The sequence below is a fragment of the Zingiber officinale genome, chromosome 1A (genome assembly GCF_018446385.1).
Source record: "Zingiber officinale cultivar Zhangliang chromosome 1A, Zo_v1.1, whole genome shotgun sequence".
In the NCBI taxonomy this organism is placed as follows: Eukaryota; Viridiplantae; Streptophyta; class Magnoliopsida; order Zingiberales; family Zingiberaceae; genus Zingiber; species Zingiber officinale.
The window spans coordinates 43,531,771-43,603,859 of NC_055987.1; the positions used below are offsets into that span (position 1 = coordinate 43,531,771).

General features: G+C 39.4%; 1 non-coding gene and 1 pseudogene across 1 annotated transcript; one reads left to right on the forward strand and one right to left on the reverse strand.

The window, feature by feature from the left end:
* Positions 1-11,971: 11,971 nt before the first annotated feature.
* Positions 11,972-12,077, reverse strand: LOC122039162. Its single transcript, XR_006128052.1, has one exon. It is a non-coding gene; the product is annotated as a small nucleolar RNA R71 (small nucleolar RNA).
* A 15,602-nt stretch (positions 12,078-27,679) lies between these two features.
* LOC122023904 lies at positions 27,680-43,843 on the forward strand (annotated as a pseudogene).
* Positions 43,844-72,089: the final 28,246 nt, after the last annotated feature.

Here is a 72,089-nt window from a genome sequence, read left to right on the forward strand (position 1 = left end):
TCGGCAGCATCTCCCCTGTATGGCGGACAATCTGAAACTTTTCTACATCCTCACATACCTCAGCCACAGGCGGCTGGAATAATAACAATAAATATAACACACATATATATAACCATCACACGCAGTTAATAATAAACACACTATAACAATGAACATATGACTCAAAAACAACCCTACTCAACTACACTCGTAAATCTCAAATCTAACGATAAGATTAACTTACCTCTTCTGCCGTCCAGGCAGGCATGTAGTAGAACAAATCCAAACTATACAAAAATCCATCGATCATATGAATCCATACAATATCCAAATCCTCAAATAGAATAAGTCTAACACAGTCTAAATAAGAAACCCAAAAGATAAATACAGCTTGAGATCTGCAGGGGACTAGCAACTGGAACTCTCTCCTGACAGCATTAACCTGAAAAATAATAACAATGGAGGCGGGGTGAGTCCAACACTCAACAGGTACAGTTGATATGCAAAGTAAAGAAATAACACCTAGCACTAATCATGCGTACAGTCTCCTGATAAAAATAAAGATAAATGCAAACTGAAGTAGACAGGAGAGAATCTGTACTAACCAGGACCCGGTATAAGGATAAAAATCCTGGATGCATGTCAAACATAGGTATCCAAACAATATGCAGCATATAAATGCAGCAAACACAATCAAAAACAATAAATGCATCATGCATATGATGCCAATGTCATGGTCACCCCTGACGCCAGTCAGCCAACTCACAACAAAAGTGGGACCAAGTGGGTAGGGCTGTGACAACCGTGCACTCTGCATCACTACCCCTGATGAGTGACCGAGTGGACGGGATGCTGTCGGAGTACACACGTACTCCTACCCCAAATCATAAATGGGGGAGCGCAATGCTCTCATCTCCCGGTACGCTATGACGGGGAGGGATCTCTAACGTGCTACATGCTGCGTCACACTACCCATGAGCGGATCAACGGAGCACCGGAAGAGTCAAACTGACGTGCTACCACGCTGTGTCACGCTACCCATGAGCGTCACAACGGAGCACCGAACAGTGATGAAAACTGGCAAAGTGCTCGACAATAATGGAGCAATCTCTCACACAGCATGCAATCATGCGAATGGTGCATGTCACTAAGCATGGTAATATGCTAAATCAATCTCTGGACATATGATAATGTGCACCAAAGTAAATAAATCATATCAAGGTATACTGATCAATTAAGGTATCAAACCTAGGTCCTGACATGGTAAAACATGGTTATATCACTACCCATGAGCATGTGAAATCAGATAGGTATCAATACGAGATGCAAACAAACAATCAATCAAGCAGGCAACATGTATCGGGCAGTGATTAACCGAACAAATGAGAAAACACAATTAATGCAAATTGTTAATTTCATTACTAAGCATATCAAAGACAATAAGTCAAAAGTACCCGCCTCCGATAGAAATGGTCCAATCCAATAATCGAGATACTCGTCTCGCGTCAAAATCCTGTGGTATCAAACATATCCGGATTTAGCTAATTACTATATGTATTCAGTAGCTAAATCAAATTCCTATTAAATCATGAACCCTAATTATCGATCAACCTTAACTGATCATCGATTAACTTATCCACATCAAGACCTAAATCCACAAACGTTAAACAAGAACATTACCTTTCATTGATCTCTGGTTCTGTCCGTATCACCAACACCTACAAGTATTCCAACCATCACAAGTATTCTAGTCGGAGCTACAAGGATCAGACAACAAGAGATTAAATCGAAGTTTTACCCTGACTCCGACAGTGAAGAGGAAGAGATCGTGGACTCCTCTTGTGTGAGATCTGCAAATTCTTCCCGACTCCACAGAAAAGGGAAGGTTGGCCTAATCCCTTAAGCGATGCCCCTTCTCCTTACGATGACAGCACTGATCAACAGCGACAGTAACTGGATGATGGCCTTGCTGTGGCAAGGGAAACTAGGGCACTGGGCGGCCTCTCCAATCACCTTCAGTCTAATTACGGCTAGAATGTCGCATCACCTGTCCTCCACGCTACGACCTCTCTGTGAAAAAGGGGCAGCCAGCGCTAGGGCTCGCCCGTGAGTTGCTGTGGTGGCGTCGGCTAGGGCAAAAATGATGGAGGAAGAGGAAAGAAGGACCGGCGCTAGGGCAGAGGCGACAGCGGCCACAGCGGCACTGGGTCGAACCGGTGACCGGCACAGAGGAGACAGCCGGCGATATCACGAACCCAGGGAGGAGGAAGCAGGGTTGCGGCGTCGAGCGGCAGCGCGATGAAGAAGATGATGAGGGGAAAAATCGGGCGGAGGCAACTAGAGAAAGTGAGGAGAAGAAATGGGAAGTGATCGAGCGCGAGGGAAAGAAAAGAAAAAGGGAAGAGGCGCCGGTTAGGGCTCGGAGGAGAATCGAGCACGCGAGGACTTTTGGCGAAGAAGAGAAGAAGAAAACAAATAAAGGAATAAAGCAAAAGAAATATAAAAGGAAAAGGAAATATAAACATTTCCTCACTTAAATAGGGTAGCCTAAACAGGCTTTTCCAGGTCCCGTTCTTGTCCCCGTTAACTCGTCCATACGAGCTCCGAAAAATTCCCGAAAAATTTCCAAAAATTCAAAAAAATTCCCTTATTAATATTCACCTATTTTTCGGTATTTTACATTGTCCTCCACTAATAAAAATTTGGTCCCCAAATTTCATTATCTACTATCAGCAAGTACCAACAACAGATATAAAGCATAAATGCTGAACGGTAAACAAATCACATACCTCAAGTGAAAAGATGGGGATATCGAGCTCGGATAGTATCTTCGAGCTCCCAAGTAGCCTCCTCATCCGAATGATGCTGCCATCCGATTTTAACAAGCCGGATAGTCTTGTTCCACAACTGACTCTCCTTCCGGTCTAAAATCTGTATCGGAATCTCCTCATAAGTGACGCCCGGCTGTACTGAAACTGAGATATCTGTCAGCACATGTGTCGGTTCGGGTACGTATCTCCTGAGCATAGATACGTGGAATACATCGTGCACTCCTGCCAAGGACGGTGGTAGTGCCAATTGGTAAGCTACCGCTCCAATCCTTTCCGAGATCTAGAAAGGTCCAATGTATCGTGGAGCTAGCTTACCTTTGAAGCCAAATCTCTTCACCCCTTTCGCGGGTGAAACTCGCAGAAATACATGGTCGCAAATAGAGAACTCTAAGAGTCTCCGACTCCGGTCAGCATAACTCTTCTGGCAGTCTTATCCCTCTGACATCCTCTGTCTGATAGTACAGACCAACTCTGCCTCATGCTGAGCTCTATGAGGTCCCAACAACTGGGCCTCCCCAACCTCATCCCAGAGGGTGGGTGTCCGACAAGGCCTACCATACAACGCTTCAAAACGGTGTCATCTGGATAACCGAATGAAAGCCGTTGTTGTAAGCGAACTCTACCAATGGCAAATAGTCCTCCCAACTGCCTCCAAAATCCAATACACAAGGTCTCAACAAGTCCTCTAGAGTCTAAATGGTCCGCTCTGACTATCTATCTGTCTGAGGATGGAAAGCTGTACTGAATCGGAGCGGGGTGCTCAAGGCCTGCTGTAGACTCTGCCAGAAACGAGACGTGAACCGGGGGTCTCTATCTGAAATAATAGTCAACGAACCACCACGTGATATGATGATCTCCCGGCAAAACAGATCTACCAATCGATCCAGGAAATCAGTCTTACGGATCGCTAACGAGTGCACGGATTTGGTTAATCGGTCAATGATTACCCAAATCGCGTCATGGCATCGTCGTGTCCTCGGCAAACCTACCACAAAGTCCATGGTAATGTGATCCCACTTCCACTCAGGAATAGGAATCCGCTGAAGTAATCCTGCAGGTCTCTGGTGTTCAGCCTTCACCTGCTGACAGACAAGACATCTAGCTACAAAATCCGCGATGTCTTTCTTCATGCCGTTCCACCAGTAGGAACGCCTCAAGTCTCGATACATACGGGTCCCGCCTGGATGAATCGCAAATCGAGAACGGTGTGCCTCCTGTAGTAGCTCCTGTAAGATCGGGTGAGACTAAGGTACGCATAATCTGTCTCGGAAGTATATAATACCCTCCTCGTCGCGTGTAAACTCGGTCTGCTGCCCAGAAGCTATCTGACTGCCAATAAACTGCAAATGCTGATCACTGGCTTGGGCCTCTCGGATCTTCGTCTTGATCGACGACTGAGCAACCATGGTAACCAGAATACCCTGCTCTGTCGGTCCCTGCTCCTCAAGATCTAACTCAGAGAAACCCTGAATCAAGTCCGTGACTACAACTCGGTGGCAAGCTAAAGTCCCTCCGGACTTCCTGCTAAGCGTATCGGCAACCACATTAGCTCTCCCCTGGTGATAGCTAATGGTACAATCATAATCCTTCAGGAACTCCATCCATCTCCTCTGTTGGAGATTAAGTTCCTTCTAAGTAAACAAATATTCGAGACTCTTATGGTCAGTGAGAATCTCAAATGTAACGCCATATGAATAATGTCGCCAAATCTTCATGGCAAAAATAATGGCGACTTACTCCAGATCATATACAGGTAGTTCTTCTTATGATCCTTCAACCGACGAGAAGCATAGGAGACTACTATATCGTGCTGCATCAGAACAGCGCTTAAACCCTGAATAGATGCATCGGTGTAGAGGACATATCCATCCTCTCCAGAAGGTAAAAATTCAAAATCAGAGCCGACACTAGTCTCCGCTTCAGCTCCTTGTCATCCTCAGTCCAAGTGAACTTCACGCCTTTCCAGGTCAGGCGTGTCAGTGACATAGCTATCCGAGAGAAACCCTTAATGTATCTCCGGAAATATCGAGCCAAACAAAGGAAGTTGCGAGCCTCTTCTATAGACTCCGTCTACTTCCAACGGTAACAACCTCAATCACCTGTGAAACCACGGTATACTCCTACTGGTGACCGTGTGTCTCAAACATCTCACAGAAGACAATTAAAATACGCGCTACTGATCTTCACATCTAAACGTTTCCATCGAAACATCTCTAAAACTATGCAAAGATGATGTGCGTGATACACCTCAGATCAGGAATAAAACACCACGTCGATAACGATAACGAATTCTGATCCAATATCATAGGGATACCCAAATCATCTAGTCCATGAAAACATCTAAGGCTCCACAAGCCCTAATGGTAAAACCAATACACATAATGTCCGTATCACAGACATTTCTAACCACAAGATCCCTGACAATAAGTCTGAAATATGATCACCAACAATACAAATCACCAAGAATAGATCCACCCGTGTGAGAGCAACGCTCCATCACAGAAAACACCACATATGTGGGAGCAACGCTCTACCACAAGAAATCCTCAATATGTAGGAATAACACTCCACTACAATAATCCATAACATGTATCTGCAGTAGATATGGGAGCAATGCTCCGCTACAAGCAATCCGAAATATGTATATGTGTGAGCTCCGCTCCACCACAAACGATCCATAAGTGTCCAAGGCACCTAACTATCCAACAAGAGGCTGCACGAGATCACTCAACCACATATCACTGTGGGCAGCCAAGGTATAAACAATCTAGTAAACAAATCAAATCCATAGTCAACTCTATCATCATCCTAGCGGGTTGGTCACCCACTAATAGGAGAATTAGTTGACAGGGTTATACAACCAATAACATAATGTAGACACTCAGCATTCTACATTCAACATAGGTAGAATCATCATGATGCTACCCACCATACACCTGGTACACATGCACACACAACATATGTATAATCGACATAATCCTCCAATTTGTACACACCAAACACACTCATAACACAGGTATAAATCGGTGTGATACCTCCAACAATACCTATCAAACCCGTGTGCATATATCAACATAGGTATAATCAACAATACACCTCAACAACACTCACATGACATATGTACACCTATGCCAAGAGTATAATCAACGTAATACTTCCAACAAATCATAATCGACATGAGTATACTCTCAAAACAATCATATAATAAACATGATACCTCAAATATTACACCCAACACATCTGCACATATCACAACTCAGATTAGATCGATAAGATACATCCAATAAAACACTCAAACATATGTGCACATTCCACAACATAGTTTTTAATTGACAAATAGCTCCAATAAACAATCAGACATGTATGTCTATCCACTCGGGTATAATCTACATGAAACCCACAATAATCATATGTATAAATGTGTACGACCCAAAAGATAAAGTCAGAATTCAAGAACATCAAGACACTCTCATTTTTTATCCTCAAAAATATCAGCCCACATAATGTCAGATGAATAAGTCTCTACTCCCCATGAGAGCAAATTAATACTCCAAACATCAAATCATTATTTATCCACATAGTTCAATATCAGATGAAACAAATATCAATTTTAATCATCCTGTTATCTAACCACAACTAACCAGATTTATTAAAATTCATAGGCACACTCAACCGTAAATTCTCTAGCACCTGATCTATATCTGATCACCAACTATAATCATCAAATCTGTGAATATCATACATGACACTTACTATATCACCATCAATGACAACCCAAATAATAGATCATCATAATAGTTATCCACTAATAAATCATCAAAATAATATCTAGTAATAGATCATCCGACAACCACATAACATTTACTCTCATAAATCATTAGAAATCAACATATCACAATAACTGATCTCACAATATCCCTCAACCTCAAACCTTTCTCAACAATGATCAAACATGGTAACTCCCAATGAAACAATTTTCATCGTATCAGGTACCCTAATATCCAAAAGATATGAGTATAAAAACTCTACTGGCTAAGTCAACAGGAATATATAGGTATCATCCACTACCCATCAAACAATATCAGAGGTTGGTATGTGCCTCCATCTCCTACTAGTAGTAATAGAAGCTAAAACTACTACTGGTATGATATGAAAAATCACCAGAGACTATAATCCTTGATCTCTCTTAAGGTCAATCATGCTCAATGGCTAACCTATCACACGTAATGTGTGTTACAACAACTAGACAAGTACTAAAGATAAAGTGCTAATACATGTCATAACTATCATAAAATAAACATAATACCTATATGTCGTCCGAAGATGTTCCATCGTTGTCCAGTCCCCAACTTCTGACCTCAAAATTCCGAACGAGAAAATCGCTAGAAATCCATATAAATCCGAAACGCAAGTCCGAAACATAACATAACGGAAATCCGAAAATGCCCAGTTTGACTCGCAAACCTGGCTAACCCAAATATCCAGAATACCAACAACAGGTATCCGATAAATCTCCAGAACACCAAAAGCAGGTATCATAACCCGCTCTGATACCAATAAATTGGTATCAGATAAATCTCGAAAATCCATAATACAAAAATCCAACAAGTATCGCCAAACTTGGCGCTCTGATACCAAGTAAATAAATTGGTATCAGGTTATCCCAAACATCCAAAATACGAAAACAAAAGATCGTATAACTGTGCTCTGATACCACTAAATTGTCACGCCCCAGAGGAGTCCCTGTCCGAGAAAATTTCGGCAGCATCTCCCCTGTATGGCGGACAATCTGAAACTTTTCTACATCCTCACATATCTCAGCCACAGGCGGCTGGAATAATAACAATAAATATAACACACATATATATAACCATCACACGCAGTTAATAATAAACACACTATAACAATGAACATATGACTCAAAAACAACCCTACTCAACTACACTCGTAAATCTCAAATCTAACGATAAGATTAACTTACCTCTTCTGCCGTCCAGGCAGGCATGTAGTAGAACAAATCCAAACCATACAAAAATCCATCGATCATATGAATCCATACAATATCCAAATCCTCAAATAGAATAAGTCTAACACAGTCTAAATAAGAAACCCAAAAGATAAATACAGCTTGAGATCTGCAGGGGACTAGCAACTGGAACTCTCTCCTGACAGCATTAACCTGAAAAATAATAACAATGGAGGCGGGGTGAGTCCAACACTCAGCAGGTACAGTTGATATGCAAAGTAAAGAAATAACACCTAGCACTAATCATGCGTACAGTCTCCTAATAAAAATAAAGATAAATGCAAACCGAAGTAGACAGGAGAGAATCTGTACTAACCAGGACCCGGTATAAGGACAAACAGTCCGAAAGGTATAGAAGACCTGTATGCATGTCAAACATAGGTATCCAAACAATATGCAGCATATAAATGCAGCAAACACAATCACAAACAATAAATGCATCATGCATATGATGCCAATGTCATGGTCACCCCTGACGCCAGTCAGTCAACTCACAACAAAAGTGGGACCAAGTGGGTAGGGCTGTGACGACCGTGCACTCTGCATCACTACCCCTGATGAGTGACCGAGTGGACGGGATGCTGTCGGAGTACACACGTACTCCTACCCCAAATTATAAATGGGGGAGCGCAATGCTCTCATCTCCCGGTACACTATGACGGGGAGGAATCTCTAACGTGCTACACGCTGCGTCACACTACCCATGAGCGGATCAACGGAGCACCGGAAGAGTCAAACTGACGTGCTACCACGCTGTGTCACGCTACCCATGAGCGTCACAACGGAGCACCGAACAGTGATGAAAACTGGCAAAGTGCTCGACAATAATGGAGCAATCTCTCACACAGCATGCAATCATGCGAATGGTGCATGTCACTAAGCATGGTAATATGCTAAATCAATCTCTGGACATATGATAATGTGCACCAAAGTAAATAAATCATATCAAGGTATACTGATCAATTAAGGTATCAAACCTAGGTCCTGACATGGTAAAACATGGTTATATCACTACCCATGAGCATTTGAAATCAGATAGGTATCAATACGAGATGCAAACAAACAATCAATCAAGCAGGCAACATGTATCGGGCAGTGATTAACCGAACAAATGAGAAAACACAATTAATGCAAATTGTTAATTTCATTACTAAGCATATCAAAGACAATAAGTCAAAAGTACCCGCCTCCGATAAGAAATGGTCCAATCCAATAATCGAGATACTCGTCTCGCGTCAAAATCCTGTGGTATCAAACATATCCGGATTTAGCTAATTACTATATGTATTCAGTAGCTAAATCAAATTCCTATTAAATCATGAACCCTAATTATCGATCAACCTTAACTGATCATCGATTAACTTATCCACATCAAGACCTAAATCCACAAACGTTAAACAAGAACATTACCTTTCATTGATCTCTGGTTCTGTCCGTATCACCAACACCTACAAGTATTCCAACCATCACAAGTATTCTAGTCGGAGCTACAAGGATCAGACAACAAGAGATTAAATTGAAGTTTTACCCTGACTCCGACAGTGAAGAGGAAGAGATCGTGGACTCCTCTTGTGTGAGATCTGCAAATTCTTCCCGACTCCACAGAAAAGGGAAGGTTGGCCTAATCCCTTAAGCGATGCCCCTTCTCCTTACGATGACAGCACTGATCAACAGCGACAGTAACTGGATGATGGCCTTGCTGTGGCAAGGGAAACTAGGGCACTGGGCGGCCTCTCCAATCACCTTCAGTCTAATTACGGCTAGAATGTCGCATCACCTGTCCTCCACGCTACGACCTCTCTGTGAAAAAGGGGCAGCCGACGCTAGGGCTCGCCCGTGAGTTGCTGTGGTGGCGTCGGCTAGGGAAAAAATGATGGAGGAAGAGGAAAGAAGGACCGGCGCTAGGGCAAAGGCGACAGCGGCCACAGCGGCACTGGGTCGAACCGGTGACCGGCACAGAGGAGACAGCCGGCGATATCACGAACCCAGGGAGGAGGAAGCAGGGTTGCGGCGTCGAGCGGCAGCGCGATGAAGAAGATGATGAGGGGAAAAATCGGGCGGAGGCAACTAGAGAAAGTGAGGAGAAGAAATGGGAAGTGATCGAGCGCGAGGGAAAGAAAAGAAAAAGGGAAGAGGCGCCGGTTAGGGCTCGGAGGAGAATCGAGCACGCGAGGACTTTTGGCGAAGAAGAGAAGAAGAAAACAAATAAAGGAATAAAGCAAAAGAAATATAAAAGGAAAAGGAAATATAAACATTTCCTCACTTAAATAGGGTAGCCTAAACAGGCTTTTCCAGGTCCCGTTCTTGTCCCCGTTAACTCGTCCATACGAGCTCCGAAAAATTCCCGAAAAATTTTCAAAAATTCAAAAAAATTCCCTTATTAATATTCACCTATTTTTCGGTATTTTACAAAGGAAGACACAACCATGTGATCTCGCACGGCCATGCCACTCAACCCGAAGGGAGGAAAGTGTTGGTTGTGCGGATCTCGCACGGCCGTGACACGAGTCGTGCGACGCCCGTGCCCTAGCCTATAAAAGGGTCAAGAACCCTATTCTTGGTATCATCTTTGGTTCAGGACTTCGTCCCTCTCATCGGGAAAGGGTTCTCCCCTTCGAGGGAAACCCTAGAGCTTCATCCACCGCGTCCCTTGACGTTCCGTCGATCTCCAGAGCAAGGAGGCATCCCCAAGACATCAAAAACCTCGGCAAGCATCTCTTCTTCCCCTTCTTCTCAAGGGTTGTAAGTATGCTTTACTTTATGTTTGGGGTTGTTCTTCCCTCACAATGGAGTAGATCGCTTTTTCTTTGGATGTAGGTAGTAGTTTTGGATAGGATTTGATGTAAGACTCATGTTTATGCCTTTACTTATTGGATGATTTTTACTTACTTTGTTTCTATTTGATATGCATGAGACTTGCTGAGATTATCTCGTCATATTGATCAATTGTATAGGAATTGCTAATTGCGTAAAGAGAGGATCTTAAATCGTACACCCGAGGGGTCCTAGTGACAGGGGTGACCCGTTCACAGACATCTAGGATATTCCCTTGAAAGAAGAGGAAACTTCTCCACAAGGAAGTAAGAGACCAAACCAAACCCCTATCTCTATCCCTAATGATACTGATTAGATTTGTATTCTTATGATCTATCAAGGCGCCCTAGTGACAGGGGTTAACCGTAACAGGATTTCACAGGGATCTTCTCTATTTAGTATTTAAGGATAGTAGCTTTAACTTCCAGCGAAGGTATGTTGATTGACAATTAGGAAAAGATGGAACATGATACATCAGGTTCCACCATAACGAAACTGAAATCCTAGAATCCATCTCCCAAAGCTCAATTCCCTCCAAGATTGATTCTCTCATCCTTCGCTTTCTCTCTTCAATCACTCTCGTTAGTTTGCAAGCGTTAAAGCCAACTTTCGACCGTCTAGATAACTCACTTTGCGACATCTCTAGTGCTTAATCAACAGTCCCTGTGGTTCGACAATCTTATATATTACTAACGACGAATCCGTGCACTTGCGGAATCATAACAAGTTTTTAGCGCCATTGTCGGGGACTGCTCACATTAACATTAGTAGATTAGCAATTTAGTTAATCTAGACTTGTGAATAGTTTTTGTTTTTCCATTTTCATAATTCAAAAAAAAAGAAAAAAAATCTATATTTTCTTTCTTGTCTTTAAATTCTGCATTTATTTTTTTTCTTGCAATTTAAATTCTGCATTATATTTCTTTTTTTTTAGATACCATGAGCACTAACATGTCAAGCAGGTCCTTAAGAGATTTCTCTGCACCCATTTCTGTAAGATTTTTATCTCCCATTGTGCAACCTCATATTGAAGCAGAAAGTTTCCAACTAGACCCAGAGTTAATTTTCATGATATAAGGTCACAAATTTGGAGAAACATCAGAAAGTCCTTATCTGCACCATGAGACATTTCTAGAGCTTTGTGATATGGTGAATTGTGAGGGTGTCTCAGCGGATGCAGTTCGATTGATGACATTTCCTTTCAGTATTAAGGATAAAGCAAGGACTTGGTTATATTCTCTTCGTCCTCAAAGCATCACAAGTTAGGAACAATTGGAGAAGTGATTTCTGAATCATTTTTTTCCTACAAATAGAACAATTTATATGAGGAATTACATCACAAATTTTGCTCAGGCATATGGAGAATTATTATTTGAAGCATGTGACAGATTCAAGAGCCTACAAAGACAGTGCCCTCATCATGGTTTGGAAAAATGGCTGACCCTGCACATATTCTATAGGAGAATTTCTTTCTCAGATAAGTGTTTGTTAGATTCATCAGCTGGAGGTTCTTTTATGAACAAGAGTGTAGATGAAGTATATACATTAATTGATTAAGTAACATTAAACCTCCATGAATGGTCGAACAAAAGTTGGATGGAATCTCCCTCAAAAGTTCAAGAAGTGCAAGCCGTAAATGCAAGAGAGCCTGTCAAACAAAATGTAGTTCAACCACCCAAAAATGTTGAAATTCACAAGTCATAGAATGAGGAGTTCAAACATTTGGGGGAAAAGATTAATAGCATAGTTTCAAAATGGTTCAAAGAAGACCTTCCTCTTACACAAACAAGATCTAATGAAAATGGCAGTGATATTAAGTTGAGAAGTGGCAAGAATCATGAAGAACTTCTGAGAAATGACTTGTACAGAATTGAGGAGAAGAACAATAGAAAATCACAAGAACTCAATTCTATTACTCTAGGAAGTTCCCAAAGGCCACAAGTACCTTTTCCTCAACGATTGATCACACCAACACTAGATAAGCAAGTTGGATCTCCTCCGCAAGCTAAAAAGGAGTATGGGTAAAAGGAAGTACCTTTCCTGAGACCTTCACTAAAGGTTCCTTTTCCACAAAGGCTAGTGTGGGTCAATAAAAACGAAGACTTTGGCAAATTCTATGACACTAATATGGTTGAGTGTAGATTTCTGGATGTATATGAAGATAAGGACTCTTCAGATGAGGATTGTGATGATAATGCAGTGAATAATAAATTTTCAAATTTACCTTCTGGGTTTACAGGGTGTTATGATGAAATTGAATTTTCAGACAATGAATGTGATGTGGTAGATCAACTTAAAACTGCAAATGAAGTTAGTGATTCTCCTATAGATGATTTTCCCACTAAGGATATTGATGTTGGCTTATTTTTTGATGCTTGTGTTGATGATGATGTTATGAAAGGAAGTGTAGGGCGCTGTGTTGTGGAAGCAGCATCTCCAGAATCACCTCCTTTATCCACACAACCTTCTGAGATTATGAGAGTTGCAAGGATTGAACATGTTGTGGACCAATGTGTAGGGACTTGTGCAATGGAAGCAAAGCCCCAAGAATCATCACTTTTAGAGGCACCACCACTTGAGCCAGAGCTAGAGCCAATACAAGATTCAGAAGTCACATCCACATATTTAGAAATTTCAGATTTCATGGAGCTATATTTGGAAGCTCAGACTGAACCGTCTTCGACCACCTGAAAGAACTTCAAAGAAGACGAAGATAGAGAGAGTTATACTTTACTCTGTAGCTCCTTTGATGAAAGCTCTCTCCATAATAAGAGCCCTTGGTAGGGAGGGGGGTGTTGAAATATATTACCCCTCCAAGAGCGAGATTTCGTTGAATCTAATAAGGTGGTCGAGCTAATGACCATAAACAAGCACTTCTTGGGAGGCGACCCAAGTTCTTTCTTATTTTATTTATGTCTTTAGTTATTTCTTGTTTTCATTTCTTTCCTCATAATAAGCATGTATCCTCTACTTAATTTTTGTTGTCAATTTTATTTTATAGGACTCAAAGATTAGGAGGAGTGCAATTACATGATGGAGAAGTTAATGACATGGGCATTTGGCACACATCATTTGATAACTTCTCTTACTTTTAATCTCCTCCACATTATTTTTAGTTGTCATTGGGACAATGAAAAGTTTAAGTCTGGGGGGATGCATTAAATGCATTTGGCTTAGTTTAGTTCTTGCTTATTTCTTTTGCATAAGAAATTTTTCCTAGTTGCATCATTCATCACATCATGATTGTTTGTTCCTTAATGCAAAATACTAGCACGTTACATCTAGATATTTATGTTGTGTGATTTGGTATGCTAGTATGTCTATTGATCTATGTTTTTCTATCCATAATAGCATGAAGTGAACATTATAATTACTAGAAGAATTTGAATGTTGGCCTAATTTTAGGATCTCTTCACATTATGCTTGACTTTGATAGTAGATATTTTTGAAAATAGTCATGATTCATAAAACTGGACTAGTACTCTTGCTTCTATGGTGACTTCTCAACTACATTTTGGTTACTGGATAAACTCAGATCATGTAAGCTCATTTGAAAAAATCAATCCCAAAAAAAATTTTAAAAAAAATAAAATGATGAAAGTTTGCTCAAGTTTAATACTTTGCAAATAATAAAAAAAAAGAAAGAAGAAAAAACATAAGGGATAAAAAATAGTTATCGTGAGTAGAAACTAGCAATTCACCCCTTTGAGACCGAGTTAGGTTACTGGAGAAATGAATGTTATGTTTCTCTTGATATTGAGTATTCCTTTGAGACCTTGTGTAGATGATACATAGCATTTTTGAGTGGAACGAACCTTGCGTATGGCAGGTAAGTGCCTATCGTCGGAAGTATGAGGAACATGGTTAAATGAAAAATTGACTAGGCTTAGAGATTGATACTTGAAAAAGTTAGGCCACTTATTATATTGAGCACGGAGAACTTCTACTTAGGCCACACTCGAATAATTTTTATATCATGTTCATCAATGAAACTATATGATAGGTTTATATTGATTCATTAGGGATTATTACATGTTATCTAGACACATAAATCTAGATTGTGGGTTTTGCTTGAGGACAAGCAAAGGTTTAAGTCTGGGGGTGTGATGTGCGTAGATCTAATGGTCATTTATACATGTTTTGACGCACATTCACTTACTTTATTCACGTATATTCTGTCCATGTTCACCTCTCTTAGTATATATTCAGCATAAATACTCTTTTATTCGGAGATCTACTCTTTATATGTTTTCTTATTGACAGGACACGATTTGGAGCAAAAACAAAGCTTAAGTGGAGTCTAGAGCTTCCAAGGTGTCGTGTCCAGGCCGTGTGAAATTTTTGCACTACAGACTAAAACCAAAATGGATATAACTTTCTTCTCAGTTGGAGTTTTGGGCTATTCTTTATATCAAATTGTAGATAATGTCAAGATCTACAACTTTGATGAAGACCTCAACTCAATAATACCACGTTAAGATGTGCTAAAATGATCTACACGGCTTTGATACAATTCTGCACGACCAGAGCAGAAGGAAGGCACGGCCGTGTCAATTCGCACGGCCATGCGGTATAACTAGTGCAGAAGGAAGGCACCGCCATGTCAATTCACATGGCCGTGCGATGTAACCAAAGCAGAAAAGAGACACGATCGTGCCAATTGGCACGGCCGTGCAGCACAGCCAGAGTAGAAGGAAGACACGACTGTGCAATCTCGCACGGCCATGCCACTCAACCGAAAGGGAGGAAAGTGTTGGTCGTGCGGATCTCGCACAGCCGTGACACGGGTCGTGCGGCGCCTGTGCCCTAGCCGATAAAAGGGTCAAGAACCCTATTCTTGGGCATCTTTGGTTCGGGATTTCGTCCCTCTCATCGGGAAAGGGTTCTCCCCTTTGGGGGAAACCCTAGAGCTTCATCCACTGCCGTCCCTTGACGTTCCATCCATCTTCAGAGCAAGGAGGCATCCCCAAGACATCAGAAACCTCGGCAAGCATATCTTCTTCCCCTTCTCCTCACATCAAGGGTTGTAAGTATGCTTTACTTTATGTTTTGGGGTTGTTCTTCCCTCACAATGGAGTAGATCTCATTTTCTATGGATGTAGGTAGTAGTTTTGGATAGGGTTTAATGTAAGACTCATGTTTATACCTTTACTTATTGGATGATCTTTGCTTGCTTTGTTTCTATTTGATATGCACGAGACTTGCTGAGATTATCTCATTATATTGATCGATTGTGTAGGAATTGTTAATTTCGTAAAGAGAATATCTTAGATCGTACACTCGAGGGGCCATAGTGGCAGGGGTAATCTATTCACAGACATCTAGGATATTCCCTTGAAAGAAGAGGCAACTTCTCCACAAGGAAGTAAGAGACCAAACCAAACTCCTATCTCTATCTCTAATGATACCGATTAGATTTGTATTCTTGTGATCTACTAAGGCACCCTAGTGACAGGGGTTAACCGTAACAGGATTTCACAGGGATCTTCTCTTTTTAGTACTTAAGGATAGTAGCTTTAAGTTCTGGCGAAGGTATGTTGATTGACAATTAGGAAAAAATAGAACATGATACATCAGTTTCCACCACAACGAAACCGAAATCCTAGAATCCATCTCCCAAAGCTTAATTCCCTCCAAGATCGATTCTCTCATCATTCTCTTTCTCTCTTCAATCACTCTCGTTAGTTGACATGCGCCAAAGCCAACTTTCGACCGTCTAGATAACTCACTTTGCGACATCTCTAGTGCTTAATCAACAATCCCTGTGGTTCGACAATCTTATATATTACTGACGACGAATCTGTGCACTTGCGGAATCATAATAGAAGTTCAGTAAATGCGCATTCTGGCTACCATCTGTGGGATTTTTGGGGCACATTGTTTTCAACAAAGGTATATCAGTGGACCCACAGAAAATAGAAGCAGTCACCAATTTGGAGCAACTGAAGTACAAGAAATTCACAGTTTCTTGGGACTAGCTGGATATTACCGGAGATTCATTGAGGGTTTCTCTAGTATAGCCCTGTCGTTGACATGACTAACCAGAAAAGGGGATAAATTTAGCTAGATAGAGGCATGTGAGTTGAGTTTTCAGGAACTCAAACGAAGGCTCATCACCGCACTGATATTGGTACTTCCCTCTGGCGTGGACGGTTTCGTACTTTTCACAGAGGCATCATTCCAAGGGCTGGCTGCAGTACTCATGCAGCAAGAGTGTGTCGTATCGTATGCCTCTTGACAGCTGAAAGATCATGAGAGAAACTATCCGATTCATGATCTAGAGTTAGCGGCTATCATTATCGCATTAAAAATTTGGAGACATCATTTGTATGGGATCACCTTTGAGATTTTCATGGATCACAAGAGCCTAAAGTATTTGTTTACACAGAAGGAGTTAAATCTTAAATAAAGAAGATGGATGGAATTCCTGAAGGATTATGACTGTACGATCAATTATCACCGAGGGAAAGACCGACGCACTGAGTAGGCAATCCCGGGGAGTGTTGGCTTGTCACCGAGTGATTGTTACAGATTTGATACAGAGTTTTCCCGAGTTGGAGTTAGTGGAACATGGGCAGACAGAGCGAGCTATTCTTATGACCATGGTTGCACAGTCACCTATTGTCAAGCGTATTAAAGAGGCTCAGGCTACTGGCCAGAATCTACAATTTTTGTGTAGCAGAGTTATCTCAAGACATCATACAGAGTTTTCCTATGATGATAATGGAATTATATATTTCCGGGGGAGATTATGTGTTCCTGAGTCACACCCGGTCCAGGAGGATTTGCTACAGGAAGCACATCAAACTAGTTTTGTGATACATCCAGGAGGTACTCACATGTATAAGGATTTAAAGAGATCTTACTAGTGGAGTGTTATGAAGAAAGACATTGCGAAATATGTGGCGCAATGTTTAGTATGTCAGCAAGTAAAGGCGGAGCATAAGAGGCCAGTTGGTCTACATCAAAAGATAGAAATACCGGAATGGAAATGAGAGCATATCACTATGGATTTTGTGGTAGGGCTACCCCAGACCTGGAAAGGACATGACGCGATTTGGGTAATCGTAGATCGGTTAACCAAATCTGCACACTTTTTACCGATCTGGAAGATGAAATCGTTGGATCGATTAGTAGAGCTATACTGTAGAGAGATCATCAAATTACACGGTATACCTTTGAGTATTATATCAGATAGAGATCCACAATTTACTTCTCGATTCTGGCGGAGTCTCCAGCAGGCTATGGGTACGGAACTCTGATTCAGTACAGTTTTCCACCCTCAGACTGATGGACAATCGGAGCGCACCATACAGACATTAGAAGACCTACTGAGATCTTGTGTTATGGATTTCTGGGGTAGTTGGGAGTGTTGGAGCAATCTGGGTACCCTAGGTTTTAATGTTTGGGCAAAGGTTTAAGTTAGGTTTATTATTGTATTTGATATGCATTGTGAGTGTGCAGGATACATGTACAATAGGAAAGTCCAAGGGTGATTTTGGCAAAGGAGGAAAGTCCAAGGATGAGTCTTGGCGGTGCAAGTCCAAGCATGCAGTCTTGGCAACGTAAGTCCAAGTGTGACTTGGCAATGGATGAAGCCCCATAGGTGCAACCTCTTGGCAAAGAAAGACTCGACAACAATGACAAGGCCGATGGAAGCTCTAGAAGGCAAGACGTGAAGGATGGGGAGGCATCCGAGGGACGCAAGGCTGATGGAGGAGGCTAGAAGGCTAGGTCTAGGTTGGTCGGACGAGGACGAGTGCTGAGTGAATGTACTCGAGGGTTAAATCATAGGATTAGGGTTTTACTATAGCGTTACTGTAGCATTGTAGTAGTACTATAGCGTCATTGTAGTCGTCGATTGATGTTTTCATCAGTCGACTGGTGCGGTCGACCGGGCAGTCGACTGGGAGTGAACAGAATGCTTCTGTTCGTTCGGTTAGTGTGGAACAGTCGATCGATGGAAGTATCAATCGACTGGTATCGAGACATTGAATTGTAACGGTCGAATCTCCATAAAGGGCAGTCGACTGATGGTTTTGGCAGTCAATTGGTAGGCGGGGTCTTCCAACTCGTGGCCTATATAACCAAGCATTGGAAGTTTGGTTAAGGCTGACTAAATAGAGGTGGTTAACCCCTATTAGTAGTCTTCCAAAGCCTCCAAGCTCTTCTTGTGATCTAAGAGTGTTTAGATCAAGGTTGTCGTGAGGTTTCTCCATCGAGAAGGAGGTTTGAGCTAGTCGGAGGTTTCTGGGGAGTCATCCATCGACGGATTGGGATCGTCCACCTTACGGATAGCCGTGGAGTAGGAGCCCTAATCTTCGAACCACGTAAACGCCTTGTGTTACGGCTTGTTTTGGTTTATTGTCTTTCCTTATTGTTTATAAGGTTTAGCTTTCTTCTTGTTAGTTTGTATTTTTGTTTTCCGCTCCGTACTAACAAGTGTAGGAAGTGACGATTTGGGTGAGATGCTATTCACCCCCCTCTAGCGGGCATCAAGGTCCTAACAGGGAGGATCATTTACACTTAGTGGAATTTGCCTACAATAATGGCTATCACTCAGCGATTCAGATGGCACCATTTGAGACATTGTATAGCAAAGCGTGTAAGTCCCCCATGTTATGGGAAGAAGTTGGCGAACCGCAACTCCTGGGACCACAGAGCATTTAGCATGAGGTAGAGGTGGTTCGTACTATCAGACGCAGAATGTCGGAAGCCCAGGATCGACAGAAAAGCTATGTCGATCGGAGACGGTGACCTCTAGAGTTTGCTATGGGCGATCACACGTTCTTGCGAGTGTCTCTCACCAAGGGAGTCAAGAGATTTGGACTGAAAGGTAAGTTGGCTCCTCGTTATATCGACCCCTTCCAAATACTGGAGCGGATAGGTGAGGTGGCCTATTGATTGGCGCTGCCACCGTCACTTGCGGGGCTGCATGATGTATTCCATGTATCTATGCTGAGGAAGTATGTGGCGCACCCTATGCATATTCTGTCGAACGTATTGATCACACTTCAGCTAGATGTAACATATGAGGAGGTTCCAGTATGGATATTGGATCGCAAGGAATGACAGTTGTGAAATAAAACAATCTGACTCGTCAAGGTTGGATGGGAGCATCATTCAGATGACAAATCAACTTGGGAGATAGAGAATAAGATCCGAGCACAGCACCCACATTTGTTTAATGGAGGTATGTAAGTTGTTTCAATAGTGGTTGATTACATATGCCATTTGTTGTTTAATATAATTATGTCATAAATTTGGGGACCAAATTTTTATTAGTGGGGGAGAATGTCAAATCTGACAATTATATAATAGGGGTTAAGGGAGCAATGACCTTATAGGATTTTTTGGGGAATTTTAGAAATTTTTTGGGATTTAATCGGAGCTCGTATGACGTATTTAGATGGGATGCATTTATGAGCTTGAGAAAAAGCCTGTTTGGAATACCCAAAGGTCGGAGTTGATTGAGAAATTGATTTAGGATTTAATTGAAAAATCCCTAAGTTATAAAAGTATTGTCGCGTGCCCTAGCTCACACACCGCCGAATTCCATCCCTTCTCTTCTCGCGAAGCCACCCTCTCCTACTTCGCCGAACCCTTTCTCCCTAAATCCATCGCCCAGTTTCTTCCCTCTCCCTCTCGTGAGTTCCTGCACCCCAGCCGCCGATCTCGCTCCCTCACGCGTGCACCACAGGCACCGACCTCTCCTCGTCACGCGAGCACCACAGCCGCCGGCCTGGCTCCCTCGCACGAGCACCACAAATGTCGCTGGCCTCTCCTCCTCACGCAAGCACCAGAGACACTGCACCAAGACGCTGCACCACCACCAGTACAACGAGCCAGTGGCCAACGCGATGCATTTCCATCACATTCTATCGTGCCCTAATACCGAGTTCCCTGGTGATTTCCTCCTTCGTCAGTCACTAGGTTTCATTGAGGTGGGTTCCAGCCAAAGAGGAAGCTGTGGACACCAAGATTTGGTAAGGCACTTCATTTTGGATCCTAGGGTTGTAGAAAATCTCTGTTACTTACCTTTTCTCCGAGATTCGTAAGTCCAGTGATGAGCTCCTTGATCCTTGAATGAAGGTTTGCAACGGTTTCACCTTGTTCCAGTTTGATGTTGTTGATTTGGTTTCTGAGTAGATCCCGTCTCACGAGTTTCGTCTTCGAGGTTCCTTCGTGTAGTTCCAAGAATTTCTCCCAGAGCTCCTTCACAGACTCATAGGCTCCGATATGGTTGACTTCTTGTGGTGGTAGAATGCTTAGTAGATGGAACTCTGCTTTGCCATTAGCCACGAAATCAGCCTGCTCCCTTTTGGTCCAGTGGTATTTTTCTTTGCCTTCGGGTGCTACAAAACCAAATTCTATTATTAAAAGCAAATCGAAATCAATTTTGAAAATACCTCCATTTTCTTTTTTGAGTTGGCGAAATCCCCCTCGAACTTTGGTGGGTGGATGCTTGATCCGACCTTCTTGTGTGATTCGTTTGGTGGTTAGTCCTCCAGAAGATGTTAGGCTCTGATACCACTTGTTGGGTCGGGTAGGCCGGCTGGAGAGGGTTAAGTTACCTGAAACACTAAAACAAGCACATTTCTCGACTTTCAACTTAGATTAATAAAGCAATTAAAACAGAATTAACAACATAAAAGAAATAAGTAAAAGACCACTATTTACTTGGTGGCAACCTAAATGGTTGTTAATCCAAGGCAAATGAAAGCTCACTAAGAATATCCTTTGCTGAAAGGCGACGAAGCCTTTTACACATAGTGAAAGCTCAGAAATGACTAGGAAACTGAATACCGAAGTTCTTACATCTTTCCTAGGTTCAGGAGTCTTTTTATAGACGCTGGAAACACTTATCCACAGGCTGAACGCGCCTTCTATAGGGCTGGATGACGCCACCAGCGAGGCCAAAGGATATAACTTTATCCTTTCCGCAATGGCCAAAATTGCCTGGTCGAAGTTGCTTCCATGGCACCTTTGGATTGTTCATCGAAGGCGCCTTCGAACCATAGAAGGTGCCTTCAACAGCCTTTAAAGGTACCTCTAGTAGCACTTGCATCTCCATTTCACTCCTTTGCTGCTATGATCTTTTGGGTGATTTCAGCCAACGGAATAGGACTCACCCGAACCCAATTTCTGACATTCTCCTCGAGCAGCCTTCCTTCCCAGCTTCTCATTCCTCAGACCACCACGCGCATCCTTCTCGTCCACTGGTGTACTCTTCCGCAGCACCCCATCCCTCAGACGCACTGAGCCTTTCGGCTCTCTCCCACGCCATCCTTCTCGTTAGCTGCGTCTTCCGCTCGACTTCCTGTGCTCCTAAGCTCCTTCATACTTAGACACAAGGATCAAAACATAACAGGACCTAACCTAACTTGGTTGATCATACCAAAAACAATCTTGGAGTTCTAACAATCTCTCCCTTTTTTAATGTGAGAAATCCAAGTTAAGTTAGGATAAACCAATCATAAAGTAAAGATAATAAAATTACAATTATGCAATAAAGTGCAAAACTATTTTCAAATTTTAAATTTGAATTGAACTACTAATGCAATTATGCAATAAAGTGCAAAATAATTTTCAAATTTAAAATTTGAATTGAACTACTACCTCCCCCTAGACTTAATCATCCCTTCTCCCCCTTTGGTCACATAAAAAAATGGGGTATAAAAAGATCTAAGGGTAAAAAAAAATAAGTTTTAACAAAAAAGTTTAATTTTCTAAGTGAGACTTGCAAGTAAAAAGAAATTTCTAATTGAAATTTGCAAGAAAAAAAATTCTAAGTGAAATTTGCAAGTCAAGTCAAACTTATTCTTCCCTACTACCCCTTTTGATCATATTAAAATTGGGGTTCTTTTAACTAAAAAAAATTCTAACTAAAAAATAATTTAATGCATTTCTAAATATTTAATAATTAGTCAATTAAATACTTTATTTCATTAATTGGCATCCAGGCTACGGTGAGGCACTAGGCCTTCTTGGTTATTGGAGCAACAACCACTTTCTAGACAAAGACTTTTAAGGAAATTAAACATTTAATTTTCTCACTAAAAGTCTTGAGTCTAATTAAAGTTTAATTTATAAAAGATTTTGGAACCCAATATAGGTTCTTTCCAACTAAGTTAATTAAAAATCTATTAGGAATATATTTCTGAGAAATTTTTTGCCCTTTGTGTTAATTAAAATACTAGTTCAAATTATTATATTTCCTAATATTTTAATTATATGAGCATGTACAATTTTTTAAATATTCTATCTCTGTTTTCAATTTATCATTTTCTATTTTCAAATTATCACATAATTCTAGTGGACATGTTTTGGATAACCATATTTTCAAATCTATAATTTCTTTTTCTAATTTGCAATAGTTTTTCGATAGGAATTTAACAAATTTGAATAACTTATCAGGTGGAAGAGATCGTACCTAACTTACCTGTCGATCCTAACATATGTAGCCCCCTGAACTGATGTTTTCTTCTGATGTAGCTCCCCCTTCATCGATACTCTCGATGCTTATTTCGGGCGAGCTTGCTTCGTGTTTGTCTTCTTGATGACTTGCCATCAATGCAAGTCCGGAAAAGGCTTCGGCCTCTGATTCAGACAATGTTTTATCTCACGTCACCTTAAGGGTCTTGTATTTATTTGTTTGTACGGGCTTCTTGTCCTTGCCTTTGTCCTTGTTCTTCAATTTAGGGCAGTTGTCTTTTATATGCCCTTCTTCATTGCAGTGGTAGCATCTGATTGTTCTTTTTTATCTACCCTACAGATGGTTAGATTTTCTAGATTTAAATATTTTTTTAAATTATCTTACCATTATTACCGTTTCGTTGTCGTCAAGAGAGGATTCTGAATCTTGTACATCCATCGTTGCCTTAAAGGCAATGTTGTGCTTTGGCTCCTTCTTTGGATCTACACATCTCGTTTCATGGACTTTAAAAGTAGAAAATAATTCTTATAAAGTAGTTGAATTTAAATCCTTAGATTTGTAATAAGCATCTACTAATGATGCCCATTCAATATTTCTAGGAAATGCGTTAAGAATGTACCTTAGCGAATCTTGGTTACTTACCTTTTATCCGATATTCGTGAGTCTAGTGATGAGCTCCTTGATCCTTGAATGAAGGTGTGCAACGGTTTCGCCTTGTTCCAGTTTGATGTTGCTGATTTGGTTTCTGAGCAGATCCCGTTTTGCGAGTTTCGTTTTAGTGGTTCCTTCGTGTAGTTCCAGGAATTTCTCCCAGAGCTCCTTTGCAGATTCATAGGCTCCGATATGGTTGACTTCTTGTGGCGGTAGAACACTTAGTATATGGAACTCTGCTTTGTCGTTTGCCACGAAATCAACCTGCTCCTTTTTGGTCCAGTGATATTTTTCTTTACCTTAGAGTGCTACAAAATCAAATTCTATTATCTAAAGAAAATTGAAATCAGTTTTGAAAAATACCTCCATCATCTTTTTCCAGTTGGTGAAATCCCCCTCGAACTTTGGTGGGTGGATGCTTGATCCAGCCATCTCGTGTGCTTCGTTCGGTGGTTAGTCCTCCTGAAGTTGTTAGGCTCTGATACCACTTGTTGGTCCGGGTAGGCCGGCTGGAGAGGGTTGAGTTGTCTAAAACACTAAAACAAGCACCTTTCTCGACTTTCAACTCAGATTAATAAAGTAATTAAAATAGAATTAACAACTTAAAAGAAATAAGTAAAAGGCCACTATTTACTTGGTTACAACCTAAATGGTTGTTAATCCAAGGTAGATGAAAGCTCACTAATAATATCCTTCGCTAAAAGGCAGAGAAGTCTTTTATATACAGTGAAAGCTCAGAAATGACTAGGAAACTGAATATCAAAGTTGTTACATCTTTCCTAGGTCTAGGGGTCTTTTTATAGACCCTGAAAAAACTTATCCGCAGGCTGAAAGTGCCTTCCATAGGGCTGGAAGGCACCTCCAGCGAGGCTAAAGGATATAACTTTATCCTTTCCGCAATTACCAAAATTACCTGGTTGAAGGCGGCTTCCATGGCTATGGAAGGCGCCTTCCAGCCATGGAAGGCGCCTTCCACAGAAGGTGTGGAGGCACCTTTAATAGCCTTTGAAGGCGCCTCTAGCAGCACTTGCAGTTCCATTTCACTCCTTTGAAGGCGCCTCTAGCAGCCTTCTCCTTGAGCAGCCTTCTTCCTCGGCTTCTCATCCCTCGAACAGTCACGCACGTCCTTCTCATCCACCGGTGTACTCTTCCACAGCACCTCGTCCCTCAAAAGGATCGTGCTCGTCAACTCTCTCCCGTGTCGTCCTTCTCGCTAGTTGTGTCTTTCGCTCGACTTTTTGTACTCCTAAGCTCCTGCACACTTAGACATAGTGATCAAAACATAATAGGACATAACCTAACTTGATTGATCACACCAAAAATAACCTTGGGATTCCAATATTTAGTTCTTCCAGACACGTTCATCACAATGTTGAAGATATTATCGAAGAAATATTTCTCAATATACATGACATCCATTTATGTCGAATAAGTATATACTTCCAATATGACAACTCCCAAAAAATACTCTTTTATTCCAGCAACACTTGCACATCCTAAAAATGTATTTATTTAACTCATCAGAACCAAGTTGAGATACTGGTAGAAATCTATAACTGTCTATTTGTTCAATGATCTTTTTACCTAAATCATAGAGTGTTGGAGGAGGTTTCAAACTACAACTATCTTTAGGATTTTTTTTCACCTGAAAGGGTGATCAACAGGTAAAAATTTACGGTGATTATCAAACCAGGATACCTTCCCACTATAAGGTAATGAAAATGCATTAGAATCTATCATACAATGTTGGCATGCTAATTTATTAGCTATGCTCCATCCTGATAATATTGAGTAAGCTGGAAAATCATTTATCATCCATAATAATGTAACATGCAATCTAAAATTTGTTTTACTTGCAATGTCATTAGGGCTGTAAACGAGTCGAGCCGAGCCAAGCTTTGGGGTGTTCAAGCTTGTTTGATAAGGTAACCGAGCCGAGCCGAGCCGAGCTTAAAATGAACCAAGCTTTTGAAATGAGTGTTCAAGCTTGGCTTGGTTTATTTTTTATGAGCTTGAGCTTGGTTCGTTTAGATGTTATCAAGCTCTCAATTCAAGCTTGGCTTGAGCTTGGTTCGAGCTTGGTTCATTTAGATGTTATCGAGCTTTCACTTCAAGCTTGTTTGATTGTTTGAAACTTTTAGTTATTTGATTGGTTATTGAGCTTGGAAATTTAAATTTATTTATTTATTTTATTTTATTTTATTATTTATTTAGCATATTGAAAAGAGTTTTATTAATGAATATGGTTCGTGAACATTGTTCACGAACATTGTTCACGAACATTGTTCACGAACGTTGTTCACGAACGTTAACGAGCTGAACACATATGTGTTCAAGCTTGTTTGTTTAGCTTAACGAGCTGTTCAAGCTTGTTTGTTTAATCAATCTTGTGTATATTGAACGAACATAAACAAGCTCTTACCAAGCCGAACACTAAGCTTGTTCACGAACGCTTGGTTTATTTACAGCCCTAAATGTCATAAGTAACTGACCCTACATTCTATAGTTCATTCAACTCGGCAATCAGAGGTTGTAAAAAAATATCAATTTTCTCTTTACTATTGGTTGGACTAGGAATTAGCACAATAAGAAATATAAATTTATTTTCATGCACATCTATGGTGGTAAATTATATGATGTTAATATAATTAGACAAGATGAATTTTGTTGTCCTAACTAACCAAATTGTTGAAATCTATCTGCAGAAAGTCTCAATTTCACATTACGTGATTCCATTGCAAAGGAAAAAAATATAGTATCAAGATGTTTCTATGCAAGGGAATTACAAGGATGATACATAATACCTCCTTCGTGCTCATATTCATGATGCCACATCATGTGGTAAGCTATAGCAGGAGATGGATACAAGCGTTGAAGTCTAGCAGTTAAAGGAAAGTAATACATCACTTTTCAAGCACTATTTTTCCTTTTCTTCCCTAGTATGTGAGTACAATACTTATAATGAGAGTGAGTACAAATTTTGCATTCACTCAAATCGCTGTCTTCATTCCAAAATATCATGCAGTTGTTTATACAAAATTCAATCGTCTCTACGGGCAAACCTAAACCTCTAACCAATTTCTTTGTACTATAAAAACTATTAGTCATTAGTTATCAGCAGGAAGCAACTTTGACATCAATTGACATATGTCATCATAATATTTTTCTGAAAAATGATGTTTTACTTTTATATTCAATAACCTTACAGTAGCTAATAGTTGAGAATAACCAGAGGGAATGCCTTCTCACACTTCTCTTTCACTAGCCTTTAATATTTCATATAATTATTGATATTCAAGAGTTGGTATTTCATCTATATTGAAATAATCAACTGCAACATTTATCGCATCGTGAACTATTGATTGCATTGGAACATCATTAGTTGATGATTCAGGTATAGTAAAAGTTGTGCTAGATGATGAACCACCAGAAGACCCAATTGGTTCATACAAATAAGATTCTTTGTGACAGTACCAATTGTAGTAATTGAGCACAAAACTATTTCTACATATATGTATTTTCATGATATCCTCATCACGGAAGACTCTATTTCTACATTTTTAATGATTACACAGACATTGTAACACAACATTATTCATATATTCTGGATGACTCTTAACAAAGTTCACAAAATCTATTTTTTAATTGATTGTACATCCAAGATTTGTTCATAGACATTGTCACCTAATGAGAATATAACTTAAAATACTATTAAACTTGTATAATTTGATTTAAGATTAAATAAAGCAATCAAACATAATATAGTGTAGGTAGTTTCCATTTAACAACCTAATAGATTAGATCAGACATAATATTCACTTTTTATTAAACATTCAACTTATGGAAACACAATAAACCTAGATTATTTTTTCATATATTGAATTTATAGTATCCGTCAACCTAAATCACAAAATATATAGATTTTAAATCAGACAAATAACAAACAATGCTATCTTTTAGAGTACATCTAAATTCAACCATGTAAAATAACATATATTTAATGTTTATTAAATTATACTTGAAGAAGAGTAGTCTAGCAGGAGAAAAGTAGGAAATATAATATACTACACAAAAATAAAAAAATAGTGAAATTTAATCACAAGTAAACATAACAAAAGAGTATATGGCGAACCGAGCTTGTAGCTGCGAGCTTGCGACAAGGCAACCACGCTGCCAATAGCCGCTGCCAGTAGCTAGCAAAGCTATCAGCCACTTGTTGGTGGCCATCATAGCTACTGGCCTCATGCTAGTGCCAGACAAAGCCACCAGTAAATTGCTAGCGGCCTGCACAACTGTCAGCACGCGACTGGTGGCCAGAAATGTCGTCAACATGTGGCTAGCAGCCGGAAACGTCGCCAGCTACATGCTAGCTAGCGGAAACACTATCAACCATGTGCTAGCAGCCGGAAATGATGCCAGCCACTGGAGATCGGGAAAAGGAGAAAAAAAAGTAGAGAAGAAGAGATTACCCAAAGATCATTAGAGAAAATCACCGCTGGAGATAAGAAACAGGCACGAGAGGAAGGAAGGGCACGCGTGCCCTAATTATTTTTGGGATTCCCAACAGAATCCTATTTCCATCAGAAAGTCTCGACAAAATTCAAATTTCTATCGGGAATTCTCGATGGAAATAATATTCCGCTAGGAATCTCGAAAATAATTTACCAACGGAATTAAAATTTTGTCGGTAGCCCTTTTTTTGTAAATTAATACAATCACCGACGGAAGTTAAATTCCATCATTAATATCAAAAATATACCAATAGAATATTATTCCATCCGTGTATTACGTCGATAAAACTAATAAATTTCGTAGTGGGTGAGGCCAGGATTTGAGATTGAGATTGAGACCCGAGTGATGCTGGTATTTGAGATTAAGACTAAGACACAAGTAATGTTGGGGCCTAAGATTGAGGTGTCAAGGGTGTCGATAGCGACAACCAAGACATGGGTGAGGTTGGGATCCAAGACTAAGACTCGGGTGATCTCAAAATTTGAGACTGACATCCGAATGATGTCGGGATTTAAGACTGAGATTGGGATTTAAGTAATGATGGGATTTGAGACTGATGCTAAGAGTGTCGGCAGTTGTGGTTGAGACATGGGTGAGGTTGGGATCCAAGACTAAGATTGGGATCTGGTTGATGTCGGGATCTGAGACTGATACTAAGGGTGTCAGCAGTTGCATCCGAGACACGAGTGAGGCCAGAATCTGAGACTAAGACTGAGACTCAGGTGATGCTGGGAATTTAGACTGAGACTAAGATCCGGGTGATGGAAGTATCTGAGACTAAGGCTTGTCTCCTAGCGAACTCTATTTTTGGAGATGAGTGTGTTGAGCTGGTTTGATCAAACTCAAATCTCATCTAGGCTGGGTCATATCCGACCCATCTTGACTTTGACTAGTAGTTCAACATAATTTTTGACCACACGGGACACGTGGGAGTGGCAGGAATTCACCACATCACAAACCTTATCTTCAAGTCTAGTCGACGGAGGTGTAATTTGACTAACTGGACTATACTGAGTTGTCATCTTCTTACCTTTTCGTAAAGTTGAGCTGAGGTGTTGGTATCTCACTAGGGCAACTGGTTGGGTCTTGGTTGTCGGGGAGATGAGGCATTGCACTTAATGGTTGCAATATGCGAGATCGCGTATCACGCTTATGGTTAGCACAATGTTCTACCTCTTTCATGGGTGACATATGGTATCCTCCTCGAGTAGCACAAACACCTTACCACATTAATTGCGAAGGCATGTGGCAATGTTGCTACTAACGTAGTACTAGAACCAACAATGACAATGTGTTGCCACCTATTTGGTTTCGACATTTGATGACTATGTTTGAAGTGTCTCAGAGACTAATGCATCACTTCGTAACTTGCCATTGTTGTGCTTTGAAGGGGAGAGAGTATATCGTGATCACGAATGTTCGTCCAAGAGATATGACGGTGGTAATGAGATCTTGCCATCCTTTTCTTGTCTTCCAATGACTCAGTAGGTTGATATGATAATTGTACTGTCGCCAAGGTATATTAGGCTATCAAAAAGAGATGTTGCCTTCATTCATTTTCATCTGCTTTTGTGTCTTCGTCTTCATCGTCATCTTCTTCTATGCTCTCGTTGATTCAGTAAGTTTGTCGTCTTTGTGTCTTTTATCTTTTGTCCATGAGTATGTTCATCCTTGAATCCATGGCAGCTCATGACTCATCAAATCTCTAGTATGAGTCCTAGTAGACCATTTACATGAGAGGTGCAAAACCACAACTCTGACTATAGTTTAACATCTTAGTCGATCACAAGATCCGAGTTCCAGCACTGGAGCATAGACCACATGAGATGCCCATAGGCTATATCACTTGTTTCCAGGGCCAGCTATCAAGTGGCCTGAGGTTTGCCATTCTATCTTTTCTGCATGACTTAGCCAACTATTTCTAACTTTCTTTGTCCTTGTTTGCACCTAATTCCTATTGCTTGATCTATAGCACTGTCATTATCTATCGGTTGTACTAGCGCTTGGGGTCTTCTACTTCACAACCCATCCGGATGTAATTTCTTTAGCGAATACCCTTCCTCGCAAAAGGGGTCGAAAGGTCGCTTCTTTTTTTTTGTCAAACCCTCAAGCTGTATACCTGGTCCATCGCTTAGTGAGATGATCTGCCGACTCAGCCACCACTTGGTCAATACAAATTAAAGTGGGCTTATCTGGAGGCGAATGAGATATTTTGCAACATGATGTTTAATGTCACTCAACTAGTGGAGAATGAGGCACTACTTTACTAGATCAAGTTAAGTCTGATTGCAACCCCTTTGGATAACTAACTGAGTAAGGTGTTTCTTTGGTTATGTTTCCCCTTTTATTGACTATTTTTTTTCTTTGAAGATCAAATCATGTTTAACACCTCGATGAATACAAAATTGAAATGGGACCTAACTTTTGTGGATGACACAGGGCCCTCAGAGGATGTTGTTGAGGGATCATCAGAGTTGCTGCCACCTCGCCTTTCAGTGGTGGACCAGTTTGTTGCTATCATAGTCGAGAATAATAGGGCTATAGCTATAGTTGTGATAGAGATATCCGAGGTCACAACCAAGACTGGGGTTCTTGGCCTGCTGTGCTGGAACCCGTTGTTGCCAAGAGTTGGGAGAGTCTCTCGAGACAGCAAACTCTGAGAATAATACCCAAGCTGAAGTCCGACCCCGGAGGATGGATCTGATGGCCAAACAACTACCATCTCCTAGTCAAGTCCAGACGACTCTAAGTCTAGGCCTAGCCGAGAAACGGAAGAAGTTAATGACTAAAGATGAGACCTCGAAGAAGCAAAAATTGATCCAGTCTTCAAAGACAAGCATCTTGGTACCGAGACAAATAAGGAGTTACCCTCCTAAGGCAAGCACTAACCAGATCGTAATGACTGCTTTTTTTTATTAGTTTAGTGAATGTACTATTGTCAATATGCACTAAGATGCAAACTTTGCTTGCATCCATTGATTAAATGTTTTCTCTAAACAAAATGATCAGGGGCTGGTGGACACCATTAATTGTGACAGCAGGAGTTTCATCAGCAAGATGCTTTTTTTGGCACGCCTTGAGACAAAACACTATAACACAAGCACATCGTAACATCTCTAGTCATTACGATCTGGTTAAACTTCAATCTACTTTGCTATGTTCATAAAGTATTTCATATTTCTAACTCTATTAAGTGAGTTTTTAGCATGTTTAATGTATTCACCTTACTTTCATCACTTTAGTCAAAACTAGATGTCTTGTTTGCAAAGTATGTTAACATGCAAATATGGTTACTATAAATTACCCATTTACTTCATTAGAATCCTCTACTACATGAGAATGATTACGAACTAACAATGTTCTTATCTATTTGAGTCTAATATTGGAATTAACTTCATTTTGTGACAGAGTAATGAGCTTTTTAATCTGTTCATGGATGAGACAATGACTTATTCATGTGCCATTTTCAAGGTTCGGAACTACTATTATTATTTTGCTTGATTTACACTATTGCATTGTTTTTGCTAACAAGCTATACATACAATTGTGATTCCTTCAATAATCTAAAATTGCTTTTGAAAATTTTATAGACACAGAATGAAGACTTGAAAACAGCCCAACTCCGAAAGATCTCTCTTTTAATTAAAAAGGTATGCTTCTATTGGAGGTTTTTTTTTTTGTGTTTCTTGTTTCATTGTTTATGCATCCCTTATTACCTTCTTTAATATCAAGGCCTAAGTTGAGGGGAAGCATGAGGTTTTGGAGATTGGTTGTGGTTGGGGAAGTTTAGCGATTGAGATTGTAAAGCAAACTGGCTGTAGATATACAGGGATCACCTTATCTGAGGAGCAACTAACATTTTCCAAAAGAAGAGCTAAAGAAGCAGGACTTGAGGTTTGTATTTTTCATAAATTTATAAAAACCGTTTGAATTGTTGCATTCAAGTTTCGTCTCTCTAATACAGTAAATGAAACATTTAATTGTCCTCCTTTGTGCACAACATGGAAAGTTTTATTTATCCAAACTAAAGGCAATGAATACAACAACAACAAGAAACCAACTAACCAAGTGTTATCCCACTAGATGGGGTGGAAAGGCAATGAATAGAGATGGACACAATTTGATTTTGGAAGTATAAAGTTAGTCTACTTCTAGGTGATGAGAAATATGGAGAAATTGATTTGAACAACAAACTAATTGTGCAAGTGAAAGCTAACTAGTAGTTTTAATCAAAATGACATCAAATTCCATTTAGATATCATATTTGTAGATTTATTAGTCTTAGAATTCATAGATTTTTATGCGGTCCTCCCGTAATATTATTATTTTTGTGTCTATACCGTCAGTAACATGCTCTTAATCAAAATATTCCCATTGTAAATTTTCAATTAGTGGATAATGGTTGAAATTGAAGTTTCAAAAATTTCACGCATGTGTCTATAATTAATTTCTCAAAAAACTCTTGTGGTAGCTTTGTTATGAGAGGAGACAACTAAAGTAGATACATAGTCCTAGTGGTTAAACAAAAATAGGATTTCATGGCATAGCTATGTTATATATTGAACTAATGGCCATTTAATTTAATGAATGAAATTAATATTACACACCAACATGTTGCTTTTAAAAAATATATAAGCATAATGTTAAACCTACTTTTAGGATTGCACTAATTACATAATATATAGGCTTCTTAATTATAACATGCTAATCGATTTTCGAAGAAGATTTAATCATAATGTGAAGATTGTAGAAAATGTTCTTGTAGGCAAACAATAAAAACTCCTCCCTTTTGTTTGGACAAAATTATATTCTTACAAAAGAAACCTACTTTCAGGATTGCACTAATTTCATGTTGATGGACTATCGTCAACTTCCAAAGTATCACAAATATGATCGAATCATCTCGTGGTAGTGTTAACTATAACTCACAACTTTTTTGGTCTCAGTATCTGTAGTTTGTTGGGACCGAAAATATAGCTAGAGGGGGGAGGGTGAATAGCTCGGCACGATCTCGTGTTCATCGTCGCTTGCTTCTTCGATGATGTGCAGCGGAAATACAAGAAAACAAACATACAACACTAACACAAGGGATTTACTTGGTATCCACCTCAAGAAGAGGAGAGACTAATCCAAGGATCCACACACTCACGCACCCTCCACTATGAAAACGCTCCTTTACGGTAACTACCTAAGACAGAGAAGTCCTACAATACTCTCAATACAACAAGAAACAAAGAGAAGCAAATACAAGGGAAAGCTTACATGGTTTACACAAGAACCCTAACTCTAGCTTCTTCTTCTTGCTGTAGAGACGCCTCTTGACTTGGAAATGCCTCCAAGAACCTTCAAGATCTGGCGTGAGAGTGATTGTGGAGAAGCTCTGTGGTCGCTGTTGTCGCTGGAGAAGAAAACCGAGAGAGATCTGCCGAGAGAAACGCTCGCCAACAGCTAAATACGACGCCAATGGTCGAATCTCAATCGATTGGATTGCTCCCAATCGATTGGGGAGGCTTTGGATCGATCGGTCGATCGAACCAGAGTGCCTCTGTGCTCCTGGGAATCGCCTGGATCGATCGGTTGATCGATCCAGGGCTTATCGCGCTAAATCGCAGCTCCCAATCGATTAGCCGATCGATTGGAGGCTCCCAATCGATCGACCGATCAATTGAGAGGCTTTCTGTGCGATCGGCGATTCTCCCCAATCGATCCATTGATCGATTGGGAGGTTCTCCTTCCGCGGGACTCACCCAATCGATCAACCGATCGATTGGGCATGGGCCAATTGATCGGTTGATCGATCCAGCCCATGTGAGACTTGCCAAATCAAGTCCAAACATCTCTCAAACCAACATACGGTCCTCCATGACCTGTCGATACATCATGCCTAGCTTCTGGTCACCCTTGACCTGCTAGGACTCCCTTACCAATTGTTCGGTCAATCCCTTTGACCCACTTGGACTTCCACCAGATGTCTGGTCAACTTTGACCCATCTGGATTTCCTCGTGCCAAGTATCGGGTCAATCCCTTTGACCTACTTGGACTTCCACCAGATGTCTGGTCAACCTTGACTCATCTGGATTTCCTTATGCCAAGTATCCGGTTAATCCCTTTGACCTACTTGGACTTTTCTCCTCGTGCCAAGTGTCCGGTCATCCTTGACCCACTTGGACTTATCTTGCCTGGCTTCACTCACCAGGACTTCCCTTCTGCCTAGTTTCACTCACTAGGACTTTCCATCTGCCTGGCTTCACTCACCAGGACTTTTCCTTCTATCTGGCTTCACTCACCAGGGCTTTCCCCCTGCCTAGTTTCACTCACTAGGACTTTCCACTACTGCCTGGCTTCACTCACCAGGACTTTTCACCAGGCTTCACACACCAGGATTTTCCAGTCAAGTATCCGGTCAATCCCTTGATCTACCTGACTCTCCTTCACAATCTTACCACATGAACAATTACACCTACAATCTCCATGTCTTGTCTCCATGTATTGTCAAACATCGAAACCCAAACATCAAGACTCAAACTTGACCCAATTCAAGCTCAGTCAACCAGGTTAACCTTGGCCTAGGGAATATTGCACCAACAATCTCCCTCTTTTTGATGTTTGATAATACCACTTTTAAGTTAGGCTAATCTCATAGCCTCACTCCCTTCATGCCAATATATGAATGATGGTTTCCTTCATTCTTCCCCTTTCCCAGAGGACAAACTCCCTCTTCAGGTAATGAAGGCTTAACTTAACCACACATTCTCCCCCTATTGGCACATATCAAAAACTCTCCCCCTGAAGAGTTACCCAACGTTGTTTACAGCTTCACTCGTTGTTCACAACATAATAACGAAGGTCTCATACCCTTCATTATTCTTAACGCTCATCCTTGAGCATATACCACTTGGTATATTCACACACGATTCAAATGAAGGTCCCTTACCCTTCATTGTCATCAAATGCTCATCCGTGAGCATACACCACTTGAATAATGAAGATATCCACTCTCCATTACATTCAAATGCCCAACCTTAAGCATTTTTGCTAAAGAAGGTTAACCACATTCCAAGGTGTATGAAAAATAGATTTTCATGTCTTTAAAGAGTAGCTCCCCCTAAAGACATGCACTTAACTTCTGTCATTGCACCAACAATGACTTGAAATCCCTAAACCTTTAAGAAACCCACATTTAGTGTAACGACCCGCCTTCTACTGGCTAAGCTGTGAGACCGAATCGTCACATTATACTGTTGCTAGCTATTCTTAATGCGCGGAGAACTGCTCTGATTTAAAAATTTTGCTAACTAATACAACTTCTTCTACTAATTACTATTAGATCTGCAATCCACGTTTAAACTACCTCTTGAATACTGTTCCTATGCTAAGGGAGGTAGTCTAGGCTTCCCATATGGTCAAGGGCTGAGATGGAGGGTTTCCAGCTGTTACCAGGCCTTCCAATTGATCGGTGGATCGATTGGAGTCATTTGATCGATCCACTGATCGATTCAGCGCGCTACTGTGCACGAAGTAATATTCTGGATCGATCCGGCCTGACTAATCGATCCAGGGGTCGATTCAGCGTGCTACTGTGCACGGAAGAATTTATGGATCGATCGGCTGATCGATCCAACTTAGTCGATCGATCCAGTGATCGATCCCAGAGCTCTCTGTTCGCTACAGAACGCTACCAGATCGATCGGCTGATCGATCCAGGGGTTTACTGTTCGCAGAACAAGTTGCCCAATTGATCCGCTGATCGATTGAGGAGCCTCCAATCGATCGGCTGATCGATTGGGGTTTCTGATTTCGTATCAGAAGTCTGATTTCAGCACTATTTCGTGCTCAAATCACATATATAGGTTCTAACGTGGCTAGGAACATACTAATATTAAATAACTAGTATTCTAAGCATGACATAGTGCATAATTCACTAGTTCATGGCATTTAAACATACTAAAATGCGGAATAATAAAATGCTAGAAAGTTCTAATACTTAAAACAAAACTCGCTAGATCCCTAAGGTCTTTATTCCAAGTTCCTGCCCATACACATCTTCGTAGCATTGTCCTCCAGCCTCCGCTAATTCATCCTTCCTTTACCTTTATCTGCAGTATAAGGAAAAGAAGTATCTGTAAGCTTGGGAGCTTAGTAAGAAACCATCTACCTCACAAAACATGCATACGATGTAATTTATGCTTTTAAAACATGTTGTTTGAAATATATGTTGAACATGCTGAACTATAGATGCTGAACATGGCATAATCACGTACGATACATGGCAATCATAGCTAAGCATAAAACCATCATGTGAATTCATAAGACTAAACTGAAATAAAAACTGAGCTACACTACTGCTAACTGATGCTAAGCTGCTCTGTCTTTTCATAAACTATTTTGTGAAGTTTTGAAAACTATTTATCATAAATAGTTGAAAATACTAATCATGCTGCTGTTGGGCCCGGCATCTGTACTCGTTGTGCGCGCATCTCTAACTAGATCCGGGGTTGCAAATTCCGAATTTAGTAGAGTGTACTAGGTTATCTAAACCTAGGGACGACTATGGGAGCCCAACCCAATGGACATCTAGTCCAGTACAGTGCCACTGCTGAAAATAAAATACTGGTTATAGCTGAATTTTTCTTATCTTGCTATTTCTAGGTTATCTGAACCTAGAGCTAGGTTGTCTGAACCTAGAGGCGACTGTGGGAGCCCACCCATTGGACCGTAGTCCTATATAAGCTGTAATAAAACTGCATATACTAAATAAATGCTTCTATTGCATTTAGCTAAGCTATTAAAGTGTCTAAGTTGCATTTTTCCTGTGCTGAACATATTCTCGAACACTTGGTGAGCGCTATTGCGCAGCCTATGTGTCAAGAATTCATATGCTACTAAACTAAAGCATCAAATCACACGAGAACTACTTATACTGCAGGTGAGGGGTTTCTTACCTCCTGCGCTAGTTTTTCTTACAATCCAATCGCTAGGTTTTCCGGAGAAGGGATCTCTTCGACGATCTTCTCGCGTCTATGCGTTCTTCTCGCGGAGAGGAGCGTCCTCGTACTTTTGATGTTGCCGGAAGATACTCCTATGGCCCTAGGGATGGAACCCTAGGTTCTTCCTTGGACTTGGGCGCCGAGAGGTGAGGAAGGGAGAGGGGTTCGGCGGTGAGGGTTTGAGGGAGAGGAATTTAACGATTAAAATTAATCAATCCCCACTTAAGTCTCCTATTTATATTAAGTGTTTAATTCGGCCAACTTAAATATAAATATAATTGGTTCCCTCTTCTTTCAGCACGACCCTACTGGGTTCACTTGGTTACTAGAGTTCTCTATAAGGCATAGGACCCATAGGTCTCGGGTTCAATTCCCGTCTAGACCATTTTACGTTTCTATTTGTTTTTGCTACTTCCGCTACTCTAAAAATTCCATAAAAATATCCCAAAATTCTAGGAAAATAATAGAATATTTCTAATAATTTATTTGGAAATTTCGGGCGTTACATTTAGAAGTTTTGAGGTTCAAAAATTCAATATTGAAACCAAACCTCAACCTAAACCTCTACTTAGTCTCCCTTAACCAATCCGTCCTTATTTTCATCATGAAAACTCTCCCTAAATGTATACAAATGTATTTTGAGGGGTTAGGAAAGGTTTTGTAGCCTAAAAACGGTTTAGAATGCTAAACATAAGCTTTCTCAGCCAAAATCAGCATCCCCAATCGATTAGAGTTGGGCCCCAATCGATTGAACCCTTCTGAATCGATCCACTGATCGATTCAGACTGCGTGGATCGATCGGCTGATCGATCTAGCGAGCTTCTGCTCGCGGGAAAACTCCTCTCAATCGATCGCTCGATCAATTGAGGCACTCCAATCAATCGGGTGATCGATTGGAGCTCTGAAAAATTGAAAATTTATTTCAGTGAATTTCAGAAACTCCCCTAAAATTCTACAAAAATCAAAAAATTATGAAAATTCATGTAGACATTCCTTAGGGCATATACTATCAAGGAAAAATAGTTTTCTATGAAATTACTTTCTATTTTCAAAGATTGACATAAACTTGGAAACTTGTAAAAAGTTTAGTGTTTTCTTCCAAGTTTATGCTCAACTATTCAATGATGATTACTATCAAAAGATAGTCTTCATCAAGGTTTTCCAAAGCATATTTAAAATCTTTTTCAAAACCAATATCCAACCATATTCTTTGGGCTCAATGCACATAACTTGTACATTAGCTTTCCCAATGATTGAAAAACACATAACTATGCGTTTTGATGAACCTAAAACTCATAAAAATGCACTAAATCAACATCTTGAGTTTTGTTCATCATCCTAACATCTCACTTGCATCTAATGTGTACAAAAACACATACAAGTCACCTTATAGTTCTTTAATGAGATGTAAACTTTGGTTTTGCCCTAAACTAGGGATCATGCATATCTATCTAGGCATTTTGAAATATAAACATCCACCAAGGATGTTACTTGTTAATGAACGCCATTTGTCCTTAATTTTCAAGGAATTAAAATAATGCATGATGCGTTATGGTATACATCAAAGATAAATAATTCTCAAAATAAAATTTCCTATAACTACATGATGTATGTATGACATGACATGGTATTTTTGTATTTTTCATAATAAACCATGAATACAAGAATAAATATGATGTCATGACATATGATGGGAAAACAAAGCATGGTAAATTAGCATAAATAAAGTATCTAAATTATCCATCTAAGTATCCTTAAACCTTAGCTAACTTAAATTTAAAACCTAGATTGCCCATTGCTTCCCAAGAAAATGCCAAAATCTAATTTTTGACACTTCTTTTGCTTTTCTTAATTTGTGCCAATTTAAATTAAGCATATTCCTCAAATTTTGACACAATTTTCTCTTCCAAGAGTAACCAATTTAAGTTAAGGCTTAAATTGCCTTTAATTTTTTCCTAAGAACATACCACAATCCCAACTTGGTAGTTCTTATGATTTCTCCAAATGTGCAAATTTAATTTTAAAATCAAATTTCTCACATTATGGCACATCTTAATCTTTCCAAGAGCAAACATTTAATCCTTATCATTTTCAAAGGTTAATAATAACCTTGAAAATGCTCCCCGAGTGTCAACTTCACCAAAGTTGGGTTAACTACTCTTCTAATCGGAGTTGACACTCTCTAACCCATCTAAGGGGTAGAGAAAATGCTCCTAGGAACCCAAAACCTATTGGTGCTCCTTGAATGCTCTAGGTACTTACTAGGGATAGCTTCCCTAAATACCTTCCTAGTGACCTTGTTAGGCTTCTTAGAAGCCTTGGTCACTTTTTCTAGGTCAACTCTAGGGATTGCCTCCCTTGTAATCTTCTTAGTGACTTTCTTAGACTTCTTAGAAGTCTTAGTCACGTTTGATGCAAAAATACTCTTAGAAATAACCTCCCTAGTATTTTTGACTTGACCATTTGACCTAAGGTTGGTTCCATAATTATATGAAACCATATGGTAATAAGGCACATCTTTTTTAATTTTAGGTTTGTATACCAAACCCCTATGGCCCGTGGATGACCCTTGTAGTGCTAAACCTAGGTTTTGCTCATTTTTCCCTTTTAGGATATTTTCCATCCTTTTTAGGGTCTTTTCCATTTTATCAAGCTTTGACCTCAAGACTTTATTTTCTTCCCATGAATCCCTAGATTTTGATTTTTTCTTTAAATCCTTGAGCATTTTTATTTCTAGGCTTATAACTATGGTCCTTATTGTTATTGCCTAACCTTTTACTTACCTTCCTAACCCTAGGTGTGGTAGTCTTAGAATGGAGAGCCATATGTTTTTCTTTAATGCTATCATGCTCCCTATTTTTATGGTAAATAGCATTAAAATGATAAAAATTAGAATTAGCATGCTTTTTACCATTATTTAAAGGGGTAGGCTCAATAAATGATACCTTTCGTTTTACCTTGGAGGCTCCCCCTTGACTTATGCTTCCTCCTTTAGGCTTGACCGCCTTTTTCCCCTTAGGACATTAGCTTCTATAATGTCCTTTTTGGTTGCACAAGAAACACACAATGTGCTCCTTGTTTTTCTTTGTTGTGGGGACGGTCTCCTTGGGCTTCTCCTTGCCCTTTGGTGCCACTTGACCCTTTTTCTTGGCCAATTTAGGGCACTTGCTCTTATAATGCTCATATTCCCTACACTCAAAACATATAATATGATTTTTATTCTTAATTGAAACATTTATACCTTCATGTGTAGGGATGACCTCTTCTCCTTTTGATCCGGAGGTAGAAGCTTCCTCTTGATCCAGCAATGAAAATCCCTCCCCCTTAATCCTAGAGGTGGAGACTTCTTCATCTTCATCTTGTACATGGAACAAGGAGTATGCTCCCTCTTTGTCCTTTTCGTTGCATTCCTTTGAAGATGAAGCTTCTTGGACTTTCTCTTCGGAAGTTGAGCATCTCTCAACTTCGGAGTCCTCTTGATTTTGATATAATGAGTCACTCTCTTTGGATTCTTCTTGATCTGGTACAGTGGAGGGGATCTCATGAATCATTTCTAATTTGCTCCAAAGCTCCTTGGCATCCTTGAATTCTCCAATTTGCTCCAAAATGTGGCAAGGCAATAGATTGACCAAAAGCTTGGTCACTTTATCATTGGCCTCGCTCCTTTGAATTTGTTCTTGGCTCCACTTGCTTCTCTTGAGAATTTTGCCCTTTGAACTTTTTGGAGCTTCGAAGCCTTCCATAAGAGCAAACCATTGCTCTATCTCCACCATCAAGAAATTTTCGATCCTTGATCTCCAACGATCAAAGCTCATAATTGTGAATGGTGGAGGCACCCTCGTGTCGAATCCGAGTTTATCTTGGAATTCCATCTTGAAGTTGAGCTTCTTGAATTCTTTGACTTTGATGAATTTGCTTCAACTTCTTTACCCTCTAGCTTTGTTTCCCCTTCCGGCGATGATTCCGGTAAAGAGCGGCCTCGCTCTTATACCACTTGTTGGGACCGAAAATGTAGCTAGAGGGGGGGGGGGGGGGGGAATAGCTCGGCGCGATCTCGTGCTCATCATTGCTTGCTTCTTCGATGATGTGCAGCGGAAATACAAGAAAACAAACACACAACACTAACACAAGGGATTTACTTGGTATCCATCTCAAGAAGAGGTGACTAATCCAAGGATCCACATACTCACGCACCCTCCACTATGAAAACGCTCATTTACGGTAACTACCGAAGACGGAGAAGCCCTACAATACTCTCAATACAACAAGAAACAAAGAGAAGCAAATACAAGGGAAAGCTTACACGGTTAACACAAGAAACCCTAACCCTAGCTTCTTTTTCTTGCTGTAGATTCGCCTCTTGACTTGGAAATGCCTCCAAGAACCTTCAAGATCTGGCGTGAGAGTGACTGTGGAGAAGCTTTGTGGTCGCTGTTGTCGCTGGAGAAGAAAGTCGAGAGAGATCTGCCGAGAGAAACGCTCGCCAACAGCTAAATACGACGCCAACGGTCGAATCCCAATCAATTGGGGAGGCTTTGGATCGATCAGTCGATCGATCCAGAGCGCCTCTGTGCTCTTGGGAATCGCTTGGATCGATCGGTTGATCGATCCAGGGCTTATCACGCTAAATCGCAGCTCCCAATCGATCAGCCGATCGATTGGAGGCTCCCAATCGATTGACCGATCGATTGGGAGGCTTTCTGTGCGATCGGCGATTCTCCCCAATCGATCCATTGATCGATTGGGAGGTTCTCCTTCCACAGGACTCACCCAATCGATCAACCGATCGATTGGGCATGAGCCAATCGATCAGTTGATCGATCCAGCCCATGTGAGACTTGCCAAATCAAGTCCAAACATCCCTCAAACCAACATACGGTCCTCCATGACCTGTCGATACATCATGCCTAGCTTCTGGTCACCCTTGACCTACTAGGACTCCCTTATCCAGTGTCCAGTCAATCCCTTTAACTCACTTGGACTTCCACCAGATGTCTGGTCAACTTTGACCCATCTGGATTTTCTCGTGCCAAGTATCCGGTAAATATCTTTGACCTACTTGGACTTCCACCAGATGTCTGGTCAACTTTGACCCATCTGGATTTCCTCGTGCCAAGTATCCGGTCAATCCCTTTGACCTACTTGGACTTTTCTCCTCGTGCCAAGTGTCCAATCATCCTTGACCCACTTGGACTTATCTTGCCTGGCTTCACTCACCAGGACTTCCCTTCTGCCTAGCTTAACTCACTAGGATTTTCCATCTACCTGGCTTCACTCACCAGGACTTTTCCTTCTGTCTGACTTCACTCACCAGGGCTTTCCCCTTTCCTAGTTTCACTCACTAGGACTTTCCACAACTGCCTGGCTTCACTCACCAGGACTTTTCACCTGGTTTCACACACCAGGATTTTCCAGTCAAGTATCCGGTCAATCCCTTGACCTACTTGACTCTCCTTCACAATCTTACCACATGAACAATTACACCTGCAATCTCTATGTCTTGTGTCCATGTATTGTCAAACATCGAAATCCAAACATCAAGACTCAAACTTGACCCAATTCAAGGTCAGTCAACCAGGTCAACCTTGACCTAGAGAATATTGCATCAACATAGTTCTCTACTGATGGTAGTTACAGTGGGATGATTGAAGCAGCAGCTAACGAATACATAGACAACTTCTTCAGTTGTTGCGAGTCACTTCTTTCTACAGATGGCATATTGGTTCTCCAGGTTCGTTCAGTTAGTTACTATTTTCACTTTCTCTTAGATTGTCTCAGTATTAATTTACATCTTGTATTACTTCTACTTTTTGTTCAATCTTCCATGTCAAATACTTAAAATGAAGTCGAATAGTCGAATTATGATATATGTGTGGAGGTCAAACACCCAATGAATCTCACAAGCACTGTGTCTAATGAGTATGATTTTGCATACCTTGCAGTTCACATCGATTCCAGATCCACGCTATCATGAATACAGGAGAAGCTCTGACTTCATCAAGGAGTGCATCTTTCCTGGAGGATGCTTTCCTTCTCTGAATAGGATAACAACAGCGACGGCTACTTCATCTAAACTATGGTGACAACCAAAATAAACTTATACATGTATATTGTGATTTACTTATTCTTTTTGGTCCTCATGTGTGTGCTCACCTTTTAGCATTGAGCACATCGAGAATATTGGCATTCATTACTATCAGACACTCATATGCTGGAGGAACAATTTACTTGCAAACAAGGAGTAAGTGTGTATTTTATATATGGATGACTACACAGATGATAGTGTCTATTTCATCTACTGTGCTTCTGGTTTCAAGTCATGCACGCTCAAAAATTATCAGGTATTTGAAATCATATGTAAACAATGGGAAAAATTAAAAGTGAATCAGTTTGATGGATACATGGCTGATGCTGGTTTGTTTTTGAGTGATACAGATTGTGTTCTCTCGTCCCGGTAACGTTGAAGCTTTTGGTGAACCTCTGAAGCTCGCCCATTGCGATGGCTAATTTATTCTTTTGTCCTCCTTACTTTTGGATATTTTCGATCACCTTTGAATAAGTGTATCGATTCATTGTTGGGTATGGCTATCAACAATCCAACATGATTTCCACTACTTTTTAATATTATGTTTAAAAAATTGTTCGCTATAACATAAAGTCCCTAACATATCATGAGTTTGGTTATCCAAACACAAGTAGTCAATGCTACAATAAACTATAAAAAATGGTATGCCAAGAACAACCAACTTTAATCCTCAAATCTAATGAAATATTTATCAGTACATACCGTGCACACCCAATTTTTTTTAAATTTAATTATGTAACAAAGGTTTATTTATTGGCTTATGGATATACCATTTAGGGTCTTGCTTTTATAATTTAGAGGTTGAATTATAGTAATGAGTATAAAAAAATTCAAAACGAAAAAAAAGTTTAGGTGCTCATGAGGTGTGCGGAGTAAGAGATGCGAGATAACAATATCTTATAAAGAATACTAATATCCAGTGTATCACACAATGTGTGTAGGGATGTAAATGAGTCGAATCGAGCTGAACAGTATTAGGCTCGAGCTCGGCTCGTTTAAGTTATATTCGGGCTCGAGCTCGACTCGAGCTCGAATCGAGCTTTTATCACAAGGCTCAAGCTCGGCTCGTTTTAGAATTATCAAGCTCGCGAACAGTTCGAGCTCGGCTCGTTATTAGCTCGATTATCAAAATTAACAAGTCTAACTCGTTAAGCGAGCTCAGGCTCGTTTTTGGTTCGTTTTAGAGCTCATTTTTTGGCTCATTTTAAAGCTCATTTTAAGGCTCGTTTTAGAGCTCATTTTTTTGGTTCATTTTAGAGCTCATTTTTGGCTCGGTTTAAGGCTCGTTTTAAGGCTTGTTTTTTTGGCTCGTGAGCCTATAAATGAACATGTTCGCGAGCTCACGAGCCGAATATCCTTAGGCTCGAGCTCGGCTCGATAAAACTGTCAAGCTCGAAATCGAGCTCAAGCTCGGCTCGATAAGATAAACGAATGAACTCGAACGAGCTTTTTACTGAATCGAACTCCGAATAGCTCGCGAACCGTTTGGTTCATTTACATACCTAAATGTGTGACTGTGCACGCACAAGTTATCAGTGATCTTTTTAATTTTTTTAAAAACTTTAGATTAAAAAAAATATAAAAAATATTACACACCCTAAATATTACACCCTAAACCTCTCAAATTCTAAATTTTAAACCCTAATTTTTTTTTTAAAAAAAAAATACACACCATAAATGCTATACCCTAAACCCTAAATATCAAATCCTAAACCCAAACCTTAAAACAAATAAAAACAAACAAAAATATGCACCCTAAACTGTAACCCTCCGCCCTTCTGAACTTACCTTACAGGGCAGACGTTACTCCTTTTTAGTTTTCTAATATTTGACATTCTTATTTATTATATACTGCTCAGTCTAGAGATCTACTTTAAACTTATTCAGACTGATAGGACGTGACTTGGAGCTAAGCAGAGCTGGAAGGGAATCTAGAGCTTCCAACAGTTCTTGGCCCTATGGCCCTGACCGGCCGTGTAGCCTTGCCTGAGAAGGAGCAAGACCTGGTCGTGTGGTGATGACCGGCCGTGTCACCTTGGCAGCGCACGACTGTGTGAGGGTCACACGGTCGTGCCACCTTGGCCGAGAGGAAGAGGTGCACGGCCGTGTGAATCCTCACGGCCGTGTCACCTTGGTCGAGAGGAAGAGGTGCACGGCCATGTGAATCCACACGGCCATGCCACCTTGGCCGAGAGGGAGAGATGCACGACCGTGTGGATTCACACGGTCATGTCACCTTGGCCGAGAGGGAGAGGTCACCTTGGCCAAGAGGAAGAGGTGCACGACCGTGTGAATCCACATGACCGTGTCACCTTGGCCGAGAGGAAGAGGTGCACGACCATGTGAATCCACACGGCCGTGTCACCTTGGCCGAGAGGAAGAGGTTTGAGGCCATGTGAATCCACACAGCCATGTCACGGGCCGTGTGGAGGTCACACCCTGCTCTACAAAAAGGGTTGTTCTCCCCTTTGTACATATCTTTGCCACTCTAATTACTGTCAAACTGATAAATTCATCCTAAGCAACTAGTGATAGTATTTCATGTAGAACGGAGAGAAGAAAATACTTTAGCATCACGTTTTAACATATTCCAAACAATAACAAGTTCCCATATCTCCTTCCACTATTCCATCAGACACACACAAAACACCGCTCCTGCTGCCTCCTCCTACTCGAGCTTCCCTTTATTTTTGCCTGCAGTATAAGGAAATACAAATCTATAAGCGAATGCATGGTAAGTACCATCTACTCACAAAACAAGCATTAACAGAAGGGATATGTTTTCAAAACTGCTTGTGGAAAAACATAAAACTCGTACTTGTCAGTAATTCACGCTAAAACCCATAATTCAGAAATTTGTACATGGCATGCTGTAATACCCCGGTTCTGAGATTATGGTTAAGTATGGCTTAAAAGGTTAGATGATACTATCTATATCACCAAGGTGCATCTTCCTTCTCGGAAGCCCAAACTTAAGAACTCCAAAGTTAAGCGTGCTTGGCTTGGAGAAATTTGAGGATGGGTGATCTCCTGGGAAGTTTTCCAGGGTGTATGCGAGTGAGGACAAAGCACGCTGAAAGGACATCTGGTGGTTTGTGGAGCTAGTCGTCAACCCGATGGGCAATTTTGGTGGCGTTCCCGGTTCGATCAGGGTGGAGCCCGCCGGGGCCGGGGCGTTACAGATGGTATCAGCGCGACCTTGCGACCATAAGTGCGCCTATGACAGGAGCACCTAGGGCACCACCTAGCGAGGGAGAGTCTAGGATTTGTTTGTGGTGTGATTCGTGGTTACACAACGAGGGTGTTGTGTCTTTAAGTGGGGGTGATTGTAATACCCCGGTTCTGAGATTCTGGTTAAATATGAGTTAAAAGGTTAGATGGTACTATCCATATTACCAAGGTGCACCATCCTTTTCGGAAGCTCAAACTTAAGAACTCCAAAGTTAAGCGTGCTTGGCTTGGAGAAATCTGAGGATGGGTGACCTCCTGGGAAGTTTTCCAGGGTGTATGCGAGTGAGGACAAAGCACGCTGAAAGGACATCCGGTGCCACCACCTAGCGAGGGAGAGTCTAGGTTTTGTTTGTGGTGTGATTCGTGGTTACACAACGAGGGTGTTGTGTCTTTAAGTGGGGGTGATTGTAATACCCCGGTTCTGAGATTCTGGTTAAATATGAGTTAAAAGGTTAGATGGTACTATCCATATCACCATGGTGCACTATCCTTTTCGGAAGCCCAAACTTAAGAACTCCAAAGTTAAGCGTGCTTGGCTTGGAGAAATCTGAGGATGGATGACCTCCTGGGAAGTTTTCCAGGGTGTATGCGAGTGAGGACAAAACACGCTGAAAGGACATTCGGTGGTTTGTGGAGCTAGTCATCAACCCGATGGGCAATTCTGGTGGCGTTCCCGGTTCGATCCGGGTGGGGCCCGCTCGGGCCGGGGCGTTACACATGTATTTTTAAATAGGTTGATCATGCAAAACATCAACTTAAGACCATGCTAGCAATTTAAACATGTAATGGATGTAACGACCCAAATTTCCTCAGCCCCAAAAATAATTCAAAAATATTTAGAAATACCTTTAAAATATTCTAGAGATTTTTAAGAATTTTTTTGAGTATTTTTACGTAATTTTTGGAGTTCGTTTGGTATTTTTACCAAGAGGAAGAAGTTTTAAAAAATAAAATAAAATAAAAAGTGTTAAGATCGGGTTTTGAACCCAAGATCTTGGACCGAACTAGACCCTAACCAAAGTCAGCCAACCAACTAAGCTAAGCAAGTTTTGTTAAATATATATGGAACAAATGGTATTTAAAGAATAGTTGGTAACAGAAAATAAATCGAAACGAAAAGTGTGCGGTTGAGGAATCGAAGCCGTGACCTTAGAATTGGTCAAAACCCGACTAACCAGGTGATCCAGCCGTCGGTTCTGTTTAGAAAAGGTAGGAAAATTATTTAACAAGTTAACAGAATATGGAGATTATAAAGAGGGATAAGTTGAGGTGGTAAATTCCCAAACCGAAAACCCTTTCCCCTCTCCTTTCCTCTCCCGATCGCGAGCGACGGCGATTCCTTCTCAGGCGAAGACGAAGCCGAGGTTAGGTCTTCTCTCCGGCGGCCGACCAAGGGGTTTTTCCACCATCACGAGCACCCCGTCAAGGAGAGCACGGTGACGAGAAGAAATTGCCGAGTCTTGCGGTTTCTCCGAAACCCTAAAGGTCTTCCTCGGCTGTAAGTCCAAGAAAAGTCTAAGGTAAGTTGCTACTCACCTGCAGTAGGATAGCTCCGAGGTTTAATCCTTGATTCTCTCCTTGTTCCCGAAGTTTTGCATGAGTTCCCTTGCTTTCTCTGTTTTCGGATCGTGCTGCATAGATTTGCCTATTTGCTGTTTCCTCTTATTTCTGCGGAAGCATGCCTAAGAATCCTGTACAAAGTTAACATGCTAGGGATTTAGTTTTCTAGTTTTGATTATTCCTTCCTTGCCTACGGAACATGTTGTATAGAATTGTGGGTGCAAGGGATTTAGTTTTCTTTTCTTGCTTCCGGAATATGCCATGCAGAATTTAGTTGATAAGGATTTAGTCATTTTTCTTTAGTTTTCGAAGCTGCTTTTGTTCCTCCTATTTCCTGGATTCTGTATAGATAGGTGTGGCTTGATTGTTTGATGCAAATTTCAGGTTCTGCCGAAACCATATTTAGGTTGCAGATTTAGGCTTTAGGTTTCAGGTTTCAGATTCTGTTGCAGAAACCATATTTAGGTTGGATTATGATTAGTTGCGGTTAGATGATTTAGGATTGTTGCAGATTTCAGGTTCTGCCGTGGGTTGATAAAGAAGAGGAGAAGGGATTTGAATGGTTTTAGATCTGTTCAAGTTTAAAGCATGCAGTGTTAGCTTTAGATACTTGCTGTTTAGATTTCCTTTGTTAATGATTCGGTAAGCTTGAGCAGCCGTGCATTTAGCACTACAGATTTTAGTTCTTTGCCACCTCATTGATTATAGCATGAGCAGTATTGATTTAATTCCTAGTTTTGTTTGCTATGTGTTGAGCATGATCAGTTTCCTTTGCCACGAGATATGTATGGGTATACTTTCTAGTTTTCCTATGCTATTAGATTAACCTGAGCAGTTATATATATGTTGTTTATTTCAAGTATTCAGAATTAAGTTTCTTGTCACCTCAATATGCATGAACGATTTCGTTTATAAGCATGCGGATTTTATTACGCATTAGAATGCAGATTTTGTTAAGCTTAGTATAGTGCAGATTTTTCTTGAGTATCATAGTACAGATTTTGGTTAAGAATTATAGTTTTAGAATTTGTTTAAGCATACATATTTAAGTTTAATTGCTACTTCAATATGTATGATTATGTGTTACATAGTTAGTTTCATTCATAGACGCATAAGAAAGATAAAGAAAAGTATAAGAAAGATAAAGAAGAGAAAGAAAAGGCCGAGGCCTTAAGTAGATCCCAAAAGTCAAGACTTTAGGGATTTTGGCACACAAGGTGCCTATTAAAATGCCAAGGCATTTAAAGAAGAAGTAATTAAGATTATAAGTATTTTACTTTTAAGAAGAGGCTAGTACCCGACTTCCGAGGTTGTCGTTAAACAAATCCAGGTGTCCAATTCCAAGGTCTTGGCCCTGGTAGACCGAGGTCTGCTCTTTTAGGATTGGTGGCTCGCTACCCCAACCTATTAGGGAACGCGCATAAGATGGTACTATGCCTGGGCCCAAGAAAAAGTTGATTATTATTTTGAAGTATTATAAGTATAAGTTTTTGGACAAGTAAAACGAGTTTTACATAAACATAAAGTATTAAAAGATGAAGTTTAGAATAAATGAAATAAGATTCATATAGTTCTAAAAATCAGTAAGTTTAGTTCTTTATTCTATCATGTTTATCTAGTGGATGAGTAGTTTTCATGTTTACCTATTAGATGAGTAGCATAATTAGCTATTAGAATTACATGAGTAGATTCCTTAGCTTTTCTTCGCTATTAGTTTGACATGAGCAGTTATGTTTATGCTTTATTTCTTTTTAGAGCATATAGTTTCTAGTTTTTTTCGTATACATGCACATTCGTGATTTTGTGAGTTAGATAGCGCTTACTAAGCAAATTTTGCTTATAGATTGCACTTCCTCTTACTGCAGATACAGGAAAGGAAAAGATATAGAAAGGAAGGCGACAAGGAGGTGTTCGAAGGATGTGTGATGCCAGGACTATGGAAGCCTTGGGACTAGGAAAGAAGTTTTAATTTTTAGTTTCCGCATTTTAGTTATTGTAAACATTTGAGTTGTATTTTAAGTTCATGTCATTTGAGATTATTCTGTTTAGATTGCATGTAGGATGAGTTCAGTTTAGTAAGTAGAGATTTGTGTGTTTGATACTTATTTAACTGCTTGGTTGATTGATATGTGTTCCAGCCGCTTGTGGTTGAGTATATATTGCATGTATTGTTGAATATGGTCACCGGTACAGGGGAGATTCTGCCGAAATTTTTCGGTAGGGTTTCCAGGTGATTTTTAATCATACCGGTTAAGTAGAGTTAGTAGTCAAGTAACGGTCATCCTTAGAGTGTAGTAGTAGTAGTAAGAAGGGTGGTCGTTACAATGGAAACATAAGACTTGTCATACTATGGAGTTCATGTTACACTACATAATTCTAGTTCTCAAACTTAAGAAGGCTTCTACTAAGACAAATAATGAAGTTTGAAAACTTTATATTACATAACTAGTGAAAATAATAATAAACTTGCTTGGGCCCGGCATTGTATCACTTTGCACGCATCCTTAATAAGATCCGAGGTAGCTAATACCGAGCCTATTAAGGTACTACTAGGTAATATAGGGGCGCCGGCATTGTATCACTTTGCACGCATCCTTAATAAGATCCGAGGTAGCTAATACCGAGCCTATTAAGGTACTACTAGGCAATATAGGGGCGCCGGCATTGTATCACTTTGCACGTATCCTTAATAAGATCCGAGGTAGCTAATACCGAGTCTATTAAGATACTACTAGGCAATCTAGGGGCCTAGGGGAGATCTAGGAGCCCACCCATGGACCTTGTGTCCAGTACATGTCACTTTAAAGTAAATGCTTTCTTTTACATATTGCTTTCTTATACTTGCACTTACTTGTCATTTAAACAAGCACCTTATGTGTGCTTAATCCCCCAACTTATAGGGAAGCATTTTAGGGCACTTTGAATATGCTTCTTAGCCCCAAAACATGCTCTTAATCCCAAAACTTCAGAGGGCATCTTACATATCATAATGTGTATCTTCTTTAACATGCATAAAACATAACACAACATGTATCTTCTTTAACATGCATAAAACATATCACAACATGTATCATCAAAACAACTTATACTGCAGGTGAGTAGTTCTTACTTCCTTTCGCTAGATCTTACTATTATAGGGTGTAGGGAAGACAATCCTCTCTTATACGTCTTAATCTCCAAGACACCCTTTCCGCGCGTACTAATCCTTATGAAAACTCTCCTCTTAGATTCTCCTCTTGAAGAACTTAGAACCTCGGAACCCTAGGGTTCTTGGTCGAAACTAAGAAGAGGGAAGAGGAGATTCAGCTAGGGAGGAGAAGAGGAAATGAAAAGTTAGGTTTTCTTCTCTTCCCTTCCCCTTTTATACTAAGTGGAAGTTAAAGCATCTCTTCACCCATAATCAATATAAAATGAATAGTTTCCTATTTCCAATGTGATGCTTTACCACCACCCTAATGGTTACTTAAATCAAGGGTCTAGAGTTTAAACCCCAACCTGGGTCATTTATATATATATTTTTATTTATTTTCTCTTCTTCTATTTCTTTTTTTGCTCTTTTGGAGGAAAGGAAATTTACGGGTGTTCAATAAATACTATATACTATACCCCTTGAGCATCTATTTTTTTCATTTTATTTTGTTTTTAGTTTGAACACTATAACCCAATCTCTGAACCCTAAAGGAAAAAAAATCTAATTGGCTTAACCACGAGCTAAAAAAAATAAACAAAAAAAATGAACTATATATGACAACAATTGAGGTACCTTGAATCGAAAAATATACAAAAAATGAACTCTGATAACAATTGAGGCGGCTTGAATCCTCTATTCTATCGAAATATGATGCATCTTAACTTGCCAAAATCCTAATTTATGTTATGATACTTGCAAGTGCACAATTACATCGTTAGTAATAAAAGATATCGGTCCTATAAGGACTGTTGATTAAATACTAGTTGACTTCACACGATGAGTTATCTAGACAATTGGAAGGTTGGTTGAGAGCTTAAAGGCAAGAGATAAGAGCGAGTTAGAAGAGAGAGAGTGATTAGAGGAATGATTCTAGGAGTTCAATTTTATTATGATGCTAGTTAATGTCTCTACGTATTGTTCATCTCCTTATCCCTATGTCTACACTTTGTAGGAATTCTAACTAAAGTTCAACTTAACATCACACCGGAGAGTTTACCTAAGTTCTAACGATATTAAGTAATGAAGTAACTCTAGAAAGTCCGGTTAAAGGGTTATCCTAAGGCCCCCTAGTCATATAATCTTAGAGTTATCCAATTTACTTCCTTACAGTAGATTAATACAATTAAGTAGAAGATATAATCTAGAAAATCTGGTTAAAGAGATACTCTTGTCACAGGGCCCTCGGTCATACAATCGCTAGATTACACAAGTTACTTCCTAACATTAATTTGGGAGAAACCCTCTAAACTCTAATTAACTTTTGTTTAGGGAATTACCTCCTGTTTCAAGGAAATGTCATAGAAAGTAAGGGACACCCTCTGTCACAAAGTCTCCAGTTAAACAAACTAAAGTATCTCCTCTATACTATGAACAAAACTCTACATCTATATGAATTAACCTCACACACATTTCGTCAAATACATACAAGGTACAATACTCATAGAACATGGTTTAAACATATCATAGCACGAGAAAATGTCTAAATACATAGTTCATACATCAACAACGCACCACAATTATTTTCTACATCCTAGATCTAGAGAATCTACTCTATTGTGAAGGATTTACAAATAAGAGATAAGAAATTAAGCATCCTACGATCCAAAACACAAGATAGAAAAGAGAGAAATGTTTATCTATGTGTCGCTGATCTCCTTGTTTGCAATCCATTCTTCAGAGGTGGATGAATCATGTGGAACGGCGAAGATGGAAGCTCTAGGATTCCTCCAAGGGGGAGAACTCTTCCTCAAGGAAAGGGGAAGCAACCCCAATCTAAAGATAGGTAAAAAGTGGAAGAAATCCCCTTTTATAGGGGTAGGGCATGACCTCAGGTACGTGTCGTGTCATTGCCGTGCCTTTTGCCATGGCTAGGGTGCGAAGTCGCTCAGGTAAGAAGACACAATTGTGTCAATTAGCACGATCATCCCTTGATTTGACTGTGGAAACCTAGCACGACCTGACCTTGATTTGGCTCTAGGAGAGGGGGGGGGGGGGGCATGACCATGTGGTTTCACATGGTCGCCCCATGTTGGCTGCTGGTGGGAGGCGTGGTCATGCCTATAAGCACGGCCTACCCCGACTTTGCCTCGGGAGAGACCACATGATCGTGCTAGGGGGCACAACCAGGTTGCTAGTTCTTTATAAGTTACTTTAATATGCATTTCCACTCTATTTTCGCTCTAATTTGCATCCTGTCAATAAAAACATACAAAGAACAGATCACTGAATAAATAGAATGAAAGTATGACATAATATGTAACACCCCAAATTTCATGATTTAGAGTTCTAAAAATCCATAAAAATATTTGGAAATACTTTTAAAATATTCTAGAGATTTTTAGAAATTTTTAGAGTATTTTTATGCAATTTTTGGAGTTCGTTTGGTATTTTTACCAAGAGGAAGAAGTTTTAAAAAAAAAAGAAAAAAGGAATATGTTGAAGCCAGGATTTGAACCTGCAATCTGTGACTTCGAGCAAAACTAGCCCAACCAGCTGAGCTACACGAGTTTTATTAATCTTATATGGAGCGAAATATATATATGCAGTAGTTGGAACGTTTAAAATAAATAAGAAGAAAAAAATGATTGCAGCCGAGTTTCGAACCTGAGAGCCACGCCTTAAGCAAAACACGATCAACCAACTGGGCTAGCGGTCGTTGCTAAATAAATAGGCAGCAAAAAATATTTAAGTTATAGTTGAGACGTTTAAAATAAATTGAAATTAAAAGTGCGCGGCTGAGGGATCGAAGTCGAGGCGTTTGACCCGAGCAAAACCCGCCTGACCAGCTGTGCTGGCGGCCGATGTTAAATAAGGAAAGAGTGAATAATATTTAAGGTATAGTAATTAATAAAAATCTTAGTTATAAAAAAACAGCTTAAGTTTTTCCCGAAACCAAAACTTTTCCTCACCCTTCCCTCGCGACGGCACCGGCTCTCGGGCGGAAACAGAGCCGAATCTAGGGCTCATCTTCGGCGGCCGACGAGGACTTTTTCCGGCGAGATCTCCACACCTTCGTGATCCCCTCGTCGAGAAGAACAAGTAGATACCAAGAGATCTTTGAGGAAACAACTTCTTCGAATCCTAGCAGCCTTTTCTCTCCGGTTGTAAGTCCAAGAACAGCGAGGTGAGTTGCTTCTCACCTGCAGTAGGAGTAGTTCCGAGCTTCGATTTGTTTTCTTTGCTTTTGGATTTGTTTGAAGTTTCCTTGTGTTTGCTGCCATGACCATTAAATCCGAATTTGTTAGGTTGATTATGGTCTCATCTTATTGTTGAGTAATTTGGATTTGGGTTTGTGCCGAATCTAAGCTTGCAGGAGATCAAGTTTTTGTTTCTCTTTGTTCTTGTTGAACCTGCCGTGGCCTTTAGGAAGGAAAAAGGGTGTAGTGGATTTAACTTTGATTAATGATGCCTTTGTTTCCTACCATTGGGATTGCAACTGGATCGTGTAGCTTGATAGTATGTCGAATTTGCATCAGATGGATTTTCATTGGGTTTCATTTTAGTTTCCAACCATCTATGCTATTCCTAGATTAGTTCTTGCAAGCATTAGTATACAGTCTGAGCTCTATATTCTGTTATAGTTTTCTTCCTTGCTTTCAGGTTATGTTGTACAGAATCGTTGTACAGAATCAAAGTTGATTAGAGATTTAGTTTTTGGACAGCATGTTTAAGAAGCTTAAAGTTGTATTCTTTTGCTTTATTTATAGCATGTTAGAAAGTTTGAAGTAGCATTCTGTTGCCTATTTTATAGCACGTTAAAGAAGCTTGAAGTTGTATTCTTTTGCTTTATTTATAGCATGTTTAGGAAGTTTAAAGTAGCATTCAGTTGTTTATCTTACAACATGTTTAGTAAGTCTAAGTTAGCTCTCTTTTGCTCTATTTTTATAGCATGCAGATTTTAGATAAGCTTAGTATGCAGATTTTAATAGACTTAATATGCAGATTTTTGTTAAGCTTTGCATGCAGATTTATGTTAAGCTTTGTATACAGATTTTCAGTACGTAGGGTGTGTTCTAGTGCACACCAAGTGCTTGATAAAATGCTTAGCTCAATATAATGCTACAGTAGACATTTTAATAGCTCAGTAAATGCAGTAGAAGCATTTAAAATAACTTATTTAGTCTTGCTTCAGCTTATATGGGACTACGGTCCAATGGGTGGGCTCCCACAGTCGCCTCTAGGTTCAGATAACCTAGTAAAAGCAAGATAAGTTAATTAGCTTATGATCCAGTATTTTACTTTCAGTAGTGGCACTGTACTGGATTAGATATCCATTGGGTTGGGCTCCCACGGTCGTCCCTAGGTTTAGATAACCTAGTAAACCCTACTAGATTCGGAACTTGCAATCCCGGGTTTAGTTAGGGATGCGCGCACAGCAAGTACAGTTGCCGGGCCCATCAGCAGCATGATTACTATTTTAATCTATTATGTAAATAGTTTTTCAAAACTTCACAAATTAGTTATGTGAATACAAGTTAGACTCAGTTTAGCATTAATTAGTTTAGCTTAGGTAGCAATTCAGTTTCTTATTAATACACATGATAGTTCTATGATTAGCTATACATGTTAGTTTTCCAGTTAGTTGATTTCTTTGCTATTTATGAGCATGAGTAACTTTACATGTTAGCATTCAGTTTTAGCATGTTTTTATTTATATACATGCATATCGAGTTTTTGTGAGTAGGATAGCGCTCACTAAGCTTTTAGCTTATAGATACTATTTTCCTCCTACTGCAGATAAAGGAAAAGCTAAAGTATAAGGAAGAAGGCGACAAGGAGATGCTGTGACGGTGTGTGATGTGTGGACTATGGAGATCCTTGAGACTTAGCTAAAGAACTCACTTAGTTTAAGAATTTGTTTAGTTTAATTTCTTATTAAGTTGATAAGAAAATTTTGTAGTAAGAAGTTATGTTTCCGCTTTTCATTACTTACATGATTTGATTTATTAAACTGCGTGGTTGTGAAAATATATGTTCCAGCCGCCTGTGGCTGAGTATACTCTGTATGTATTTACGGATATGGTCACCGGTACAGGGGAGACTCTGCCGAAATTTTTCGGTAGGGTTTCCATGTGATTTTTAATCATACCGGTTAAGTAGAGTTAGTAGTCAAGTAACGGTCATCCTTAGAGTGTAGTAGTAGTAAGAAGGGTGGTCGTTACAGTTGGTATCAGAGCATTTCCCATTCTCCAGCATCACACACATCAGCATCAGCCTTGCCGTCTTCCAAGTAAGAATACCTCTACTCTATTTATGTTTCTTGCTTTCATGTTTAGGAATAATTATAGCATGCTTATGTGTGATAGCCTCTAACATGTTTATAGTAGCTAGTTAAACGTGATTAGATTAGTTATGTACATCCTCTATGTCTTTAGAAATGGCACGAGGACGCCTAGCTAAGCAGGCACCAGCTACTGAGCCCCAGCAGGTCAGTGCCTCCCCTGACCTTATAGCATTAGTGGCTCGATTACAGCAGAGGAACAGGAGATAGCCACCTTAAAGGCTAATCGAGAATACTCCCACCACCGGAACCCAACCTAGCGACCCCATTTATAGAGGTTCCACCCCCACACAGTAGCTCCAGGAAGCAAAGAGAGAGGCCACCGATCCGTGGCGTGAATCAAGCGAGAACTTCTCGTGCACCGGCGAACCATGGGATGCTCAAGCTGGTTCAAAACACCGGAGAGCACGATGGAGCTTCTGAGAACAGAGAAGGTGAAGTGTGCCTCCTTACGCCGAGAGACGCACGTATGTGGTGGGAGAGAGTCAGAGCGAAGCGCCCAGTGAACCAGATGACATGGGCTGACTTCGAGAAAGAATTCTTCGAGCAGTTCTTTCACATGCGGGTCACAAACCGCCACTACGACGAGTTCACGTAGTTTCGTCAGGGCAACCTATCAATTGAGGAAGCCGTGAAGAAATTCAACAGACTGGCTCGTCTATGTCCCGAATTAGTCAGCACAGAAAAGGAACGAGTTCGGATGATGCTCAAAATGTTGAGGCCGGAAATAGCGATGAATGTGGCCGGTGGCATCCATAGGCCGCAAACCACAGAAGAACTAGTGAGTAGTACTCTGATCACCGAGCACTACCAGAACAGCATCAAGCAGCAGAAGCAAACCTCCTCAGATTCCAAAGGCCAAGGAAGTTCAGATACTCAGAAATCTCAAGGCCACAGCTCTAACTGGAAAGGGAACTACAGCAACAAGCACAAACCAGGGAATTACCCAAAAAGAGGACCAGCTAGCAAGCACCCAAGTTATCCCAAGTGTGCTACTTGTGGGAAATTTCACCCAGGAGTTTGTCGCAAGGGCACACGAGGATGCTTCGAATGTGGACAGGAAGGGCATATGGCTAAGCAATGCCCGAACAAGACCAGCTTCCCTCCCCCACGGCCGATTCAGTATGGAGGCCAGTCAGCACAGTTACACCAGATGCAGGCCGCTCTAGAAGGTCCACTTATCAGCCAGGGCAGATTAGAAGCCCCTCCAGCTATGGCGAATGCGAGGATCTACTCACTCACCAGAGAGGACGTAGCAAATGCCTCGACAGTTGTTACAGGTCAGATTAGTATTTTACAGCAAAGTACAACTGTCTTATTCGATACTGGGGCAACCCATTCTTATATAGCCAGGGCATTCGCCGAAAAGTTAGCAATACCCCCAGAGGTACTCAGTAGTCAGTTTCTAACAACATTACCTTCGGGAGAAGTTATGGCATCCACGCACTGGCTCAGAACAGTGCCAGTCATGATAGCAGACAGAGAACTCTTTTGTGATCTGATAGTGCTAGACATGACTGACTACGATGTCATATTTGGAATGAACTTCCTGATCAGATAAGGTGCCTCCATAGAGTGCCGTAAACAGAAAGTCGTATTCCAACCTGAAGCAGAAGCACAGTTTGAGTACATCGGAGAACCCAAGAGAAAAAGAGCAAGTTAAGTCCTCGATATGTAGGACCCTACCCCGATCACAGAGAGAATTCGGAAGGTAGCTTACAAGCTAGACTTACCTCAAGATATGTCAGCAATACACAATGTGTTTCATGTCTCCATGCTAAAGAAGTGTATTCACGACCTTAGCCAAGTGATTCAGCCTCAGACAGTGCAGATCCAAGAGGATCTTAGCTATAAGAGCAGACACAGATAGTGGACAGAGCAGACAAGAGACTAAGAAACAAAGAAGTGTCATTAGTGGAAGTCATTTAGAACCAGAAGCATGAGGAAGTTACTTAGGAGCGAGAGGATAGTATGAGATAGAAATATCCAGAATTATTCTAAGTTCGAGGACGAACTTTTTATAAGGGAGGGAGAATTGTAACACCCCAAATTTCATGATTTAGAGTTCTAAAAGTCCATAAAAATATTTGGAAATACTTTTAAAATATTCTAGAGATTTTAGAAATTTTTAGAGTATTTTTATGCAATTTTTGGAGTTCGTTTGGTATTTTTACCAAGAGGAAGAAGTTTTAAAAAAAAAAAAGAAAAAAGGAATATGTTGAAGCCAGGATTTGAACCTGCAATCTGTGACTTCGAGCAAAACTAGCCCAACCAGCTGAGCTACACGAGTTTTATTAATCTTATATGGAGCGAAATATATATATGCAGTAGTTGGAACGTTTAAAATAAATAAGAAGAAAAAAATGATTGCAGCCGAGTTTCGAACCTGAGAGCCACGCCTTAAGCAAAACACGGTCAACCAACTGGGCTAGCGGTCGTTGCTAAATAAATAGGCAGCAACAAATATTTAAGTTATAGTTGAGACGTTTAAAATAAATTGAAATTAAAAGTGCGCGGCTGAGGGATCGAAGTCGAGGCGTTTGACCCGAGCAAAACCCGCCTGACCAGCTGTGCTGGCGGCCGATGTTAAATAAGGAAAGAGTGAATAATATTTAAGGTATAGTAATTAATAAAAATCTTAGTTATAAAAAAACAGCTTAAGTTTTTCCCGAAACCAAAACTTTTCCTCACCCTTCCCTCGCGACGGCGCCGGCTCTCGGGCGGAAACAGAGCCGAATCTAGGGCTCATCTTCGGCGGCCGACGAGGACTTTTTCCGGCGAGATCTCCACACCTTCGTGATCCCCTCGTCGAGAAGAACAAGTAGATACCAAGAGATCTTTGAGGAAACAACTTCTTCGAATCCTAGCAGCCTTTTCTCTCCGGTTGTAAGTCCAAGAACAGCGAGGTGAGTTGCTTCTCACCTGCAGTAGGAGTAGTTCCGAGCTTCGATTTGTTTTCTTTGCTTTTGGATTTGTTTGAAGTTTCCTTGTGTTTGCTGCCATGACCATTAAATCCGAATTTGTTAGGTTGATTATGGTCTCATCTTATTGTTGAGTAATTTGGATTTGGGTTTGTGCCGAATCTAAGCTTGCAGGAGATCAAGTTTTTGTTTCTCTTTGTTCTTGTTGAACCTGCCGTGGCCTTTAGGAAGGAAAAAGGGTGTAGTGGATTTAACTTTGATTAATGATGCCTTTGTTTCCTACCATTGGGATTGCAACTGGATCGTGTAGCTTGATAGTATGTCGAATTTGCATCAGATGGATTTTCATTGGGTTTCATTTTAGTTTCCAACCATCTATGCTATTCCTAGATTAGTTCTTGCAAGCATTAGTATACAGTCTGAGCTCTATATTCTGTTATAGTTTTCTTCCTTGCTTTCAGGTTATGTTGTACAGAATCGTTGTACAGAATCAAAGTTGATTAGAGATTTAGTTTTTGGACAGCATGTTTAAGAAGCTTAAAGTTGTATTCTTTTGCTTTATTTATAGCATGTTAGAAAGTTTGAAGTAGCATTCTGTTGCCTATTTTATAGCACGTTAAAGAAGCTTGAAGTTGTATTCTTTTGCTTTATTTATAGCATGTTTAGGAAGTTTAAAGTAGCATTCAGTTGTTTATCTTACAACATGTTTAGTAAGTCTAAGTTAGCTCTCTTTTGCTCTATTTTTATAGCATGCAGATTTTAGATAAGCTTAGTATGCAGATTTTAATAGACTTAATATGCAGATTTTTGTTAAGCTTTGCATGCAGATTTATGTTAAGCTTTGTATACAGATTTTCAGTACGTAGGGTGTGTTCTAGTGCACACCAAGTGCTTGATAAAATGCTTAGCTCAATATAATGCTACAGTAGACATTTTAATAGCTCAGTAAATGCAGTAGAAGCATTTTAAATAACTTATTTAGTCTTGTTTCAGCTTATATGGGACTACGGTCCAATGGGTGGGCTCCCACAGTCGCCTCTAGGTTCAGATAACCTAGTAAAAGCAAGATAAGTTAATTAGCTTATGATCCAGTATTTTACTTTCAGCAGTGGCACTGTACTGGATTAGATATCCATTGGGTTGGGCTCCCACGGTCGTCCCTAGGTTTAGATAACCTAGTAAACCCTACTAGATTCGGAACTTGCAATCCCGGGTTTAGTTAGGGATGCGCGCACAGCAAGTACAGTTGTCGGGCCCATCAGCAGCATGATTACTATTTTAATCTATTATGTAAATAGTTTTTCAAAACTTCACAAATTAGTTATGTGAATACAAGTTAGACTCAGTTTAGCATTAATTAGTTTAGCTTAGGTAGCAATTCAGTTTCTTATTGATACACATGATAGTTCTATGATTAGCTTTACATGTTAGCTTTTCAGTTAGTTCCTTTGCTATTTATGAGCATGATTAGCTATACATGTTTAGTATTTCAGTTTGCATGATTCCTTTGCTATTTATGAGCATGAGTAGCTATACATGTTTAGTTTGTCAGTTAGTTGATTTCTTTGCTATTTATGAGCATGAGTAGCTATACATGTTAGTTTTCCAGTTAGTTGATTTCTTTGCTATTTATGAGCATGAGTAGCTTTACATGTTAGCATTCAGTTTTAGCATGTTTTTATTTATATACATGCATATCGAGTTTTTGTGAGTAGGATAGCGCTCACTAAGCTTTTAGCTTATAGATACTATTTTCCTCCTACTGCAGATAAAGGAAAAGCTAAAGTATAAGGAAGAAAGCGACAAGGAGATGCTGTGACGGTGTGTGATGTGTGGACTATGGAGATCCTTGAGACTTAGCTAAAGAACTCACTTAGTTTAAGAATTTGTTTAGCTTAATTTCTTATTAAGTTGATAAGAAAATTTTGTAGTAGGAAGTTATGTTTCCGCTTTTCATTACTTGCATGATTTGATTTATTAAACTGCGTGGTTGTGAAAATATATGTTCCAGCCGCCTGTGGCTGAGTATACTCTGTATGTATTTACGAATATGGTCACCGGTACAGGGGAGACTCTGCCGAAATTTTTCGGTAGGGTTTGCATGTGATTTTTAATCATACCGGTTAAGTAGAGTTAATAGTCAAGTAACGGTCATCCTTAGAGTGTAGTTGTAGTAAGAAGGGTGGTCGTTACATAATAATAGAATAGGATGTAATAAACATAGATTATATGCATGAAATACTAGTACATGTGCGTCAAATAATAACTAAAAATATATATAACTTACGCATATTATACCCCCAGACTTAAACCTTTACTTATCTTCAAGCAAAAACTACACCTAAATACATGTAGTTAAATAGTGTATCACAATCTCTAGCGAATTAGTTTAATCCTATCAAATAATTTCATTGGCAAGCAAGATATAAAAATATTTTGAATATGGCCTAAGAAATAGTTCTATGCGCTCAGTGTAATAGTGGCCTAAGTTTATCAAGTTTCAAATCATAAGCCTAGTCAAGTCATCATATCACTCTGTTCCTTATGCTCATATCGATAGACACTTACCTATCACACACTTGATTCATCCTTCTAAATCTACCCAAGGTCTCAAAGGCACTCTTGATATTAGGAGAAACATGACAGTTATTTTCCCAGTAACCTAACTCGATCTCAAAGAGGTAACTCTCTAGTTTCCACTCACAACATCTATATTTTTTTTATACCCCTTATTCATTTTTTTCATTTTTTTAAATGATTGTAAAGTACAATACTTGAACACAAATACACATGAATGCAAATGTAGGAATATTTTATTTTTTCGAAAAGAGCTAAAATGATTCAAGCCCCATCCAGTAACTAAAATGTAGTTTAAGAAATCACCATGGAAATACTAGTACTAATCAAGTTCTATTAATTATGACTTTTTTTAAAGTTATCTACTATTAAAACTAGGCATAATGTATAAAGATCCTAAAACAAGGTCAATACTAAAAATCTTACATAAAAACATTGATCATATCATGTTATCATGGATACAAAAAGATAGATCACTAAACATATTAGCACCATAAGTAACCAATAAACTGCATGAAATCTAGAATAACTGTACTAGTATTTTGTATTAAAGAACAAATAATCATGATGTGATGAATGAACCAACTAAAAAAATTTTATTATACAAAAAAATATATAAAAACTAAACTACAACCCAATATATCCCCCCAGACTTAGACTTTTTATTATCATAGTAAAAACTAGAAATGTAATAGAGGAGGTTTTGAAGTTACAGAAGTTATCAAATGATGAGCTCCAAATGGTTGCCATTGTGCTTAAAATTACTCCAATATTTGATATTCACATTCCTCCACAATATTGAATGCTACATAATAAATAGACAAAAAAAATCAAGTAGAGGGATTAGAGTTGTTATGAACAAAGTAAAGAAACTAGAAAGAAACTAAAACTTAAATAAAAATAAGATTGAACTTTGGTTTCTTCCAAAGAAGTGTTTGTTTCAGGTCATTAGCTCAACCCCTTATTGGCCTTTTCAAAATTCCACTCTGGCTAGAGTGAAAAACTTTCAGACTTTTCTTCCAATAGCCCATTTTATTATGGAGAGAACCATCGGCATACAAACACTATAGCATAGCACAGTTCTCTCCATCTTCCTCTCCTTGCAAGTTCTTTCCAAAGGGCAGAGATGGTTCAGTGTAAGCTTCCAAATCTCAGCCTCATGAAAATCTACGCACCATCAAGAAAAACATACCTCCCAGAAGCATATTATAAAAGATAGAACTATAACCATATTAACTTTGACAAAGCATGTATTAAAAATTGAATCACATCTAACAAAATCTATTACAAGTACCTCTATGAAATTTTCTAAAAGATCACTAGAAATACTAACCTTGCATTGCTAAGAGGTACTTGAAAATTCTAAATAAGTGGATGTGACTACTTTTGGATTTTATAGTGTCTCTAGCTCTAACTCAAGTGGTGATGCCTCTGAAAGTGGTGATTCTTGGAGCTTTGCTCCTCCTACACAAGTTCCTACATATTTATCATCAACCAATTCTATTTTTACAAATTCCATAGTGTCAATTGGTTGTGTAATCAAAGGAGGTGATTCTTGGGGCATTTCTTCTATAGTCCATATCCTTACATTTTTATCTACCACATCATCATCATATGTAGTGAAGAGACTGCTAACATCAATATCATCAACTAAAGGATCGACAACTTTATCAAAAATTTTAAATTGATCATCCTCATCGAAAAAATCTTCATCAATTTGTTGTAATGTCTGTAGAAATTGGATCCCCCATTGTATCATTAGCTCTTTAGAATCTTATGTTATGGTATTCATCTAACTGGGAGTAGGAGTATCTAGGTCTTGGGAGTCTTCCTAGTCAGTCGGCTCATCTGGTTGCAAATAATGTAGTCCATCTAATGATGAATCATCCTAAAACTCTGACGAACTTTGATTTGTTTAAGAAATATAATCAATATTTTGTATGTAGTTATAACCCAAATTTTGATGGTCTATCCAAACTTGATTGCAATGTTGAAGGGGGTTAGGGATCTGCTACTGGGATAGTGACTGCTCATTCTCCTCAGAAGTGTCCTAAGGTTGAAAGTTCAGAGTTTGATGATCTCCCTAGTCATAGGTAGAAGTACTAGGAACTGAATCATATATGTCTTGATGTTCAGGTTGGAATAGATTCTAAAGTTTTGTAGTAGAGTTAGTAGCTTTTTAGAAGAAGTGACAAATATCAGCTGGATGTGATGTACTACCACACACTCTACAAAGGTACTGAAATTAATTATCATCTGAATCATAATTTTCATTAATGAAAGATCTTGCTATTATATTCATGGGTGTGAAAAATTCTCTTAAAGGTCTACTTAACAAGTTAGTGCTCATTGTATCTAAAGAAAAATTATGGAAAAAAATAAAAATATAGATGCTCATGTATGTCTTAATGTTCATCTAAGTCCAAGTCCTCCCATTGTTCTATTAAGTCCTCAATTTCTAGCTAGAATGTCTCACTAGAGGTTCTGTATTTTCTGCTAGGGTACATGGGGTGTCTAGGAATGAGTTGACGAGTTTATAATCAGAGGAATTAGTTAGTTCTTTTATATCCTCTATAAAAACAATAGAGTAGATTGAGGAAGTATCAGACACATCCTCTTGTATTTCTATTAAGTGCAAATTAGTATACAAGACTAATTTAGTCTCTCTTGTATATAAGTTTTTTCTATTAGACATGCAGAAGAAAGATGTCCTAGTTCATTATAGGCAAAATAGGCTATAGTATTGGCACATGTTTTCTTTAGTTTAAACCTCCTAACATATTTATCCTTTTTTTTTAAATACGGCTTATTTTCCTTGCTTTTTCTTAAATATTAGGCTTTTCTAGGCTTGAATTTGAATGGCTAGCCTCGCCGACCTTCTTCTCTGTTTGTACCTATGTTGATTCAATCCATATTGTTGTGGAGCATATATTGGACTATAGAAACTATAGTATTTATTTTTAAGTTATTTTTTATTGATATATAAGTATATTTTTTAAGAATGGAAATGATATGTTAGATTCGAACTCCTATATTATCATATTGGGTGCTATTTTTAAGTCTATCCAAGCTTTGTGAATTTCTTTACCTAAATCTCCTGGTAATTTATTGAAAAGTCTTTCGCCTAATTTCGGATTACAATAATTTCCCGAGACTGTCGTATGTCCTACGAAATCATTACAACAAGGTTTAATCTAATTTCAACTGAATAGTTGAAGTTGTTCTAAGTCTCTCATTACTTCCCTTTGTCATATATCTAATCTTGTATTAGTATCTCTAGCTATTAAAAAGTCAATGGATGGTATAACAAAAGTTTAAGATGTTATTTTCTGAGTTGCTATATGAGCTATTTATTTTAAAAATTTTACCTTGTAGGCTTCTCATGCAGCTCTGACTATCTCACCTAAGTAATTTTCTCCTATACGCATCTTGACTTCAAACCGTTTCTATTTCAAGTTTATGTCTAGCTAGGTAATCTCTCTTGACAGAGACAATCGACTATTCTAGATAGGTATTATGCATCTGGGGGTTGTCATACTGATAACTAGCATTTTTATCTATTATTGTGGCTCTTATTCTTGATATTTTTACCTTCTCGCATGCTTAATTTTGAGTTTATATTATGCCTTATGAGTAAAATTTATTTTGAAATTAATTATAAATTTCTTACAAATTATGGAGTTTATTTTCATATTTTTAATATGATTTTATAGGAAATCCAAAGAGTCATAGATTAGGGTCAAGTCGGATCAAATTTGGCTTGATTTGGAAGTCAAATAAAAGAGATCAAGCTGAATTAATATGAAATGTTGATTCCAATAAAGAAAAATCTTATTTCTTCATTCCGCGGACGGCGTTGCGAAGGCTGGCATGATCCCAGTAACCTGTTCCGGCAGAGAAATTTCAATTTTAGTTTCTGTTTAGGTTTATATTGATGATGCAATTCTTGTTGTTTCCCTGTTTCATCGAGTCTATCAATTTTGTGTCATTGGGCGCTGTAGATCAGAGGTTAATCGTTGAGTTGCTGTCCACCAGCTTTGGTGTTCCAGATCCAGGCTCTCCGTGTGACGGTGGGGGTAGTCAATTGGTGTTTGATCGTGGATGAGTGGTTTGGATAGTGTACTTTGATGTTTAATTGTTCATGTTTAGTAGTTAACTTAATTTCGTGTTTGATCTATTTGTTATTTCCTTATGATGCATATGTTATTGTTTAGTTTCATACTTTGTTTAGTCCCATTTATGCATGATTGTTGATCTTGTATCATAGGGTGATAATGTGGTACAAGTTTAGCTTTTATACATAATTAGATTTTGTTCTTGTTGTGTTTAGTTTAATTGTACTTCCTTTATTATTGTAGCTTTCCTTATAGTTGCACTTGTTTCATGTTTTTGTTAATTTCTTTTGCATGTTTCTTCTGTAGAATGGATCCTTATAGCATCAGTGACATTGCGCTATAAGTTCATCTTTGGTGATAGTTAGAATTTCATTTATTACATTAGGTTTAAAAAATCTGAAAACAAATGCCCATTGTTTGATTCCATATGAAAACAAATGTCCTATCACTGGTTTCACATGAGAGATGATTTGGTCATCTACTATACTACTTAGTGTAGGTTAAGGCGGGTCTGTAGATTAGAAATGAATTAATTTGATGTGAGCGAGTGACAGTCGCAAACATACTTATCAAATTTTGGCATCATTGCTGGGACAACTAGTCGTGTTCATTTGTTTTTAGACTGTATATAGTTTTATCTTTATTTTATTCTTGATTTTCTGTTTTATTATTTTATTTTTCTTTTGATGTCACTATTAGTATATCTCTTTTGCCCTGAAACTTTACAGGTTGAAGAAAATGGTCGAGGGGAGAATAGTAACAGCTACAAATTGAATAAAGATTTATTTTGATCAATTACATCATTTAGACCACCGTTTTAATTTTTCAATATTTTTCAGTTCATTTTTTTTTATTCTCTCTTATTTCTATTTCTTTGGTGGTTACAAAAATTCAAAAATATTGTTAGTGCTTCATTATTCCTTTCATGTATGCATGAGTGTTATCTTGTATATTTTCCTATGTCTTTTGATGTCATTTACATGAGTGTTTCAGGTAAGATCAGGAAATCTTTTGTATATCATTAGCAGTTTTAGAGTTTCAATGTGTTCAGGACCTTAGATTTGATAAGCATCATGGAGAATAGCATTAAAAAGACTCTCAGAGAGCTTTAGGCACCAGATTTATCAAATAATTCATTTTGCATTCGTTATTCTGATTTAGAGGCAGATTTCGAGTTATAGACTATTGAACATTTAGGGGGCGTTTGGTTCTTTCCTAGGAATAGGAATCGGAATGGAAATCATTGTATTGTGGAATGGGAATGGGTATGAGCATGGATATCACTCTTAAAAGCAATGTTTGGTTAGTTGCATATTTTCTATCGGAATAAATCAAAATTTCCTTTTTTACCCTTAAAAGAAAATAAGAGAAAAAAATTAGATGTGAGAGAAAGATGAATGTGAGAGAAAAATATGATGAAAGAAAATGATGAGAGAGAATGTCTTATGAGAGAGAAAGTGTGATGAGAAAAAATGAAGAGAGAGAAAGTGTGCTGAGAGAAAATGAGAAAAGATAGTGTGATAGGAGAGAGCATGATGAGAGAAGATGAGAGAGAAAATATGATGTGAGAGAAAGTATGATAGGAGAGGATGAAGAGAGAGAAAATATAATGAGAAAAATGAGGAGAGAGTGTGTGATGAGAGAGATTGAGGAGAGAGAAAGTATGGTGAGAGAGAAAGTATGATGAGAGAAAAAGTGTGATGAGAAAAAAAAAAGAACAGTGAGTGTGATGGGAGAGATTGAAGAAAGAGAAAGTGTGTTGAGGAAAAAAAAGGAGGGAGTGTGACAAGAGAGATTGAGGAGAGAGAAAGTATGATGAAAAAAAAAGAAGGAAGAGAGTGCGATGGAAGAGATTGAGGAGAGAGAAAATATGATAAGAGAGAAAGTGTGATGAGAAAAAACAGAGGGAAGAGAGTGTGATAAGAGAGATTAAGGAGAGAGAAAGTGTGTGATAAAATGATGAGAGAGAAAATATGATGAGAGAGAAGTGATATGAAAGAAAAAATAAATAAATATATTTTGATATTTGATATTAAGGGAGAAAATTTTAGTTTTAGGTCAAGGGTATTTTTGGAATAAGGGAATATTTTGATTGATAAAAATAGGGTAATGGCTTATTGAAGGGGAGGTACATGGGAATGAGTTATTACCCAATTTCAAGGATTCATTCCCTTATTTGCATTCCTATTCCTATAATCCAAACATTAACAATGACAATCAATGATTCTCATTCTCATTCCCCACTCCTATTCCTCTAAACCAAACGCCCCCTTATTACTGAAGTTTTATAGACTATCTGGTGAGGATCCCGTTAGATATCTACAAGAATTGAATATGCTTTGCTCTACATGGAACCCACATGGTATATCAAGAGATGATGTCAGACTTAGAGTATTTTCTTTTTCATTGGCGGATTCAGTAAAAAATTAGTTGCATTTTCTTCCACCCAACTCTATCACCAACTGGTTTCAGATGAAGAAATTTTTTCTAACGATGTGTTGGGACACTTTGGAGTTGGAAGGGGGGGAGCGGTTGAATAGCTCGTCTCACTCACTAGCTCGCTTCGTCGATGTTGATTTTGCAATGGATAAACTCAAAGCAAGCTCTCAATACTAACAAGTAGGATTTACTTGGTATCCACCTCAAGATGAGGTGACTAATCTAAGGATCCACACTGAGCACACTTTCCATTATGAAAACAACTCCTTCTCGGAACAATCGAAGGTGGAGAAATCTCTACAACTCAAGAACAAGAAAATACAACTCGAAACAAGGAAACAAAATGTAAATACAAATCGAAAACGACTTGACACTTTGAACCTTGAATCATTAAACTTTTCTTACTTTGAATGTCTCTTGAAAATGTGAAATGCAGTAGCACTTTTCCTCCCAAAACTTCCAATAATTGGTGGAGAAGATGGAGAAGAGATATTAGGCGTTTGAACTCGTTTTCGCCCTTATATCTGCGCTTTTAGGGCTCTCAATCGATTGTGCTTGCTCTCAATCAATTGCCACGTCAGATCCCAGTGATCTCAACCGCCCAAACCTCGCAACTTACGCAACGGTCATATCCCAATCGATTAGGGAGGCTTGAATCGATCAATCGATCATTCAGAGTGCCTCTGTGCTCTCACTGTGCTTTGCAGAAATCGTCTCCGAATCGATTGACCAATCGATTGGGAAATTCACTGTTCGTCGAAGAACCTCTCTCAATCGATCACATGATCAATTGGAATCTTTAATTGATTACCCAATCGATTTAGAACCTCACTGTTCGCTCTCAAACTCTCCCAATCGATTGGGGAAGATCTTGATCAATTATCCAATCGATAAGACATTTTGCCCCGTTTCTTCATCAACCAATCAATTGGTCAATCAATTGGCAAGTAGAAAAATGTGTAGAGCTCGAAACAAGCTTCGTTTTGCATCTGTGATCAACTCATTCCAATATCAGAGTCAAAAGTTATGGCCTTAGGAAGTTTGCTAAGTCTGAACTTCCTAGTTCCATGCCAACTCCCTATTGGACATATGACCACCAAGTGTTCGGTCAACCTTTGACCCATCTAGACTTTCCCTTTGCCAACTTCTCATTGGACTTCCGATCACCAAGTGCGTTCCTCCTTGGCCCACTTAGATTTTCCTCATGCCTAGTTTTACTCACGTAGGGGTTTTCACCTAGCTTTACTCACCAGGATTTTCCCAACTTCCTAGCTTCACTCACTAGGACTTTCCAACTGTCTAGCTTCACTTATCAGGACTTTCCATCTATCCGACTTCACTCACCGGATCTTTCACCTAGCTTCACTCACTAGGATTTTTCATCTACCTAGCTTCACTCACTAGGTCTTTCACCTGGCTTCACTCACTAGGACTTTCAACATCAAGTGTCCGGTCAACACTGACTCACTTGGATTTCCCTCTTCTGTCAGCCTTCTCCTTGGACTTATCCTTACCTAACCTCCAGTTAGGTCCTAGTCAAGTATCCGGTCAATTTGACCTACTTGACTTTTCTTCTTGTCAACCTGGTCAAACATTGACCAGTGGGAAATTATTCTAACAATCTCCTCAAATGGACGATTACACCTGCAATCTCTATATATTGTCAAACATCAAAATCTAAATCAAGACTCAAGCTTGAGTCAACTCAAGCTTAGTCAACTTGGTCAATCTTGACCCAGGAGATATTGCACCATCACGAGATTCTTTCCTGCGTCTAGGATCGGAGCTATTCGGAGGAGTATTTGTGGAATCCAACAATTCACAGGAGAACCATTTCAAGAATATTGGGAAAGATTTAAAGGACTTGTTGCTAGTTGCCCTCAGCACCAAATAAGCGATCAACTACTGATTATATACTTCTATGAGGGATTGATTCCCATGGACAGGAGTAAAGTGGATGGACTCTAGTTAACAAGACATCTACTCAGGCTAGAGAATTTATCAATATTATGGCTGCAAATTATCAGCAATATGGGACAAGACCGACAATTTCCAAAGATGTTTATTCTTTTGCTAGTGTATTCCCGACCAGGATCTAGTATCACCAGCATAATCTTCAGTATTATTAGACTTATCAGCAGGACAGGTATAATTCATTTACAGGATTCGGGTATGGGAACACACAACAAGAGATTCTGAGTAGCCCTAGTTTTATCAGCCTTACTTTCAGCACCGTCAGCCTTAGCAGCATTTTAAGGAGCAGTCACAACAATTTTTGTAACAACAAGAAATACAGTTCCATCCAAAAACACATTCATCGGCACAATTATAGCTGCTATTAGATCAACCTATTGCATCAATTTTTGAGGAGATGGATTTGTAAAGTTTGTGATATTCCTAGCTTTGATTCTGCTACTCTGCATGACTCTTCTAGTTTTTTATATCGTGATGTTTTCGTTGATTATAATATTGTTGTTGTCGATGATGTTATTGTTCTAGATAGTCTTGATGTTGTAGGTTTAGGAGATAATGATGGAAGTGTAGGGGAGACCGAAGAATCGCTTCCTTTGACTATTCTATCACACAAGTCAACTGAGCCAATTGAGCCTATTATTCTACTTTTTGACGATGGAAGTGTAGGGGAGACTTAAGAATCACTTCTATTGATTGTACTTGATCCAGAGCCAGATACTTCACCTGATCGGACAAAAAGTGGAGAATCACGACGTCATCAGGTACGCGCTTAATGTTTTTTCGAGGAATACCTTATGGGCATCGAAAGTAGATGCTTACAAAGTATCCAAGGATCTATCAATATTAGATTAGATGAATTATTTTCTGATTTTGAGTTACACGAACAGACTAATGCATACCCGGCCTAGGTATTACTTTGGTTGTAGGCATAAGCAAGACTAAGAAATCAAAGCTCAAATTCTGACCTAAACTCAAATTCGAATTATAAGACAACAAGGAGATCACCTCCAAACTAGTCATCTAAATTCAAAAATTACTAAAAAAAGCAAAGGATAAGGAAGGCGTTGAAAGCAACGTGGGCTGAATCCTCAGAAGACTCCGACGAAGAACACGAACAAGTGAGCTTCCTTGCTCTACCGGTACAAGCTTACGTTGCCGAAATCGAGTTTGAGTTTGAAACTGGAGCTGAATCAGAAAGTGAGTTCGAAAGATGCCACAGATCCATATCCATTTCCAAAGGACCAAATAATACTGTAAGTTCTCTGGTTGCTGGTGCTCAAGTAGATGATCTACAAAATTTAGTTTCATATTTATTAAGGAAGTTGGCCAAATCTAATATCCGGGTCAAGTCACTCCAAAAGGAGGTAACAACTCTTAAGGAAGTGATTAACTTGAGTTCTTTGACCGAGTAAGCTCAAGATGGAACCTTAACTTAAGTCCAATAACTTGAGGAAGAGAATTTCAATTTAAAAACTCAAG